Genomic DNA, 58654 nt, shown 5'->3' on the forward strand with positions numbered 1-58654 from the left:
ATTATCTCTAAAGGGGAAAGTTAGCATCACATTTTAGGAATGAGGAGGCAGCAAAGGCCAGTGGAAGTTCCAGGTCCAAAGCTCATTTTAGGCTGACAAAAGATACAAAGTTGTGGGTAGGGCTATAAGTTGAAAGAATGAGAAACCAAAGCTCTAGACCAGGACTGTCTGATAGAACTTCCTGTGGTCATAGAAATGTTCCATATTTGCACAGGATGATACCGCAGCCTCTAACCATATGTGACTAGTGAGAGCTTGACATGTGGCTAGTGCAACTGAAGAATTGAATTTTCAAATTTATTTAACTCTGATTGATTTATATTTTAGTTTAAATGGCCACGTGTTTCCTTTTGGCCAGCACTCACGTTTTATAGTGATTCACCAAAATGACTAACATAAAGAAAAACAGGAGAGGTGCTTGTTATATGTTCTCTGGGCCTTTTAGAGAGCAAATTGTTCCTTTGGCCACATGCATACAGATATACAAGAAAAGTGATATTGTAGACATTCAGGAATGGGTGATTTTTTTTTTTTTTAAGGAATGCCCCACAACTGTTTCATGGCAAAACTCTCTACAATGGTATCCCTCATGCTGTTAGCATTGTAAACAAACACAATAAGGGTCAGATTTCTGCCAAGAGGACTAGAGTGCATACTGAGAATATTAACCACTCTAAGAGCTAACTTCCTAAAATCTGTGAAGGAAAATTATCAAGGATGGGGGGAGGAAGCCAGAGAAATGGATCCTTGCTTTACACAGAGAAGCACACTTCATGAGAACCAATGGAAAGGAGCCCAAACTGATGGAACCTATTCCCTATTAGTTCATGGCATCATAAGTATAAAAATAAATAGCCTCTGGATTAGGGAGGACTACTATCTGTAGAGAGGGTAGCCCTAGATCCGCAATGCTCAAATTGTACCTAATGTTGGGATCATCTGCAGGACTTGTTGAAACAGACTGCTGAGTCCTTCCTCAGAGCTTCTCTCTGTCTAGGAGGTCTGGGCTGGCACTGAGAGTTTACATTTCTAACAAGCTCCCAGGCAATCATGGCACTACTGCTGGTCTTGGGACACTTGGAGAACCATTCATCTAGACACTCTTCTGACACCAAAGAGCAGTGGGACATTGGACAAATCACTTTATGTTTCAGGTGCTGGTTTTCTTATCTTGAAACAAAATGGCTTCAGAGACATAGATATGGATTCAAATCTTTTCTCCACCATTAATTGTTTGTCCTTGAATAACTGTTTAACCTCTCTCTCTGTTCTAGCTGCAAATTGGAAATAACAGTACATACCAAATAGGCTAAATGCAAACATTAAATGTAATTACATGCCATTTAATGTGTTTGTGAAGGTCGTTTCCTGCCTCAAAAGTGTATTGAATGAGATTGTAAATGTGAACATATGGGCTAGGGATATAGCTCAGTTGATAGAATACTTGCCTCAGATGCACAAGGCCCTCGGTTCAAACCCCAGCATCCCACCCCAAAAGAGTGAGCATGTAACTTGCAATACATCTAGAAATAGATATTTTACAACAAATTCTATCAAGTTTCCCCAGTGCCAGCAAATTGGTTATTGTTGTGATGACAAATTACCCCAAAATTGAGTGACTTAAAACAAATATTTATTATCTCAGTATCTGTGGGTCAGAAATGTGGTCAGAATGTGCACAGAATCTGTGACTCAGTTTCCCCCATCATAGTGAAAGTCCTGGATCTGTAGCTCATCAGAAGGGGCAGGAGGCCCACTGCTTTTCCTTTTTTCTTTTTCTTTTCTAAAATTTTTACTTGTTCCTTTTAGTTATAAATGACAGTAGAATATATTCTGACATATTATATATACATAGAGTATAGCTTCCCATTCTTACAGTTGAACATGATGTGGAGTTACAATGATCATGTATTCATATATGAACATAGGAAAATTATATTTGATTCATTCTACTGTCTCCCTTTTTCTTTTGTTTTTTAATTTGGGTAACATGTACATGAAATTACCACGTTGGCTATTTTTGAGTGTACAGTTAAATGACATTAAGTACATGCACATTGTTGTAAAACCACACCCATCTCAGAATGTTTTCATGTTCCCCACTCAAAACTCCAACCTCATTAAACACTAACTCCCCATATCTCCCTTCCCATCTCCTAGAAACTGCCACAATCCTCTCTGTCTCTTCAAATTTTGCTACCCTAGGTACTTCATATAAGTAGAATCACAATATTTGTCCTTTTGTGATGGACTTCTTTCACATAGCATAATGGCCACAAAGTTTTCCATGTTGTACCCAGATCAAAATTCCCCCCCCCACAGTACTGGGGATTGAACCCAGGGGTAACTTAACCACTGAGCCACTTCCTCAGCCCTTTTTATTATTTTTTTTGAGACAGATCTCTCTAAGTTGCTCCACTGGCCTCAAACTCACCTTCCTCCTGCTTCAGCCTCCTGAGTACTTGTGACTACAGACATACGCATGGTGCCCAGGTAGAATGCCTTCCTTTTTAATGATCTTGTATGTACATACCACATTTTATTTATCTGTTCACCAGTTAATGAACCTTTGACTATTGCAAATAATGGTGTTATGAACATGTGTGTACATATATGTTTGAGTCCCTGCTTTCAATTCCTTTTGTGGGTACAGATCCATTTCTAAGCTCACTCACGTAATTGTTGGAAAGTGTCAATTCCTCTTGGGCTGTTGAACCAAGGGCTTCAGTCTCTTGCCACAGCATATGACCCCCCCCCCAGAGATTGTTTACAAAATGGCAATTTGCATCCAGTAATGCCAGGAATGACAAAAAGTGAAAACAAGAATCAAGCCACTATCTTTGTATAACCTAGTCGCAGAAGTGACACACCATCACTTCTGCCATTTTCTCCATGAGAAGCAAATCTAGCACATCCTCCAGATTACATAGAGGATGAATAGCAGGAGGGAGCCCATTGGGAGACATTCTGGAGATTGCCAGGATCCTGACTGTAATAGTTAGGTGGGTCTGTGGCATAGGGTCTATATAAAAGGATATCTAGAAAGGCCCTTGAATTTTGGATTCAAAGTAATATGTATGACAAAATTCTGAAACTAACTGCACCAAAAACCCAGAATAAGAATATAATCTACCATACATTTTAATAGGTATAATTCTGCACAGGTAATGCCACTATTCAGTGGGACTGCCAGTTTTTTTTTAAGGGCTGATGTAGCTACAAGCTGACTACACACACACCTGTCAGTCCAACAAGGCCCTATAGCCTCCTCCAGTTTGCATTGGCTGGCCATTTGAGCCTCAGTACCACCTGTTCTGGCTGTCATTTACCAAATTGAGCTCTGGGTTCTACACCCCTATCTCTATCCATATGAGCCCTTGCCCCTCCTGATTGGGGCCTACCTTTACCCCACAGCTGACCCCACTGGATGCTCTTATGAGACTAACTAGCCCAGCTCTTTCCCATATTCAGGGATTGCTACAATCTGGTCCAGACTGTTTCTCTTCATCCAGGCCCTACTATGTCTCAGATGGGGATATCACTTTCTTGGAGATAAGATCACTTCCCAGATGTGGTTCCAGCAGATAATGGAATATTTTGGACCAAAATATGAACCCCACATACTTTTTATGTCACATCACTGATATCTCCCCTTCCACACTCCACTTTTCACTATTTGATGCTAATATTGCATAAACTAGCATTTTGAAAAATCACAAATCAGTTCTCTCTTTTTTTTATATTTATTTTTTCATTTTCGGTGGATACAACATCTTTATTTTATTTTTATATGGTGCTGAGGATCAAACCCAGCACCCGTGCATGCCATGTGAGCGTGCTACCGCTTGAGCAACATCCCCAGCCCAAAAGACTTGTAATTACTTTTTTTTTGTTTTTGCCATGCTGGGGATTGAATCCAGGACCTTGTGCATGCAAGGCAAGCACTTTACAACTGAGCTACATCCCCAGTAAAAGGGACTCTTGTTTTGGGCAGTGCTGGGGATTGAACCCAGAGCTTATGCATTCAAGGCAAGCACTGTACCAACTGAGCTACATCCCCAGCCCAGCCCTCTCTCTTTTAATTATATTCTCCATTGTGCAGATGATTAAGACTCACAGAGATTTAGATTTTTTTGCGGGGGGGGGGGGATTGAACTCAGGGGCACTCTGTCACTGAGCCACATCCCCAACCCTATTTTGTATTTTATTTAAAGACAGGGTCTCAGTGAGTTGCTTAGTGCCTTGCCATTGCTGAGACTGGCTTTGAACTCAAGATCCTCCTGCCCTCAGCCTCCCGAGCCACTGGGATTACAAGCATGTGCCATGGCACCTGGCTAAGACTCACTTAGAGAATCACCCAAGTTACACAGCTAGAAGAGGACTGTGTCAGAAAAACTTTATATACTTACTATTGATATCATGAATGGGGTGTGTGTGTGTGTGTTTCCAATTTGAAATCCTAATGGGATAATCACAAATTTGAATGGAGGCTTCTTTCCCATTCTACCCAATACCACCCATGTCCCAAAAGATGAAGCCACAGTCCACTCCCTAGCTTAGTCTAAGCACAGGAGATGAAATGTGTATGATGATTCTACAGTCTGTGGCACCATCTTACCCCACTTCCTGTGTTCCCATAAATACAACAAAAGAACTCAGACCCAAGGAAAGCTAGAAAGATTGCCAATCTCTTTATTTGGATTTGGGACATTAAAAAGCTAAGGTAGGGTTGGGGTTGTGGCTCAGTGGTAAAGCACTTGCCTAGCATGTGTGAGCACTGGGTTCCATTCTTGGCAGCACATAAAAATAAATGAATAAAATAAAGGTCCATCAACAATTTTTAAAAATGGGGAGGAAAAAAGCAAGGTAGTCAGAAGCTGACTGTAAAGTTAACAGAGAAGGAGCTGAAGTTGGTGGCCTGGCAAGTCAGTCATGGGGACATTAGCAGGTATCTTTTGATAGTGTGGTACACTGGTTAAAAGCGCAGGCTGTGGAAGTAGGTGCCTGGTTTGACTTGTGGCTCCCACTTACTAGCTCTAGGATTAGGGTCAAACTGTTTGGTTAGGTAACTCAGTTTTCCTGTCAGTAAAACAGGTAAATGACCAGTATGAAACCCAATTAGTTGTTAAAATGAAATGAACTAGTACACATGGGATGCTGCACAAGCACAAGGCGTATGCGCAGCATCTGGGGTGTGAATGAGTCAGGGAGACTCCAGAGGCCAGAAGGCAGCAGAGAAGGCCCTGTGTCCTGGGACCCACAGGTGGAGCAGGTCCAGTTCCCATAGGGCCTGCCAGGCTTCAGCACTTTAACCATCAAAGGTTTTCCAAAGAAAGCACAGAGGGATATTTCCTAAAACATTTTACCTAATTTTTTCAATTTTTAAATTTAAAAATCATACACCACATTTATTTGGAAATTTTATTCTTTTTATTGCAAATTTCGGGTAAAGGAAAGAACACGGAAGCTGATTCTTATTTAAACTTTGGTGAGAAAAGTACTCTACTGTCACCGGTGGCTCATCATCCCTGACGCCACTGAATAACCAGGGGGTTTGATACACACTGATGCCTGCCTCGAGCCTCCCAGAGGTGCTGACTTTACTTGGTCTGGGGCACAGCTCAGCATCAATAGCTTTTTAAACTCCCTCAAGTGAGTCCAACAAGCAGCCAAGGTGGAGGGTCCCTGTGATACTTCATCTTTTGGGGCTGGCAACATCGGAAGCACCTGAGAAAATTCAGCTGACAGCCAGAAATCACCTGCTTACATCAGCCCCTCAACCAGTGTCGAACTGGGTGTCCCCCGCCCCCGCCCTTCCCAGGTGTCGGATGTGCCTACCCTCTCTCTTGAGAGACCCTAGGGGGGGATGCTGGAGAGGGCGGTGGCTCACTGTCCTGTGGCTTGTGCTTAATCATGGAGAACTCCATGAAACATGGCTACTCTATTACAAAAAGAAAGTAATTTTCTGATTGCAAAAGAATATTGATCTTATTTTAAGTGGAATTAGTCTTCCTATATAGATATGAAAAGACTTGTGGCAAAAAAGAAATAAAAGAAAGAAAAAGGAAATATATTGTTGAATGACAGATTCCTTATATAACCTCTCATGTCCGAATTTTAAAAAAAAAAAAAATTGTCAAGCCATTGAGAGTAGAATATCATGTACTTTAGCAGCATATTTTATATGGGTAAACAGTAATAGACAGTTTGATATTTCATTTGTGACTTATTCTAAAAATAGAAAATGTTTTTATTTTCCTGAGTCCTTGGTGAACGGAAAAAAAGGGGGGATGGTGAAAAATCTTTTTAAGTATTCCTATTCTTTTTCCTAGGGCACCCTCACAGTTTAGAACGGTGTGTCTCGCTGTCAGTTTTTACATATACAGGTGAACAAACGGCACTCATTTGAATTTTCAACGATTAATCAAATATGGCAATTAAAAATAAAACACCCGTCATCTACAAAGTTGCTCAAGATGAAAGTTTCTTGACCATATTATAAATGCAATATCAATTTGATTATTTGTCCATACAAAAGTATGAATTTCTATTCCATTAATAATACTGAATGATTCATGTCTTAACAGTGATAAAATTTTTAGAACATTTAAAAAATACATAGGATCCCATTTTTACATCATAATTCTGATGTATTATCATGCCTTCTATTTTGTTGGCAAAACTTTTATAGGGTACAGTGCATTGACATGATAAAAACCAAGGCACAAGATTACAGTTACAATATGTATATATAAACCTTAGCACTTTGTGCCAATTTTGGAAACATTTAGAGAGACCATAAAGTCTGAAAAATTCTCACATCCTATTATGATTAATTAGCAATTAATTGTGCAATAAATAGACTGCTAACCACTATTCCATTATGATATGGCTATAGCTATATAAGTTATGGATAATTCGAAAAGTTTTAAATATTAAAACCTGATATATCTAGGTGGATATAAATATTGTGCCTTGTATTATCTAGATAATTGTCTTATGTTTCCATTTAATTTGCAAATTGTATGGCAGTTATCAGTTCTTAACTATTTTCATTACATAAATAAAGAGTTAGGTATTTTCCAAATGTTAGATTTCTTCCCCCTACAAAAGACAAGAGATTTACAGGAAGATAACCAATATAAGAAATGTACAGACAACGTAATAAAATCCAAATATGGACTCAAAGGTTGATTTCTAATCTATTGGGACATTCTCTTACTTTAGGGTGAGGAGCAACACATTCTTGTGAGACTTCAGTTTCTTAATTTAAAAAAATCACCATGACATTTTTCAGAATAGTAAGTAGTATTGGTAGAGCATCAAGCATTGGGGAAAATCTAAGTCTTTTCATTCATAAAATGGAGAAAAGCATTTCAAAACCTTGAGGGGTAGGTTTCCACTGAATTTAGAGAAGTGGTAAAAACTGTGTTTTTCATATTTTTAAAGAGTGTTTTCAAGACTCAAGGTAAACATTTAGACCCATGAAAACACGTTTCTTGGCACATGCACGCCATAGATAGAACAATCCAGAATGCAGCACTGGCCTGGCTACAGAGGTATCTAGCTCCCAGTCCCACAGGCAAGACCTTCTTTCAGGTCCTTATCCCAGCTCCCTTCACACGGGAGCTTCTGCCTTCTGCATTTGTTGGATCTGCTTCTGCAGCTGGTCCTTGTCCAGCTTCATCTTGGCCTCGAGAACTTGCCTGAGGGATCCTATGCTTTCATAGATGGCCGTAAACCCTTTAAGAAGAGGTAAATTTCAAAAGTTAACATTTTAAAAAATGATTCTGTATCAGATTCTATAGTATATGCAATAGTTACTTCTGACAAACATAAATATATGATTAAACTCTGGGGGTAAAAGTTGGATGGGGAACATGAGTTACATAGTTACCTAGTATCACCCTAGATATTACTCCTTAATTACAAAGGGGGAAAAGGACCAATTACAATGGACCAATCTGGCAGATAACACTTTAACCAAGTGATACAGTAACACTGGGAGAAACCAATGTCATGTACCTCTGATAAGATGCCCCTGCAGAACACAACATTCCCTCCTGGGGCATTTCTGTCCCAAATCATATCACAAGGAAGCAAAAAAACAAGTTAATGACTTTCTACAAAACACTGGCCTACATTCTTTTGAAATCTCAAGATTGCTGAGGAACTGCTCTAGCTTAAAAAGACTAAGAAACATGGTAACTACATATGATATATATAATTCTGGATCAGAACCCAAATGGTATATGAAAAGGTGCTCAACATCACTAATCATCAGGGAAATACAATCAAAACCACAATGAAATATCACCTCTTACTTGTTAGGATGGCTACTATAAAAAAAAAAGACAAGAGATGGCCAGTTGAAGAAAAGAGAACCCTGTATACTGTTGGTGGGAGTATAAAATGGTGCAGCCCTAGTGGAAAAGAACTTAGAGGAGCCTGGAGAAATTAAAAAATAGAATTACCAGATAACCCAGCAACCCACTACTGGGTATCTAACCCAAAGAAAGGAAATCATCATCTCATAGACATTTGCACTCCCACGATCATTGCAGCATTATTCTCAATAGACAACATACAGAAACAACCAAAGTGTCTGTCAGACTGTAGGACACAATAAGTGAAATAAGCCAGACATAGAAAGAAAAATACTGCATGATTTCCTATGTGGGATCAAAAAGAAAAGAAAGTCAAATACACAAAGAATAAAATGGTAGTTACCAGGGGCATGGGGTCAACAAATAGGGAGGATAAGGAGATGCAGGTCAAAAGATACAAACTTCAAATATGTAGGATAACAAGTCTAGAGATCTAATTTACAATATAGAAGGAACACAATAATATTGTATAGACTTCAGGATTTTTGCCAAAGGTGTGGATTTTAGGTGCCCTTCACCCCCCCACACACACACACACCTATGGGAGATGATGGTTTGAATATGGAAACCATCATTAAATTTGCTTGAATATAAAAAATGATTTCACTATGTATATGTGCATTAAAACATCATACACACCTTAAATATGTATAGCTAATTTTTTTATTTAAAGAAACATTTGAGGAGCCCAGGTTGTGTCTCAGTAGTAGAGTGCTTGCCTAGCATGCATGAGACACTGGGTTTGATCCCCAGCACCACATAAAAATAAAAGTGAATAAAATAAAAGTATTGTGTCCATCTACAACTAAATATGTATTTATCTATTTAGTTGTAGATGGACACAATACTTTTATTTTATATATATAATATATATAAAATAATATATATATAATAAAAGTATTGTGTCCATCTGCATATATATATATATATATATGTATATATGAAACATTTGATTAGAAAAATAAAATCAAAGAAAGAACCCGACTGGTGAAGGATTGTTGTAAAGGAAACAATGGTGAAATTTGAATATTGAAAACACCTCAACAATATTGTGTGGTACTATAGTCATGTAGGAGAATGTCCTTGTTTTTAGGACATATATATTGAAACAATAAAGGGATAAAAAAGAAATAGCATGACTACTGCAATGCCCAGATGATTCAGAGAAGAAAGTCGTAGTCATACACAGAGACATTAAGTATATTTCCAAAATGTCAACAATTGTTAAATGTAGAACTTATAGAATTTTGGGATTACTCTTATAGTTTTCCTAAATTTGAAATTATCTCTTTTTGAAATGAAAAACTTTAAAAAAAAATCACCATTGGAAGCATTTCAAGCCAGGTACAGTGATACACACCTATAAACCCAGCTACTCAGGAAACTAAGGCAGGAAGATTACAAGTTCAAGATCAGCCTCAACAGTTTAGGGAGAGTTCCAAAATAAAAAATTAAAAGGGGCTGTGGCTGTAGTCAGTGGTAAAGTGCTCCTGTGTTCAATTCTTGTACCACAAAAAAATCCTATTATTCTATATTCCTATTGGTTTTTACATTTTTAAAATTTAAGTTTTAACTTCATTAGTAAATTTAAAATTTTCTCCCAAAATTTTTATGTAAAAATTCATAAAAATCATCATTAAAAATATTTTTGACATGAAAAGACAGAACATATTACTAACTAAATAAAATAGCAAGTTATAAACCAGCATGTGTAGTATGTGCTTTTATTTGGAAAAGAGCACATAAATGTACTACATGTATAGAAATATATACATAAGAAATAACCTCTGGGTGAGAGAAGGTCTGAGTATTTTAAAAATATCTTGTGCTTTATAATTTTCCATTAAGACATGTATTATATGGAGCTGGGATTGTGACTCAGTGGTAGAGTGCTTGCCTACCATGTGTGAGGCACTGGATTCAATCCTCAGCACCACATAAATGTAAGATAAAGATATTGTGTCCACCTAAAACTAAAAAATAATTATTTGAAAAAAAAAGAATCCTTGTTATTACATTAAAAAAAGAAATATAATTAAAATTAAAAATTTTTTTTAATTTAAAAAACTCACATATGTTTCTTATTAGGAACCAAATATTAACAACCTCAATGGTAGGGTAAGTAGATGGCAATAAATTCATTCTGGAAATGATACAAAGTTAAACATTCAGTTTAACTGAATGAAACATTCAGTTGCCATGTTCTAATAGCCCAAAAGCCTAACAATAAGATTAATTTTTATCTGCATAAATTCTCCCATTCATAAGTTTAGTTGTACTTTCTACTTAAATAAAATAATAAACTTTTGGTGGAAACAAAATCATTTTTGAAATAACTATTTTTATTTCCATGTGGCCAAAATAGAACAATTCCAGAAAAGAAAATACAAAGTCACAGAACTAGAAGGAGCTAGGAGATAAATTAGTCCCACTCTTACACAGGACTTGTCCTAACCAGGGTCCACCAGCCTCTGCTTGACAATTTCAATAACAAAATGCTCTCAAACTCATAAAGCCACCAGTGTCTTTAGGACCATGAATTCCAAAACATGTTGCCTCATATTGAGTTAAAAATCTGTCCTTAGGTCAGTTCGACTTATTGGTCCCAGTTCTGTATTCCTGAGTTCAGAGTGTAAATCTTACCACTCTGCTGATTTGAATGTCCTCTCCAAAACTCATGTTGAAGTTTAATTGCCATTGTGACAGTATTAAGAGGTGAGACCTTTAAGACATGATTGGATTAAGGCCATGATCATGGGAATGGGTTTCTGCTATAAGGGTGAATTCAGCCTCATTTTTCTCTCTGTCTTGTGTGTGTGCTTCCCCATCATGTGATGACCTCCACTATGATATGATACAGCAGAAAGGCCCTCGCCTCATGCTAGCACCATGCTCTTGGACTTCCTGGCCTCCAGAACTGTAAGAAATAAACCTCTGTTCTTTAGAAATTATGCAATCTCAGGTATTCTGTTGTGCCAGTGGAAAATGAACTGACACCTCCCTTTACATAGCAGCACTAGGACCTTGAAACCAGCTCTGAGAGTCACCTGTAAACAAGGTGTATTCATGGGCCTTGTTGACTTCTGAGTGGAGGGAAATCATTACCGAGTTAGTATATGGTCAGCAGTATAAAATAAACCCTCACAAGCCTCTCAAAGATATATGCTTATTTCTGAGATATGTTGAACTTGATTAGAAACAGAAAAGAGTCAGCAGATGGCATTGAAGAAAACATCTCAGCTGCAAGCTAAGCATGTACAGTTTTGTTTGCCTGTGCCTCAGGGTGGCTCTTCATATTTGGAGTTTGAATAGCACTTTAGTTCAATACAGTACAGCTACTCAGAAAAGCAACCAAGAACATCTCACCGTTATTACATTTAGCAAGGTTCATAAGTAGTTGTAAGGAATTACTAATTAAAAGATTTTCAGATAAAATGGAAAATAAGCCATGTGAGCTGTTTTGGTTTTGGCCTACCAGCATTAACTTCTGCTTTCATTTCCTTCATGTCCTCATTCATCTGCAACTCCAGCTTGCTGATTCGCCCGTGCACCTTCTCTTCTTCTTGCTTTGTTCTCTGCCCTTCCATGTTCTTCTTTTGACTCTCTTCTATTTTGTCAAGTCTGGCTGACATCTGGCTGAGCTTCTTTTCCATGTCCCTTTCATTGGCTCCCTGAGATCCATGATAAGAATTGTACTTTATTACTCCAAAAAGAAAGTTTGCATTGCATTCATGTCAGTCATAATAATCTGCTGGGACAGAACTGTAGAGGCTACTTGCTGCCTATTCCAATATCCATTCTCAACTGTTTCTTCTTTAACAGACCCCCAATTTTTAGTTCAGTACCAGGTCATCCAGAACACAAACTACATCTTCCTCTGTCTCCTGACTTTGTGATTAAGTCTCAGCTAATGCAATGTAACTACAAGTATGTGATAGTTTCCAGACAAGGTTACAAGGCAGCTGATACTTATCCTTATTTCTTCCTTTCCCCTCTGTTTCTATAATTCAGACAATTCCTGGAGCTCTAACAGATCTCTTGAATTATAAAAATGAGGATCATTTCTGGGATTGGCAGAAAGTTAATATAAAAGGATCCTGAGTATCAATAAGTAACAGGCCATAACATCAGTATGGCCTAGCCTACGTCCATATGTCTTTTTTTTGTAAAACAGAAATAAGCCTCTATCTTATTAGAGTCACCATTATTCCAGAGTTTACTGTTAGTTATTAAATCAATCCACATGTAAAAATAATAATAAAAGTAATCCAAAGACCCAGAAACCTACAAATGTATTAGCATGAATCTAAGTAAAACATTCAGTAGATCTGATGAAAATAGGAGAAAATACTAAAAGAATATATTTGAAATATTAAATTTTTTTTCCTTTCCTTTTCACCATGCTTGGATTTGGGAGGAAACTTTGTCTGCTGTTGAGCATTGGAGGCCCAGACTACAAAGACCAAGCTGTAAGTTGCTACAGCATGATAAAGCTCTCTGATGTTACTCAGTGCAAAAGTCTGTAATTCAGCAGCTGTTCAACTTGAGAGAGCACAGTCAGAGATGTAAACTGTGCTCACTGTTTCTGGCCAGTTAAAGTCCAACAGGAGGAGGAAGTGCAAAAAAAGAGAAGGGAAAAGGAAATGGTGATGCTAACTAAAACCAACAAAAATTTGTTTGTCAAGAACTGGTTTCAGAGTCTACTGGTTTTGAACACCATGTACACAACACTTTCTTGATATGGTTTTGGAGCAGTTCTGCAAACATCAGCTCTGTGAGAGACTGGGGCAGAAGGAGGAGATAGCAAAGACAATGATGGATACAGTTACATTTTGCACTGGGATGCCTCACACTGTGGTTGCAGTGTATTGAGGGGTCTGCAGAGAGAAATCTATTGGACACTGGTAAAAAGCAAAAAAGCAAAACCAAGTTATGAAATTAAAATCAATAAAGATCAAGCTGGGAATTGTTAGTTTTATTCAGAAAGACAGGCAAACTAAATCATTAAGATCGTGACTTAAATTTATCTTAATTGGAAATACTGAAATTTTCTTTCCAGCTTGTGTTATCCAAAACAAGTCAAAATGCTCCACCACCTCTTTACAAAGGATACAAAAACAGGAGCTACATGCACAGCTTACTGGTAGAACATGGGACAAGTATCTGAGAGACCCTGGGTTTGATCCCCAGAACCAAAAAAGAAGAAAGAATATGTACCACCAGAATGTGATCAAAGGCAAGAAACAACAGAATAGCTTTAAGTGGTACCAAATTCATCAGTAATAAGTCAGTAGACATTATATTAGTCAAACATTGTAGCCCCCACCCTCTCTGAATAACTGCTAAATTATTGCTAACCATTAATACCTACACTGTTTTCCTTAACAACCAAGGAAAGCTGATCAATTTTCTGTAAAAGTTCTTTTTCTATTCGTTCTTGCTCCTGTTGTAACCAACTCCGTGCAGATAAAATCTGGTTACTGAGTTCTTCAACTGTACCTTTAAATCTAAAAAAAAAAAAAAAATGTATATAAAACAATTTTTAAATGATATTAAGCAACCTCTGACTATCAGATTTCTGATAAATTTGCCAGCATTAAACTCAGCTTGACCAAATTACATGCTCCCCTTTTCTTATGATTACACTCAGCACCATGTTAGGAAAGCAGGGAGGGCAGGAAGATACAATAGAAAAGTATCTGATGCTGCTGCTAACTGTAAGGAGCTGGCAGTGTGGGCACTGAGGTGACATGGTTTCCCCAAGCTGTGCCAGGTGCTAAGTTTTGCAGTTCCCAGGGTTTGTGGTGCTCTTGGAGAACAGAGCGTCCCTGATCTACCCTTCCAGGCTCCCTGCTTTTCTGGGCTCTTCGTGTTCCTTTTGTCTCCCAGGACTGGAACCTGGCTCCCTTTCTCTATATTGTTCCCCAAATTACTCTTGCCCCATATGGACATATCCTAATTTAAATCAGAAGTAAAATTAAAAAGGGGGAAAAAATCCTCCCAACCTTCCACTCCTTTAGTCTTCTCCCTCTCCAAATTCCTAAAAGTAACTGTTATACATGATAACTCCCTTAGTTACTTTTTATTGTGATATGAAATAAAAGTACAGACTAATACATGTGATGTAGATTTGTGATTTAAATAATAACAACACCCACTGGGGCACAGTTTCTAAATGTCCTGTAATTTCTGTTCTCTTATTTCCTGTAAGAAGACTTCATCCAGGGTATAAGGCTGTCTAGCCACAGACCACACTTCTCAGCCTCCCTTGCAGCTGGATGTGGCCATATAATTAAGTTAGGCAATGGGACATACCTGGAAGTGATAAGTTCATATCAGATATATAAGTTCATATCAGATATATATTTAAAGATATGACCAGATGTCATATCTTTAAAAACAAAACTTTTGCCCTGGATTCTCTCCCTATCTCTCCCTATCCAGATGACTGGGGAGGGAAGAGGTCTGGAGCAGTGGAGACACCACACAGTAGGGTGCTGTCCCTCCTGACGTGGGACACTGATCTTGGAACTGTTACGTGGGAGCCATGGCACTGAAGCTAGCTTGTCCCTACACTAATGCAGCTGTACACCCCCAGTCTGCTTAAAACATACAACACTACCAGGACACAGAAGCCCCAAGTATGCTCTGTAATTGTCCTACTCACCAAGAAATAAGCATTATATGGAATTTTACTGTTTTTATAAGAGCCTTCTCCTTTATGGATTTTATTCATTACATCAGGCTTCCCTGGATAACCCAAGATAACCTATCCACCTCAATTAAGATCCTTAACTTAATCACATCTGCAAAGACCCTTTTGCCACATAAGGTAACATTAAAAATTCTAGAATTAGGATATGGAGATATTTGGGAACCATTACTCAGCCTACCACAATCATGTAACTTTCCTTCAAAATACTTATTAATGATAATATAGCATAGGTTTATTTAAGTTCCTTCTTGATTAAAAAGTCATCAGCTCCCTAGATTATAAACTCTACAAGAATAAGAATAGAGTCCATTTTTCTGTTCATTACTGGATTCTTGGCCCCCTAGGCCAGTACTCAACAAATGCTAGCTGAATAAATATATCAGTTATTATCCAACAACTAGGAACAATAATTACGAAGGAAAACTGGTCACATACTACATGTAAACTTTCCCTTTTAACTTCCATTACTGATTTCATTATGTGCAATAAGTAAAACTTAAGAGGAAAAAATTCTAGTAGCACCTAAATTCAGATAGAGTTTCAACCAAAACCTTTTTTGATAAATTCATGCTTACTTAGTATCTAAAAGCTGAAGCTGGTGGTTACTATCTCTATGGGACATCTTCAACTTGGTGCTCTGCTCTGATATTGACAAGTCCACTCTGTTCAAAAGCTGAGAAATCTGGAAAAGAAGAGACTTGCTTATAATATCACACTTCATCAGATATAATTTCAGAAATCATCTCATCAGCTATAATCTAATCAGCATCATTTTCAGTCTAATAAATTCACTTAGTAGTTCATCTCATCTTTTCACCTCTATTTTCTTTCTTACACAGCCATCAGAAATCGAGACTAGTAGCATTAACAAAATACTCATCCCACACTTAGCATGAACCTTTTCCATTTTCTGATAAGCAAGCCCAGCTTCTGCCCATGATAAGCATTTCTACCAGCTGGCACAAAAAACAGGCATCTTTACCTTGGAATTTCAAGTGGCTGTTAGGCACAGGAAATGGAATTCCTATTGCTTATAAAATCCATCAAGGACCCAGAGGGGACTATAGAGTCAAGTCACCAGCAAATATAATTTTAGACTATCTCCTTCTTGGTCATTTTTCTCACTATCTATCCATTTCCCTTATATTTTTACTGAAATGTAACCTAAAACTTGTCCTGTGTGAAGTGTTCACATTTTCCAGAAAGAAAGAAAGAGAAGAAGGAAATTGTGTTCAATTGTTCAACATTCTTTACTTAAAGATTCATGGTATCTATCAGATCTGGAACCAGATTTTTTTTAAGTATGCCTTTATTTATTCATTTTAAAATTTTTATTTATTTACTTTTCAGTACTGGGGATTGAACCCAGGGCCTTGCACATGCTAGGCAAATGCTCTACCACTGAGCTACAGCCCCAGCCCTAGTATGCTTCTTTTGATGGGTTTCTGTAAGTGTTTTACTTGGCCTGGCTACCAGACAGCATAAGATTTATTTTGCATCTATTGTCTGACATAATAATTCCATCTTCAGTTATTCTTCAAAAAAAAAAGTGGACTTGTCTTTATTCTTTTTTTTTCACAGTTTAATAATGTCTGTGTCACATCAGTACTTCAGATTCTTACTGGAGGTAGTTAGGAGATAAATATTTTTAATCCAATAAATTAACCAGATACCCCTATTTTCTAGAACAGCCTCTCTATGAGTGAAGAATAATAAACAGGGCAGATACTATGGGAAAAGTTCTAGAAGACAGGTCCTATTATTATGACAAAACAGTAAAAAAAAAACTGAAATGCCAAGAGTTTTGCTTTGTGAAATTAATCTGTCAATTTCAAGCTAGAATAGCCTAACATTCTGAGCAAGTCTCTCTTCTAGCTTAGTTCTGATTGTGTCCTACATACAGACCATGTAATGAGGAAGCACATGTAATGAGTCCCAGTGCCACTCCTGCATCAAAAACTGAGGTGAGTGGCATGTTAAAAAAAAAAAAAAATCTCTGGATCACTTATCTGTGCAAGAGGTAGTTTTGGAGACAAAATTTGAAATTACTGGATTACATGAATTGTTTTAGGATTGAAGGGGATGAATCTTTGCAATTAGAACATATTGAAAAATCTTGGTGGTTTGCTTACCAGACTCATCAAGAGCCACTCCAGTAAAAAAGAGAAGAAAGTAGTAGAGAAAAGACATGCTTATTTGCATAAATCTAAGCTAGTTGCTCCTAAAAGAAATAATCAACACCATGTTATTCTTAGCTAAGAACAAATTACCTGCTTTTAAAAGCTACCTGAAACAGTTCATACCTGTCCTTCTGCATCTTTGATTTTCGTTTCCAAGATCAGTTTGGCAGCTTGCTGTTCTTTGTTTAAGTGCTGGAGCCCCTCATAGGTTGTTTTGTGCTCTGCAGAGAGTCTGGCTATGCTGGCATCACATCTGCCCAGGCAAACAACAAAGCTACTTCTTATTAAAATTTAAAAACATGTGCAAAAGCTTCCTTACTTACTATAAAATGCAAAGCTCTGCTCACAGAAACTACACAGTCAATCATGTTTTTTAAGGGGTTCAAGTGGACTCAGAAAGCTGCCCTCAATTACATATCATGACTGAGAGAATCATTCCAAGAATGCAAGTTTGATTCAACAACAGAAAAGCAGTTAATTAGATATACCATATCAACAGGGTAAAAGATCATCTCAATAGGTGAAGAAAAAACATTTGACAAAATTCAACACTCTTCATGATAAAAACAATCAACAAACTAGGAATAGAAAGGAATTCCTTCAACCTGATAAAAAAGAATATACAGGACTGGGGTTGTGGCTCAGTGGTAGAGGGTTTGCCTAGCATGCGTGATGCACTGGGTTCGATTCTCAGCACCACATTTAAATCAATAAAGTCTACTGACAACTGAAATAAAAATTTTTAAAAAAGAATATACAAAATATCCACACCTAGCCAGGTCCAGTGGTACATGCCTTTAATCCCATGATTTGGGAGGCTGAGGCAGGAGTATTGGAAGTTCAAGGCCAGACTCAGTAACGTAGTGAGGCCCTAAGTGATAGTGAGACCCTGTCTCAAAAAGGGTTGGGAAATTAGCTCCATGGTAAAGTGCCCCTAGGTTCAATACATAGGACTAAAAAAACAAACAAACAACAAAAACAACAAAAAGAAAACACCAAGCATCATCCTTAATGGTGAGAGACTGGATGCTTTCCTCTAAGATCAGGAACAAGACAAGGATCTCTGCTCTCGCCACTCCTATTCCACATCCTACTGGGGGTTCTAGTGACAAAATTAGGCAAGAAAATGAAATAAGTGTCACTCAGGTTGGAAAGTAAGAGGTTAAACTGTATATGCAGATGCCATGAAAATCCCAATAATTCCACCAAAAATTATTAAAAGTAATAAATGAGTTCAGCAAGATTGTAGGATAAAAGACCAAAATACAAAAAAATCAATATTTATTGTTATATAATATTTCTATATAGTAGTGATGAAATTGAAATTAAGAAAACAAAAATAAAATGCTTAGGAATAAGTTTAAAGAAGTATAAAAGTTATACTCTGAAAGCCATATTTTTGAAAGATGTTAAAGATAAACTTAACAAATGGAGTGATACCCACATTAATAAATCTAAGACAATATTTATAGAATCATGATATTCTCCAAATTGATATACAGATTCAGCACAGGCCCTATCAAAATTCCAAGTTACCTTCTTTGCAGAAATTGATAAGCTGGTCCTAAATTTCATATGGAAATATAAGGGATTCTGAAGTGCTAAAAGCATCTTGAAAAAGAACAAAATTAGAGGACTCACATTCCTGGATTTCAAAACTTACCACAAAGCTGCAGTAATCAAGAAAGTGTGGTACTGGCATAAGAACAGACTAACAGATTAATGGAACATAATTGAGAGTCTATAAATTATCCTACATATCTATGGCCAAATGGTTTTCAGCTAGGATTACAAGCCAATGCAATTGGGGGGGAAAAAAACAGACTTTTCAATAAATGATTCTGAAACAACTAAATATCCACAAGCAAAAGAAAGTATTTGGAATCTTACCCCACACCATATATAAAAAGTTAAGTCAAAATAGATCAAAGACTCAAATCTAAGAGGTGAATCTAGAAAAAAAATGTAATTACAAGTTTTCATGGCCTGGATTAGGCAATGGTTTCTAAAATATGAAACTAAAAATACAACCAAAGAAAAATATATAAGTTGATATAATCAAGATTAATTTTTTGTGTGTGTTTCAAAGGACACAATCAAGAAAGTGATGTAATCCCAGCTACTCAGGCAGGAGGACTGAAAGTTCAAGGGCAGCCTCAGCAAAGCAAGACATTGTCTCAAAAATAAAAAAGGGCTGGGGATGTAGCTCAGTGGTAGAACACACCTGGGTGGTTCAATCTCCAGTCCCCCAAAAAAGAAAAAGAAAGTGAGAAGATGACTCGATGACTCTTAGGAAAAAAATGAAATCAGATATGATAAGGAAATTGTAGCTAGGATCTATAAACAACTCTTACAACACAATAATAAAAAGACAATCCAACTCAAAAATGAGCATGCATACTGAAAAAAACATTTCTTCAAAGAAGATATGCAAATGACCAATATACATATTAAATCATGTTCAACATCATTGGTCATTAGGGGAATGCAAATCAAAACCACCATGAGATACTACTCTAAACCCAACAGAATGTCTATAATCAAAAAGACAGATAGGTGTTAGGATGTGGAAAATCTGAACCTTCATACACTGCTGGTGCCAGTGTAAAATGGTGTAGCCACTTTGGAAAATGGTTTAGCTGTTCTGTTCCTTGAAAAGTTGCATATAGTTACCATGGTACTCAACAATTCCTCTCTAGGTGCATATCCAAGAGAAAAGAAACATAATCTCACACAAAAAAAATTGTACACAAATATTCACAGCAGCATTCTTTATAACAGCCAAAAAGTAGAAATAATCTAAACATCCAATTGATGAAAAGATAAGACATCCGGGCTGGGGATATGGCTCAGTGGTAGAACACTTGCCTGGCATGCATGAGGCCTGGGGTTTAATCCCTAACATGGCAAAAAAAAAGGAATGAAATGTTCATACATACTATAATATGGATGAACCCTGAAAATACATGCTCAGCCTAAGAGCAGTCTCACAGGACCACAAATGGTTCCAGTCATGTGACATGTCCAGAAGAAACAGAAAATATTCAATGGTTGCCATGGACTAGGGGGTGAAACAGGAGGAATAGGGATTGGAGGGTAAAGATGGGGAATGACAGCTAATGAGTGTGGGGTTTCTTCTTGAATGATACAAATATTATAAAATAAATTATGATAGTTACACAACTCTATAAATATACTAAAAACCATGCACCTGTAACCCTAGCTACTCAGGAGCATAAGGCAGGAGAATCACAAGTTTGTGGCCAGCCTGGGCAATGTAGCAAGACCTCCCGCCTTAAAAAACAAGAAAGAAAGAAAAAAAGAAATCTACTGAATCATATATTTTAAATAGGTGATTTCTATGGTGTGTGAATTATATTCACCAAAGCTCTTCATAAAGAGCAAGAGAGAAGAAAAAGAGAGAGAGAGAGAGAGGTCATCATGCATCTCTGCTGTGCCATTCCTGAGGGGCTGGCTCCTGGTATTATCCTACTCCAGTTCCCGCTAAGCACACAGGAAGAAACTCAGGCACCTGCCTCAGCATGCGGACATTTGTCCTGTAAAGCTCTCTGACCATGCCAACCAACCTCACAGAGGAAAATGGAAGAAGCCACTGAATCTTGGAAAAGTAAAAACAATGTACCAGATGATGGTCCAAATGTTCTAGTAGGATTGGAAAGCTAAACTCCTGGAGCTCTGCTTTTAGGAGAAATGGGAAAATCTTGGACCAAGTCCTGTTTAGGATATGTTATGCTCACTGGGATAAATGTGTCCCTCACCTCTAATAAAAATTTACCTGTGCTCTTCTGACTTTAATTTATCAGGGAAAAATCAGGGTCTGTTTGCTATTCATGATATCACCAATGTACCATAAAACTACAAAATTAAATACTAACACTGCAGTCTAGTCACTTAATATCACAGCCAGGTGTGGTGGTGCACACCTGTAATCCCAGCTACTCAAGAGGCTGAGGCAGGAGGATCATAAGCTCAAGGTTAGCCTGAGCAACTTAGCAAGACCCTGTTTCAAAATAAAATTTCAAAAGGGCTAGGGATGTAGCTCAGAGGTAGAGCATCCCTGAGTTCAATCCCCAGTATGAAAAAAAAAAGGAATATGACTTATAAATTTCATACCCCTTCAATACAATTACATAATAAATGAAAGAAAGTAAAAGCATTGCCAAAGAATTTTTATTTCTCATGAATTCATTTCAACAATCAAACTCTCATTAGCATTCCAAGGGAAAGACAAATATAGCCACAAAACAAAGCAAAAATATCTGGTGCTTATAACAAATGTTTTTGACAATTTTAGAAGTATTTTTGTTACAGGGAAGGAACAAGTTGGGTAGAGAAATTGATAGGAAACTGAAGAAAATGTAAGATTTCTAAAAGTATCTCAAAATGATTTTTCTACTTGGTGTTAGATCTAGTATCGTGAGGATAATTTCAATTTTCACTACTGCCCCTGAGGTGACAGCTACCATTCATTGCAAGCTCACTCCATCCCATGTTGTGCCTGAGGCCTCTTACATATATTGCTTCACTTAATCTTCAAGAACCTGCAACTAGAGGGGCTAGGAAGACCCTCAAGGTTCTCCTGAAGTCCCTATTCTGCCCTGTTGCTCTAAGGTTCTTCCAACTCCTTGCCATTCTGAGAGGTAGCACAGAACTAGGGCTTCTTTTAAGCCACTCAGCAAGTAAGGATTCAAGGATTTTTAGTCTATAAACAGTGATTTTTCTAGATTATTCACTCATCCAAACAAACATTTGTTGAGTACCTACTGCTTTCCAGAGACTGTCCCAGGAACTGGGCTACAGAAGTAAAAGACATGGAACCACACTCCAGGACAATGATTGCAGGAGTGAGCAGGAAACAGAGACTCAATGGAATGTGCATGCAAGGGGAGCCTGGTGGAGAGGCGGTATCAGGAGAGACTCCCAGAGGAGTGCATCTGAGCAGAAGCTAAAGACCAACAAGAAGTCAGAAAAGGAAGAGCACAGGCAAGCTAGTACAAGGACAGCAAGGGCAAAGGGGCAGCAGGAGGGGCTCCAGGGTAGAACTCATGAAGAGGTCAGTAGGCTGTCCACCACCAAGGCCCATACTAAGGAAACAGGAGTTCATCCTGATGAGGATAGAAAGCCACAGGAAAGTGGTCAAGTAGTCCTTCATTCAATCCATGCAGCCCTCTGCTACTAAACTGATATTTAGCAAACCCAAACACACATGGTTTCTACACAAATGCACTCCAACACTACCCCTCACTATTCCCAAGAGGCCCTGGATCCTGGGGGTCTCTATTCTTTCTTCCACCCCCCACTGACAGATCACCCTCATTGTCATCACAGGCTGACATTCACTCCAAAGCTCCTGTGTAGAAGCACATTCATGTGCTTGGCTCTTAATAGCAGCAGAGGGCAGAAGAGGAGCATAAATAATTTGGAAAACTTCATCCCAGCTAGATAAAAATAATCCTAGACACAGTCATGTGCAGTGCTTCTCAAACACTGGCATGCACGTGAATTCAAGGATCTTGTTAAAATGTAGATTCTAATTCAGTAGTTGTAGGGTGGACCCAAGATTGTACATTGCTTAACAAGGTCCCAGGTGATGCTGGTGCTGCTGGTTCATGGAGCACACATCAAGCAGAGAGAGCAGCACTTTTCACATTATCTTAGATGGATCTCTTTTTAAAATTTCAAGTATATCAAAACTCAATGCTTTCAGAAAACAAAAACAAATTATAAGAAAAATTAAAAAATTTAAAAGGCATACAAAATGTAAGTCCCAACATTGTATTAATTATGTTCATTTGGTTAAAATGAACATGTTACCTTACCAAATGCCACAGGTCAGTGGAGGGAGCTCTCTGCTCATTTCTTCCCATGAAGACCATGCTGATTTCAGAAACACAAGAAATCATGGCATGCTCACAACCAGGCTTGACTTGGATCACTAATTTTATGGGCAAAGCAAGGAGGGGATGTGAAAAGAAATGCAAGGAATTTGGGGCTTCACAAATATAATGCTCACTAAAATGGAGTTTATGAAACACAGCTTTTGACGAGCACAGACCCCAACATTTGAACACCTACCTTGCCACTCTTCCTCGGAGATCTCCCAAACCAGAGAGCTGACGCATCTCCAGGGTCTTTAAGGCAGAATTAGTTCCATAGCTAATGTTGTCCCTGGCACGGATCTGCTCCTGGAGTACCTAGAGTACACAGAGACCACTCAAGGTCATTTGCAAATTTATATGCAGCCACAAAAGTATTTTGTATTTTGGGGAAAAAAATAAAAATGTTTAACAACTTATTATTATTATTATTATTAATATATTTCACAAGAAGCTTCTTTTTAATAGTCACCTGATAGAAAGAAGTGGGTTAGGAGGAAATCAGGAGGCTTAGGAAGAAAGCAAGAGACCTTAGGGTTAAGTCCCTTAATTCACCAATAAGAACTAAATTCCTTTATATTATCTTTTTTATAATGAAGGCATTTTAGGTATAATATTGCTGTGCCCAGAGGTCAAGTATGAAGTGGGTTTGTTTGTTTTTGTGTGTGTGTGTGTTTGTTGTGGTAGTTGTTTTCTTTTTTATTGTTTGAATTTCAATTTTGGATTCCTCTTTGACATAAGAATATCTAGATATCTAAGGATTACTTAGAATTAGAATTGCAGTCAAAATAATGAGGCCCTATCTAAAAAAAAAAAACAAATTAGAATTGACATCTTTTTCAAGCAGTTATGTTTTGTGGTCATTTTTATCATTTAATTCTCATAATATTGGTTTATGATAAATATAGTATAATTTTGAAATATGTTAAGGCTTGCTTTGTAGCACAATTGATTTTTTTTTTTTAACGTTCCATAGACATGCAAGACTACATATTTACTCCTGGGCACGGTGGCCCATGCCTATAATCCCAGCGGCTTGGGAGGCTGAGACAGGAGGATCATGAGTTCAAAGCCAGCCTCAGAAACTGCAAGGCACTAAGCAACTGAGACCCTGTCTCTAAATAAAATACAAAACAGGGCTGGGGATGTGGCTCAGTGGTTGAGTGCCCCTGAGTTCAATCCCTGCTACAAAAAAAAAAAAAAAAAAAAAAAAAAGTATATATTTACTACTTGAGGAATGTAAGGTTTGAATTTGTCTACTCTGAGTTTACTGATTTCATTATTCATTTCCTTTAGATCCTATTTACTTTTTTTTTAAATCTTATTTGTTTTTACCTCATTTTTTTCATCTGTGAAAGAATAACTATGAATTCTCCCACTGTAAAATATATTCATCAAGTTCTCCATTTAGCTGCCATTTTATTTGGTACACATGGATTTAGATGAAAGCATTTATTACCATCCTCTAATAACCTTCTTTAGTACCTTTAATATTAAGTTTCATCTTACCTAATATGACTATTGCTAGTATGTTTCAGAAACAATGAAGCAAACAGTAGCTTTGTGTTAATTGCTTGGTTTGATTGTATACCAGGCACTGTTCTAAGTACATCAGGCATGTTAACTGAATCCTCACAGAGTCCCAAGAAGAAGGTACTATCACTATCCCCATTTCACAGATGGGGAAATCTATAGGCAACTTGCTTAAGTCCACACAGACACCAAGTGTCAGAGCTGGGATTCAAACCCAGGGAGTCTGGCTCCATAGTATACTCTCAACCATGACACCACATTGCTTTGGTTGTCTGCATTTTCATCTTACTGTATGTATTCAATGTATGTCACTGTGTTGTTCTTTATCTTTTTCCTTATTTATTCCTTATTTTTATCTTTTTAATATTTTTAGATTAATATTGTGTGTCTATTGTAATTGTGTCTTTTGTTTATTTATTTATTTTTATGTGGTGCTAGGGATCAAACCCAGTGTCCCATGCGTGCTAGGCAAGCGCTCTACCACTGAGCCACAACCCCAGCCCCATCCTTTTCCTTATCTAAACTGATTTAATCAGGTTACATCCACGCTTTCATCTTGCCTATTAATCGGGGAATGTTCCAGACATAGCCATTCCATGAGTAGTTACTTTCCATTCCCCATGTTCACCCTATATGCACGTCTATTTTGGGTTCTGCTCTTGCATGGCTGTCCTGATATGGACACTCAGCACATCTATCTGCATGGCTACCTCCTTCCCTCTTCAAACCCAGATGTCTTATTTGGAAAAAATTTACTTTTTTCTCTCCTGCCCTTTCCCCTACTCCCAATAGGCTTTGCTAAAATATCTTGATACTTTGGATTGGGCTATCATTAGAATTTTGCTTGTAGAATCTCTCTAAAATTTTTATTTTTTAAATGCTTTCTTTACATAGTCCTAGGCATTTATCAATATATATTTGCCTGAAATTATATGGATCTTTTTTAAGGATCATAGATCATCTTTGTGTTTTTCCTATGCCCTACCTCAGGTTCTCTGCTCATGTGTACTATACTTGGTGTATTCGGTTGGAGTCCTTTCTCTGACATTTTCATCAGATCAGGCACCTGAGGAAAGACTCTTGATCCCAGCCATATGGATTACCATCCTTCCCCACCCTGAAGGTGGGTGATCTGTGGATGGGCTACAGAACTCTTGGGCCTTTCTGCTGGGTGACCTTTGAGAGCCAGAGTGTCCAGTGTTTCTTTCTCTGTAAGTATCTTCGCTCCTGGTACCTAGAGGTAGGTACTTCATCATTGGAGTTCAGAAATTTTACCAGAATGTACCTGATTCCTGATTGTGGGACTTTTTTTTTTTTTCTTTTTTCTTAAATTCAATTCTACTTGGACCTCAGTGAACATTTCAATCTACAGTCTCTGATTTTTCTTTAACTTGGGTAAAATTTCTTCTCCTATGGAACTAATACTTCTTCTCCATCTGTTTATTTTCTCCTTTTGGAATCCTTGTCATTCACATTCTGGATGTCCTACATCTGTCCACCAGCGCCTCTCTCTTTCTCTCCTGGTTCCTCCCTCTTTACATTTGGCTCTGATGTCTCATGGACTTCTTCTACTTTGTCTTGTTTGACAACTAATTGCTTCCAATTCATCTGCTCATTTTAAAAAATTTGAGTTTCAGGAACAAATTTTATGTTGCACTAGGGTCTCCTAAATGGGTGAATTGTTTTTTATTCATAGTCCATCTGCTTCCAATGTTATAGGGGCTGTTCTTACTCTTCCTTCCTCTGGCTGCTGGGCCCCTTGAGTGTGATATGACCTTCCTTTCCCTGCTCATTGGAGTGCTTTAAGTAGGTGCTCCTGAGTGTAGGAGGAGCTTTGGGCTGGAAGTGCAGCCTGGAAAGGCACAGGGCAAGGCTCCAAGTAAGGCATAGGAGGAAGGCTCTCTGCATCCTGCCCCAGTCAGGAGGCATTGGGGACACTGCCTACCTTCACAGGCCTTCCAGGTCTCCAAGGGCAGGAGACTGGCTTAAGTACATAGAGTGAGGCCATGAGATGGACCCTCTCCTCCACGGACTCCTGGCTATGGGTTCTAGATCCTGGATCCATGGCTCTCCCAAGCTAGGTCTCTGCAAGGGTCCCCAGGGTCTCCAGCCTGTTTAGCACAGCCATTTTTAGGAAGGTGGCACTAGGATGGAAAAGTAGACACTAACCCACCACCTCCCCTCACCCTTCTGTACCAACATAAGGATTTCCTAAGGATATAGTCCTGGGTATCTACATGCTGCTGTTTATTTCTAGAAATTTGATGATTTCTGATATACTGACAAATTTGTGGTCCCACTGCAAATAAATAGGGAAACCCAATTCAAGACGATGCAATTACGCTTACAGAAATCATTTTTGTGCACCTTTTCTCAACTCTTTTATCTTTTCTCTCTTTGTCATAATGTACACACAGAAAAGTGTATTTAATGTTCATTTTTAGATTTTCAAACTTCCTAGCAAAAAGCAGAAATTAGGAATGAGAGTGTTCTGTTTTCCTTATTGGAAATCTGATAGGGTCATTTTGGAAGGAGTGACAATGAGGATAAAGAAATGTTTCACTGAAAGGAATCTGTAATTGTCAGATCCATCTGTTATTTCTGTAGTTTCCAACTTTTTTTCTGAATGAATTTGCTCTATGAAGAAGAATGCAAACTAGTTACAATCACCTGTGAATGACAAAACATTAGTCATCTGAACATATTCCTGCAAGAACACTTCAGATCTGACTAATCAGGTCCTGGCACTCTCCCACTGAATGGAAGTCTGGTGAGCATTCTCTCTTTCTTAATGGGAAGTAACACCTATTAGTTACAGTTAATAGAAACTAATACTTACACTTTCTGTGTGGAATGTTTCAAACCTTTATTATAAAGCATAAGACTAGTCATTCTCAAAGGTCTTTGGGGTATATAAGTATCACTCAGGTGGCTTATTCCACATGCAAAGTCCCAGGCTCCATCCCCCAGAAAACCAAAGTTAAGGAATGGACCCAGGTGTGTGGCTGTTCAGCATCATGAACTGCTCCTAGAGATAGTAACATCGCATTAGACATCATAGAAACAGCAAAGGCTATAGCCGGTCGTACTTCATTTGGGTTGATTTTCAATCAGTAAGCAAAGAAAATGGAAAGTGATTTCATAAAAGAGAAGCTAAAAATAATTAAACAACATATTTTTTTAAAGATTCAACCTTTCTAGTAAGCAAAGAGTCAGGAAATAAGATCACACCATTATCATGTACCACTCTGGGGCAGGATGTAGATGGTGGAGGCGGCTGTGCATGTGTGGGAGTAGGGGCTAGATGGGAACTCTCTGTACTTTCCGCTCAGTTCTTGCAAACCTAAAACTGCTCAAAAAAGATCAAGTCTACTTTTTATTTTTATGTATTTTTTTTGTTTTATATACTTATTTTAAATAAGTAAATAAGTGAGTTGGGAAACAAACCCAGGGCTTTATGCATACAAAGTATGTGCTGTTACTCAACTACATCCCCAGCCCAAAGTGTATTTTTTAAAAAAATCAAAATATCATATCGTCTTTATTGATTGAAGAAGCATATATTTTTTAGGTCAGGCAGTGGCGAATGTCTGTAATCCCAGGGATTTGGAGAGGCTGAGGCCAGAAAATCACAAGTTCCAGGCCAACCTGGGGAACTTAGTGAGGCCCTGTCTCAGATAAAAAACAAAAGCGGCTGATGACATAGATTAGTGGTAGAACATACTGGGTTCAATTTCCAGGAGAGAGAGAGAGAGAGAGAAAGAGAGAGAGAGAGAGAGAGGCAGTAGCAAGCAGTTTTAACTTATAATACTAAAAAAGTATATCAAAAATCAAAAAGGCACAGTTGGCCCTTCCTGAAACAACTTTTCTGAAGAGTGATACAGCAAAATACATTCAAAATGTTCATGACTTTGACTCTGGTTCTGACTCATGACTCTGGTTCTTAGAATTAATATTAAAGGAAATATTAAGAAAAATAAAAATGTTTTCATAGTGTGACACACATGAAGTCTTTCATGAGGAGTGTCATTATACAAGCACTAGGAGGTTCATAGAGGGTTTTTTTAAAAACAAAGCAAAATGTGTATAATCTAATATTAATCAAAAAGAAAGGGCACAAAATAACCACAGCATGATTCCAGCTATGCGCTGAAATCCTCATAAAGTACTAGAATGTTCAAGGTTTGTTGATTTCTTGTGGGATTACGGGTGATCCCTTTTTTGTGTATTTCCCACCACGGACCTACATTACTTTATAACCAGTATAAAAGAATGCATTTTATTTAATGCTTAAAAATAAGAAAAAAAACCATTTATCTTTCAGAATTCTTATGCAGGTGAATAAGGTATTGTATTAGAAGTACTTTGAAGAACACAGAAAAGAATTCTATCTGAACTTAACACAGTATGCATATTACTGAAAAGCTACATGAAAACAGAAGGCACTGCAGAGCTTACTATTTAAGAGAATTTGAGAATGAAGCCTTAGAAAAATAATCCCTCTGTAAAATCAGTAATGTGCCCTAATTTGTCATTTTGGAGAAATTTATCATCATGATGCATTTACTTTAAAAAGGTTATCCTTAAGTAAATCATCAATTCTCCATTACTGTCAGTTCCAGAAATTTTTTGTCTGCCTACTACATTCAGAGCACCAGGCATAATTTCAGAGAGCTCATTTGTAGCAGAAAAGCCTACGGGATGGGTGAGTTCACAACCAAGTCCATCCAGTAAACATGAGTCGCACGACACACGGAGAAGAGGCCAGGCACCTTGGAAAAGGGACCTTCTGCTGTTTTTTGTTGTTGTTGTTGTTTTTAAGTTATGGCCTATCATTACAGAACCTCCCTTCCCAAAGACAGCATAGAACAGGACTCCTGTGTCAGGCTCTATTAAGGCTGTCTATACAGAGGTGTTGACAACCCATGCCCTGGGATCTCCAAGCCATTAGCCAGGCTGGTGCTGCCTAGGAACAACCAAGAAAGAAAGAGCTCTCCATATTTCTCCTTCTCCAGCTCTTCCTAGATTGATAAGGATTTAGAAATAAAAGTATAACTCCAACATCACTAGAGAAAGACCCAACTTCTCAGGGAAGAGCCTTGCAAAGTAGGACCTCCCTCCCTGGCTCCTCATCTCCACACTGAGGCTTGCAACTCCCCAGAATTCCAGCCTCTGTACCAAATGGCCTTCTTGGTATTCATTTCCACTTGGGTATTCAGTGAGCCCCTAAAAGATGCCAAGTCCCAAATAGACTCCAACATGCAGGAAGTCCTGCCATTTCTACCTCCAAAATAAGTCCAGAATCCACCCACTTCTCTCCACATCTACAGTGACTCTCCTAATTCAAGCTGCCATCACATGTTCCTTGAACTTCTGCAGGAGACACAACCCAACTCCCTGCTTCTGTTCTTGCTCTCAGACGACCCCTTCATCTCACAGTAGTCAGAGTGCTCCTTCCTGAAACATTAATCAGTCTGTAAGTCCCACAAGGGCAAGGGCTTTTATCTGTTTTGTTTACTAGTGTATTGCCAGCACCATGTGTTTGAGTGAATTATTTAAAGTCCTTGGCTTAAAACTAAATAATAAAGCCAGGCACAGTGGTGTGTGCCTGTAATCCCAGCTACTTGGAAGGCTGAAGCAGAAGAATTAGGGTTTCAAAGTCAGCCTGGGCAACTTAAAAGACCCCCATCTAGAAAGAAGGAAAGAAGGAAACTTAACATCTTCCCACATCCAAACCCTAAACTTCTTATTAAGAGCCTTCAAGCCTTCTGACTGGCCCTTTCCCTCCACTCACGGTACTCAGGTCCCTTGGTCCTCTCTGCTCAAACACACCAAGTTCTTCCCTGCCTATAGCCTTCTTTCTCTCTGAAATGATCTCCCTATTGTCTCTTCCACCTTTGCTGGCCTGACCCCTTTGCCATTCCAGTCTCAGTTCATGTCACCTTACCATTCTTCCATCCTTTCTAATTACCCACCATTATATTATCTTAACAGACTATTGACATGGGCTGATGTTACCTTGGTTCCTCAGTTTTTACTCCCTGTACACACACTAGAATGTGAAGTAGGGCTAAGGGCAAGGAGCTTGCATGCTTGGGTAAGTACGTAGTACCTGTCACCTTTAACAGTGCCTGGCTCACCCTGGGTAACTGAGAAATTTAGCAATTAATTTAATGCCATGATATAGAATCTGGCCTTTCAAGTTGAAGGCTCAGAGACTATCTCTAGCTTGTACCAGAGGTGACCACACACCCTCAAAGATGAACTCAGACAAGCTAAGATGTACTAGAGATGAGGCAGATACCAAATACCAACTTAATTACACTGGAAAATTTCCATCACCAGAACTGAATGAATATTCAAAGTCCACTCAATTCAATTGTCTTCTTTCTCTTGACTCAAGTCAAATCTAGTGAGTAGAGTTAAAATGAATTTGGATGATAATCAAAATCACCAAAATCCCTCTGCTGAATACTGGGGCCAGATCTCAGCAGCATGCTTTTTAAATAGCCTTTCTAGATTCCGATTTAGGTACAATACATGAAATTCAGTAGTCAAAATTTCCTCCTCACTGGCAGTGCTGGGTACGCATTGAGCCAAGCTCCTCTGCGGTCCAACTGCACAGTAGCATCATTTTTAGACCTCTACCTTGACATGTTAATGACATCCCACACTGCACTCATCACATGAGCTCAGAAAACTCTTCAGTAGTTCATTTGCAAATTGTTAAACTGCCAAACTTTACATGACCTGTTCAGTTAAGAGGAGGGCTTGGTATAGTTTTCCAAAACCCCACTAGGTCAAAGCCAGAAAGCCAAGCCAGCAGGACACCATGAGGTCTGAGCACATGAAAACCAGGAGTAGGTCTCCAGATTCTAACCACAAGGCCCCACTGCCTGGTTCCCCAAAGGCCAAAGACACAACTAAACCTCTAAGGGGACACAAGGGGATACAAACTACTTCCCAAGCCATCAAGTTGGCACAGAAGGGAAAGCTTATCACCCAAAAAGGGACTATAGACTACTTACCAGAACTTGGCTTCTGGGGATGATGGTGCTTAAACCAAAGACAGTATAGATAATCCAGACATGTATAATTCATAGTGACTACATTACCTCTTCTAAATTTATAATGACAATGATAATTTGTGGAAAGTCTTGGGGAAATAAATAATTGATGACATACAATTATGTACAAGGCAAAATGCTAGTGGAGATCATGGGCGGGGATGTATTAAAACAATAGAGTCTTCCACCCAGCACTTATTAAGCACCTACTATGATCTAGTGTACAAGAATCATCTGTTTTCACATTGGAATCTGTACTTGGAATATGGGCAGTAATTATGGGGTTCTAGAAGGGCAAAAGACCCTGGAGCCTTTAATTGTGAAACACTGATTGAGCTCTTACTGTGTGTTGAACACCATGGTACACACTAAAAATAGAAAAATTAAGACTCTGTTCTAGCTCTTGAAGATCATGCAGTCTAGTGGTTTGACAACATATTTTACTCTTTTTCTAGTGTACAACTGTATTCAGAGCCATGTGATAGAAAAATCTTAAAGACTTATCTAGGTACATTTACCCAGTTGCAGATTCAATCTCTCTCAATTTGATCAGCCCTGTCAAAGAGCCTAGAGTGAGCTCTGTATATTAAGAATGGTTTTTACTTTAATTTTGTATTGCAAAATCACCTGCAGGATGATTCTTAGAAAACAAATGCCCAGTATAATTTTAATGAGAAAACTGAAAAACAAGTAGAAGCCAGTAATAAAAACAACAAAATGCCAGGCAATTTTCAGAAGAAATTCAGAATCTATAGATAAAAAAGACACTTTTCACATCACTGAAATATAATTTAAAGCTGGTCATGGTGACACTTGCCTGTGATTCCAGCTACTTAAGAGGCTGAGTCAGTAGGATTGCAAGTTCAAGGGCAGACTGAGCAACTCTATGAAACACTATTTCAAAATAAAGCATAAAAAGGGCTGGGAATGTGGCTCAGTGTAGAACCCCTGGGTTCAATTCCCAGTACCCTTGCCCCATCCAAACACACAAAAGAATGAAATACAGTTGGAATATTGTCACATTTATAGTTTTAAAAATTCAACTATCATCTTTTGTATAATATCCACTCTCCCAATTTTTATACTACTTATATATAAGGACTTCTTAAAATTTTTACCCTATATTACAGTTATGGACTATGATTATGGATACAATTTGTATCCCCCAAAATGCATATATTGAAATCCCCACTACTGCAATGGTATTAGGAGGTGGGATTTGGGAGACTTTGGGGAGTACTTAGGTAATAAGGGTGGAGCCCTCATGTGTGGGATTAGTGCCCTTAAAAAAGGAGACCCAAAATCTTGCTTCGGCTCTTGCTCTCTGCCCCATGAGGACACAAGAAAAGAGCCACCCACAAACCAGGAAACAGGGTCTCAGATCTTTGACTTCCCAGTCTCTAAAACTGCAGGAGATATAATTCTGTTATTTAAGCCACCCAGACTAATTTGTCATGATTTCATTTTGATGAAGTTTGGCTACAGTATAGCAATTCTTATGTTTCATGAAGCATTCTAATTTTGGTTATGTTTGGGTAGACATGCCTAAGTTCATAATATACACAAGTACATATAATTGGTGCTTCATAGCAGTCTTACATTTCTAAACTTTCTTGCTGTTATTTTACTATGATATGTAGTTATTGCCAGTTATAAAAAAAGTAAACACTCACATGGCCAAAGTAAATTTTTTGTCAGAATTAGATTTTACTCAGTTTTCCCTCTCTACAACAGAAATCATATTTTCATTTGCAAAATTTGCATACTCTAAAAATAAATGGAAAAAAGTGCTGTCTGGGTGAGGAAGGCATAATCAGTATATAAAATGTGTTTCAGATGTTGGAGAAACGGCAAAATTGCAATTACTCTAAAACTCAGTGCATTGTAAATGGTTCAAAAAACTGTCTTAAAGAAATATGTTTGGTGAGAAATAATTAGCAAAGCATAAAATGATTGATGATATATCTGCTACTGATCCCAGTTCAAGTGAACTCTCATCAACAGAATGATGAGGCCAGGGAGAACTAGTGAGAACCACAGCTGGAATTACCTGGTTTCATGAACAAGGTCTCTGGAGGGTCAGAAATCCTCGGAAAGCAGAGAATGGCTACAGCGGCCAACCTGTCACATTTGAGAGTTGGTTACATAAGATCAGGGTTCCAGAACAGCTCCCATGAGGAAAAGAAGAAAAGGGAAAGGAACATATTTTTGGAGCTTTGAGTCCCCTGGGTTTAGTCCCAGAACTGCCACTAAATGGTTTTGAGACTTGAGGCCACTTCAACTGGGTCTATCCTGAAAAGGATGCACTTTGTAGAGATGATCTAAGAGTCTCTACTAGGAAATCTACAACTGTCTTCACTCTCAATTGGGTGTTTATTCACTAATACTCATTTGCTATGATTTAAATTATGGTGTCCCCTCCAAAATTCATGTTGAGACTCTGTCCTCACTGTGGTAGCATTAAGAGGTAGGGATGCACCATGGTACACACCTATAATCTCAGAGACTTAGGAGGCTGGATAATTGCAAGTTCAAAGCCAGCCTAGAGAACTCAGCAAGATCATCTCAAAATGAAATTTTTAAAGGGCTGGAGTATACCATGCTTGAGGCCCTGGGTTCAATCCCCAGAACTGAAAACAAACAAACAAACAAAAAAAAAACATATACACACAATATGGGTGAGGCTATGTTGAAACTGGAACACCCATACATTACTAGTGGGATTATAAATGGTACAGTCACTTTAGAAAATTGTTTGTTTGGCTATGCTTTGAAAAGTTAAACATATATCTTATAGTGATAAAAGATCCAGCAATTCTACTCTTAGTAATTTACCCAAAAGAAACGAAAACTTTTCCATATCAAAGACTTGTACACAAATACTTATAGCAACTTTACTGGTAGTAACTAAAAATTGGAAACAATCCAAATATCTATCAATTAATGAATGGATAAACAGAAAGGGGTACATCTATACAATAGAATACTACTCTGACATCAAAAAGAACATGACACATGAGGATATGTGTGAACTTCAAAAGTATTATGCTTAGTGAAAGAAGGCAGATGCAAAACACTTCATATGGTATAATTTCATTTATATGAAATGTACAGAAAAGACAAATTTATAATTATAGAAAGTGGATAAGCCCTGACCTGGGGTAGAAGAAGGGCTTGTGTGAATTGTGGTAGGTGAGGGTAATGTCATAAAACAGAACTGTGCTGACAGTAGCACATTTCAATAATATACTAAAAGTTATTTAATTGTACACCTACAATGGGTGTTTTTTGTGGTATTTAAATTATACCTCAATAAAACTGTTTAATAACAACACAAATCTGACAATGGAAAAAAGGTGGGGGCTTAATTTCAGAAAACACCATTAATGTACAATCCCATGAGAAGAAACAAAGATTCTCCTTAATTTAGCCATATACATTTATTCCTATATTTAATAATTACATGTGAAATCTATTACCATTAGGTAGCAATAGAAACCCAGGCCCTAAATGATCTAAGTTTTCTGAACTAAATTATATGGTCTCTGTGACTGCCCTAAAAATAGCAGTAAACCTTTAAATTCTACAAATAGACAATATTGGCTTTTTTATGGGGCCCATTTCAGAGCAAAATAGAGCAATAAAGGAGAGTCTGAGACGCAATCCAAATACCTAAGCTCTCTGAATAATAAATTGCATAATATATAATCATTATGGCCTAGAAACATCTAATCTGGAGTAGCAAAGGCTGACCTAGTAATTGATTTAATAGCTATCTTCACAGGTATGAAGGGTTTTACAAGGAAACTTTTTGACTAGTTCTCTCTCCCCATTGAAAGCCAAACAAAACAAAGTGATTTAATAAACAGCAAGGCAATTTTGGAATAAACACAAATAACACTGACAGAAACTGCTATCAAATACTGGAATAACTTTAATTAGGATATTTGTGCAAGCTGTTTCCTTGGCGATCATTACAGTCAAGACAGACAGCTTAGGCCTACGTGCACACTGCCTGAGAGGTGGGAATTAGAGTTGGGTGACGATAAGGATCAATTGGGACACAGGCCACATGACTTGCACACACCTTACCTCAATGTCCCGATTAAGTTGTTTTACTATGGCAGTTATGTTCCTGATGTGCTCCTCCAAGAAAAGCCTGGCCAGGCGGTCACCACCCCCTTTGTTTTGCATTTTCTGCAAACTGCTGACAATATCGTCTTTAATCCGGAAAGCATGCTCCACCAGGGCAGCGGTGGTTTTCTCATGGCAGAGGATCCTGTCTTCTAGTTGCTCCACAAGGCTTACAGAGGAGTAGGGTGCCATGGTCAGGGACTGGCTGTGTCGGGGCATGGTTCTTACTCGCCTGCAGAAGGAAACCACAGGATGGGAGTAGCTCATTGGGAAAATATAATTCTTAAAGCCAGATTCAAGACTTCACAGAAAAAGAAATACATACTGTCTACCCCTACAAGGTAAATAGGGCTTGAGGCAAGGTTTCTGCCCCAAAGAGTTTCCTCCATTAACCAGGCAGGATCTTGAGGTAATTGTGCTCACAGGCTTAGGCTCTATGACCTCTAAGATCAAGAGGCTGGCAGAACCGGGCAGAGTGGTATTCCCAGCTCAAGTTGTGAAATCAAGATCCAGCTGACTAACACAGTCTCCTGACAGGATCTCCTCCCCAGCCCCCCCCCCCAAGCAATGGTTACAAAGTCAAATACCTACAGGGGTCAGGCAGGTGACATAAATGAGTGAAGCATGCCATGCATGATGCAATAGGGAGTGATGGGGACTTTGGAGAACTCGACAGGGCATTTCCCAGCTAAAAGGGAGCCACAATTCTGCTCCTCCTATAAGTGATCATCTGGGAACACAGGTTCATCTTTTCAGATTATTTGGTATTTTCAAATGAGCCAGAAAATTCAGACTTGTATGTGAAATTGCCCTATTTTTAAAAGTTGACAACTCATTTAAAAAGCATTTAAGATCATGCAGTCCATGCAATGTATTTCCAAGAGCCAATTTTGTCATGTAGGCCCCCAATTTTTTATTTCAAAAGGTAAAAAGGACCAGGCTTGGTGGCATGCATCTATGATTCTAGTGACTTCGGAGGCAGGAGAATGTCAAGTTTGAGGGCAGCCTTGGCAACTGAGTGAAACCCTGTCTTAAAGTAAATAATAAAAAGTATTGAGGATATAGCTAAGTGGTAGAGCATCCCTAGGCTCAATCCCCAGTATGTATAAATTAATCTTCAATCAATCAAATTAATTAATTAAATAACAGAGACATTAACCTCAAGCCTCCAGAGTTATATTTCACTATTGATAGAAAGTTTAATCCTACTATAGGGAAACTATGAAATCTCCACCTCTTGGGGTCACGGAGTGGTCCATGGTATCCAATAAACTGGAAACCAGGAATGGGGACACTATAATACTTCTCTTGCTCTTGGACAAAACTATTCTTGGATAATGCAACAGCCACAAAGCTTCACTTATAAAGACCATCACACCCACTAGCAGCCCTCATGGGATTGGTGTAAAGGAAAAGTATACCTTAGATGCATATTTTCCATATATTATACCTTTCCTCGGTGACAAGATTAGGAAATACAGTGTTCCGTTGGGCCATTTTCTTTTTAATAATTCACATCTGTTGAAAAAACAAGCACTAAATTATTTAACAGTTTATATCTGGAACTTTAAGTGACCTCAAAGTTTATTATGAAATTAGTACTAAGTGGCTCATAAATTATGCTGACACACTGATCAGTTCTATTATTGAATGGCTGTATCTCATAAATGAAATAAACAGTAAATGTTTCCAAATAAGGAGAAAAGAACTTAGCAAAATCAACATGCTTCTGAAGTTAATACTATAAAACTTTGCTGAACCAATCAACACAGACTATCAAATGGAGTTTCCAGAAGTTTCCTAATCCTACACTATATCTCAAGTTGAAAAACTACTTTTCCAAGCCAGGCACAGTGGCACACGCCTATCACCCAGTAACTGAAGATGCTGAAGCTGGAGGACACAAGTTTGAAATCAGCCTCAAGAATTTAGTGAGATCCTGTCAAAATAAAAAGATACAAAGAGGTGGGATATATTTCAGTGGTACAGCACCCCTGAGTTCAATCCCTAGTACCACAAACATACAAATAAAAAGCCACTTTTCAGAAATAAGAAAGAAGAAGGCAGTTTCTTTTTTCTTTTCCTTTTTTTTTTTTTTTTTTTTTGAGACAGGGTCTCACTAAATTCCATGGTTGGTCTCAAATTTGTGATTCTCCTGCCTCAGGCTCCAGAGTCACAGGGATTCTACCATGCCTGCTGGCAAGGTAATTTCTTTAATAGATTTTTTTTTCAATCTTATACTTCCCTGTAGAAATTTGCAGGGAACTATCTTAGTAAATTTGATCTCAGTAAGTTTCATGGCAATTAAGAATGCTTGTTTCTAAATCAAAAATAAAATAACTCATGGTAAATGTGATATGATTTGGGAGAACTTAGCTATCCACTAACAGAATGAGAATAATATTCTTAATTAAAGCTGTAAAACTATAAGGTATAATCATACAGATTGCATCTAACACATAAGGAACATTTGATCACCACAACTCATTAGAAAATAGAGAGTTTTTAAAAGATTTCGTTACTTCGGTTTCTTAGCTGTTAATTGGTTTAAAACAATGAATGCCTAGTAACTGGGATCTGACTTAGTCATTGTTCTCAGACACTGAATTCAGAAGGCATTTCTGATTGACACCATTGTTTTGGCATCATCTCTCTGGTGTTTTATTTTTAGGGTTTCAGAATGTGAACATTTTACTTTCATAGACAAAGAACTTCAAAATTTAAACAATTGTCATTTAAGAAGAAAAGTAATTCATGCCAAACAAGCTATGATGCCCAGGAGTTCTTAAGTGTCAAAGATAAGAATTGCTGCCATTTAGACTAAATAAAATTAGACTGGTATAAAGAATGCTATTATTCAGAATCACAGAATCGTTTACTTTTACAATTATAAGACATCTCAGCTGAAATTTCCATTTACAGAGTAGCACCACTTAAGAAACCTTTATGGGCCAGGCACAGTGGAGCATGCCCGTAATCCCAGTGACTCGGGAGGCTGTGGCAGCTGGATGGCAAGTTCAAAGCCAGGCTCAGCAACTTAAGGAGACTATAAGTAACTTAGTGAGACCCTACTTCAGAATAAAAAATTAAAAGGGTGGGGGATGTGACTCTGTGGTTAAACGCCCATGGTTTCAATCCATGGTACAAAAAAGAAGAAAAGATACATTTATTAGCATCTGTTAAGTAGCCCAGCTAATGCAACCATAAAGCAGGGAGATAAATAATAACATGAACAAAAACACATGGGGAGGACAAAAAGAGAGAGGTGCATTTTTTCCTGGGGGGCAGCCAGGTCAGGGAAGAACTGATGTGAATGAGCAGGATTTCCCAGAGTAGGGAACAGAGAGATGATCCCAAGCGTCTTTCCTTGGCTTCCTAACACTGGCTCTCCTCCACTCTCAGCTATGACCAAACTGTTCTTCCAGCCTCAGCCATACCTTACCACAGACACCTGCTCCTGTCAACATCCCCTCTGCCACCCCATCTGCAACTGTGCTTGCAACAGTCCTGTGCTCTGCAGACATCACAGGTTCCTGTGCTCTCTGGAAAAGCCTTCCCATCCCTGTTTGCCTCAAGAACTCTTCTTCATTCTTTAAGAGACTCCAGGCCCTCATTGTAGAAAGTGTCTCTTGTGTATTTCTCCAGCTCTCTACCTGTGTGTTCTACACTAATTATTGTACACCATTGGTTTTTAGCTGTTTAATAGGCTGCCTCTTCTATTAAACTGCACACATTTCAAACCTTAATAGGCAAAGAACTGACCTAGAATATGCCAGACATGTTTGTTAATAAGCAAATGGCTACTGTTCCTGCATCAGAAATAGCAGCAATAAAGGCATCTGAAAATATGCTTTAGTTAAAAAGTAGAGTTCTTTATGGAGATAAAATTTCAACAGTTAGAAACCCAGAAAGGATCTGTGAGTAAATGGACACTTTTGCTACCCCACCCCCACCCCTTGAAGTTCTTTTCATCCATTTGGAATTACCTGGCCTGTGCCACAGAAGCCCACCCACAGATCAACTTTCTGAAAAAGCAGTGTGTACACCACTACTTGTTGGAAACAGGTTTTCAGTAGCAAAACTTCCTTATAACCAGTGCTATGGCTCTAGCTCTATGACAGGAAGTTTCATGTGACACTGCTGTCTACTTAGAATTGTGCCCTTTCATGAACATCTGTTCATCTGTTAGGTCACTTAATTGGTTAGCATCCTGATATTTTGCCAGAACAATGGGATCTATATTGCAGAGGAATAAGAGTTGATAATAAATATATCACTGAATCCAGTGACAAAAGTCTCCATTCACTCACAGATCCTTACTGGGTTTCTAACTGTTGGAATTCCATCTCTACTTTTTAACTAAACCATATTTTCGGATGCCTGTATTGATGCCATTTCTGATGCAGGAACAGTAGCCATTTGCTTATTAACAAACATGTCTGGCATATTCTAGGTCAGTTCTTTGCCTATTAAGGTTTGAAATGTATGCAGTTTAATAGAAGAGGCAGCCTATTAAACAGTTAAAAACCAATGGTGTATAATAATTAGTGTAAAACACACAGAGAGCTGGAGGAATACACAAGAGATACTTTCTACAACTGAGGCCTGGGGGCTCTTAAAGAATGAAGAGGAGTTCTCGAGGCATACACTGAATCCAATTTAATCAATACCTCCTCAAGCAGCATTTCTTCACCTTCCCTGTTGTCAACTCTGGGTTATCTGCTGAGGTTATCATCTCCTGTGCATTTATAAATCTGATCACTGATACTGTGAGTGGGCCACAGCCTTACCAAGCAGGTCTATGTAGCGTACTGTGCTGATTGTATCAGGTTCACTATTACAATAAATGATCTCCACTTTATGATTTGGGGGAAATTAGGGGACGGGACAGATAGGTAAAGCAAAAAGAGAAGAACTAAAAAGCATAAGAAAGGCAAAACTCATAATACCCCAAATATGCAATCCATTCATAGAATTTGGAGGCTCATACAACAGTAAAGGAAAATGCTACTATCTAAATCAAAATTTTTTTGTCAATGAGGATTCTGTGAAAGAAGATGCATAAAGGCTGTGTGTGTGTGTGTGTGTGTGTGTGTGTATGTGTGTGTACATACTTATGAATATTTAATACCTCAATGACCAAAGAAGACATTATTGCCAACTACTATATTTTTATAAGTAATGTGACACTGCATAGAAATGCTATGGAAATATTCCAATGTTAAACAAGGATGAATTTAACCAATTAAAATGACAACTTGTTCTGAAAATCTGAATATCAATCATGTAAAAATGTCGTTTTTCACTTCACTATTAAAATATAGTGCTGATATGCTATGCCAAGTGTCAGATTTTTAAAAATCGGCAATGAATTTATGAATAAAATGATCATAATTTGGTAGTAGAAAAAAAAAAGCCCATTTTCCTTATAGTTAAAAATAGAGTGAGAGAGGGCGGGAGCAGCAGAAGGTGTGTGCAAGACAGGTGGGAGCAGCTCTAACTCCGTCTGAGGTGCCGCTAGCCTGGGCTCCCCGGGGCATCAGGGTTGGGCGGTGTGTCTCGGGGAAGTGTAAGAACAGGGTGGGGAGGGCAAGCTCGGGAGCATCCAGGCAGGCAGAAGTCGGAGGAGGGCAGCACAGGAGCCAGGCCAGGAATCCAGGCACCCAGGATGGGATACTGCTAGAGCAGGACTGGTCCCCGGAGCTGCTGCTCCCACTCTCCTCCTGCCCCCTCCAGCCCACCCCAGCTCAGTCCAGCTCTCCTCCTGCCTCCTCTCTGTCCTTTCCTACTCTTTTGCTCCACTCACTTCCCTTTGCCCTCTCCCTTGCCTTCACTTACATTTCCCTCCCTTCCACCACCACTTTTCCCTCCTCTCACTTGCCCTTTTCCTCACTACAGTCCTGCCTAGCTTTCAGTGGTGTACAGTGTACAGGGAAAGGCCCTGTGATCTGAGCAGGCTGGCTGTGCACGCTCACCTAAGGCTTGACCTAGGTCAGGCACTGACGAAGTGTGTTTCCAAGCATTAGTCTAATTCATTCTCACAATCATTTATTCTATGTGACAGAAGGAAACAGCCCGACAAATGTTCAGCAACTGTCCAACATCCAGGCCAGGGAGGAGGAAAGCAGAGATTCGAACCCAGGGCCTTTACCTCCTCATCAGAGGGAAGCTGTGCGGGCCTCTAAGATAGTGTCTGGCTTTGCACTTCTGGATAAGCTTCCCAAAAAACGCTGGTTCCTTCCCTGGCTAATGTCTCTTCATGCACATCTGATAGAAAACATTTCTAATAAACTAGATGTGTTTTCTAATAAAACTTTTTAAATAAAACTTTATAAACTAGATTCTAGGAAACAGTATTCATTGGTATATTTAAAGAACTATTATACTGTTTTCTGTTTGGGGCTAATGGAAAATTGTTAAGTACCTACTATGTAGCCTCTTTGTGGCCAAATTTGTCTTTCCTGGGTCTCAGTGTGCTGGGGTTACAGCTGGACTGAAGCAATGGTGCTCTTATTTGGTGGTTGGGGAACCAGAGCACACACATGTATTTTGTTTGAAGAAATTTGGAACATTTTGGGAAACACATCTTCTTGAACTAAAAAAACAGGGTTTTTCTGTGATTAATAAAATAATATATTATTAAGATTCAGGGCCTATATAGACACATAAAGAATAAAGTGAAGGCTGACACTCAGAAATTACTAATGTTGGGGCTGGGGATAGCTCAGCGGTAGAGCATTTGCCTGGCATGCCTGAGGCTCTGGGTTCAATTTCTAGTACCAATAAAGAAAAAAAAAAAGAGAGAAATTGCTGATGTTGTAACAATTTACTTTTTTTTAAAAAAAAAAAATCTCTCTCAGGTACATATAATTTTCCTCTTAATATAATGAAAGCATACTTCACACTATATGTGTACTCAGCATCTCCTAACTTGTACTGTTATACCCATCTCTCAATGTTGATGTAAAAAAAAATACGGATCACTTTTTTGGGGAGGTGGGGGTGCTGGGTATTAAACCCAGGGACTCAGGCATGCTAAGCAATCACTCTACTACTGAGTTACATCCCCAGCCCTATATCACTATTTCTAATAACGGCAAAATAGGCCCCCAAACAAATATATCATAATTGTTAGCCAGCTCCTTACTGATGGACATTTACACTGAAATACTGTTTATAATCATGATTTAGTTCAGCTTTTTGGCATGTTGTTTTCCTTCCCTTTGTTCTACAAAATGATTCAGGTATGTGGAAATAAATGGAGCAAAGTACAAGCTACATGCAAAATTCAAGTTAAGATGAGATGCTGCTAATGAAATCTGAAGAATCAAGAAGTGATAAGCCAGCTGATCTGTAAAAATGACATGGGAGACTGAAACAAGGCAAACACTCAAGCTGGTTTCAATGTCAGTCTGGGGCTCTGTTCTGTTTGCTCAAAGAGGAGCTATATTGTCCAGAGTCATATCCCCAAAACCTGGCACATAGTAGCTGACCGACAAATGTTTGCTGGATGAGTGAATCTCAGGGACACGTGTCTAAACTGAAGTAATTTAATAATGCTGGGTGTGATCAACTGAATTATACTTTGACCAGCAAATGAATATATAATAAGAAAGAGGATTGGGGGACAGGGTTGTGGCTCAGTGGTAGAGCGCTTGCCTAGCATGTGTGAGGCACTGGGTACAATCCCCCACACTACATAAAAATAAACAAATAAAGTAAAGGTAATGTGTCTGTCTACAACTAAAAAAAATATTAAAAAAAAAAGAAAGGGGATTGGTACATACAGCATGTCTAGTCAAAACAAATTTTCTTCTTCTTTTAATTTTTAAAATTTTTACTTTGAGATAGGATCTTGCTACACTACCTAGACTAATCTCAAACTCCTGGATATAAATGATCCTCCTACCTCAGTCTCCCAGGTAGCTGGACTATAGCATGCTACACTGCACTGGGTAATTTGAAGAGATAAACTGTTTCCAAGAACCTAAGAATTCAGAGCAGCAGGAAGAACAGTGGGCAGCTGTAGTTAGCTGCAATTCTGATACCAAATCACCTGGGACGTAGTTCTGTTCACTAGAAATAGAATAGCTATTTTATAATTTAATTTTTAAGTCATTTCACAAATTTCAAATGGATATCTTGCTTAAAATATATCAAAAGAAGACTGAAAACAACAAGAACTTTAACAAGTTTTTTTTGTACCACTCATACATACTTCTGTTCTGGCAGTGAAAGTAAATTACAAAATGAATCTAATTTACCACCAGAGAAAAATCACAAGAGATATCATTTCGTTCCACTGCATTGGCAAAAATCATGTCTGATAAGATTAACTAATGACAAGAATCTACATGGAACAACAGCAACACCAGATGAAAATGGGAATTGGTATCACTCCTTTGGAAAGCAATGCTCAATATCTGCTAAAAGTGAAGATGAAGCAATCCCATGACCCCAAAATTCTACTGCTGAGAACTACTCAAAAAACTTTACAAATATGTTCATAAGGACACATTTACAAGGATACTTAAGATAGTGTTGTTTCTTTAACAATTATTTTATTTCTGATTAACATACATAAATTTTACGTGGTTCAGTAAAATTTATGTATGTTAATGTGGTTCAGTGCGCTATTCCCATACATGCATATAGTGCTCACTAGTCAAATCCAACCTACTTTTCCCAGCCTGCCCTCTGAGATAGTGTTGTTTCTAATAGCAAAAAATGCATTTGGGAGCCAGACACCCATCATTAGGCCACTGGTGAACCTACTGACATATTCATGCAATGAAATAATAAAATAATAAACAGTATTGAAAATTAACTAATTAGATTTACAAGCCAAATTTGAAAGAATCTCACAAATACATGAAGTGAAAAAGGCAAATTACAGAATGATATGGACACTATGATGCCATCTTAAAATATATCAAAAATAAGCCAAATCTATAACAAGTAAAGAAGGTGAACATGGAAACAACCAGTACCAAACCAGGGTTATGTTTTTTTCTGAGTTGGATCTAGAGGGAATCAGCAGAATACTGAGGGAGTTGGATAAACAGACAGATGTTTTACTTCTTTTTTTTTAATATTTATTTTTTAGTTGTAGTTGAACACAATAACTTTATTTTATTTATTTATTTTATATGGTGCTAAGGATTGAACCCAGGGCCTCACACATACTAGGCAAATGCTCTACCACCAAGTCACAACCCCAGTCCTAGATGTTTTACTTCTTAAGCTCAATTTTCTACTCTATCATTTAAAAAGAAAGAAAATTACTTTTTCCATTTCCCACTTTAAAAAATGACAAAATATGTAAATTTTTGTCACACTATTAGACTCTCCAGGACATGCCTAGAACTCAATCTTGCCCTACACTTTCTAGGCCCACAAATGGAATTTCATGAAATGGTAACTAATCTGCACTAAATGTCTACCCTTAAAGCATTTTATCCATACTTAATAAGATGATATTAACTAGATGTTAATATTTCTATAAGTGGCTACAGGCTAAGTGTCTAGTAATAGAAGAGGAGCTAATTAGAGCATCAATGGCTATTTATCAAAGACATCTACAGCTATTTATCAATAGAATATCAATAGCTAATTAAAATTATGGTTATACAGACTATGAAGTAACATAGGAAATATTTATGTGCTAGTTATAATGCCAAGGTTTAAGACCAAAACAAATTGAATTTACAGTATTATATACAACCATAATCAGGGTCTGGAATCCCAAGCTTTGCTCCTTGGCATTGCAATTTAGGTGGTACAAATATTTTAACTTATGTTTAAAGAATCCTGCCAATTCTCTACCACCGCTACCAATGCCACTATTGCCATACCCCACTTTCTTCTTCCTCTTCCCTTCCTTCTCCCCACGGTGAGAAGTCAACCAGATCCTAACCTAGCAGAGGTGTTTGGAGCAGGAGATCCAGGGCCAGAGCCAAGCAGTCACTGTCCTACTGTGTGCACAGAACACCAGCTTTCTGCCTTCCCCCACTCCCCACACCAGCTCCTGTCCCTTTCCAAGCATGGATGCTTTCATGGACTCATGCTACTTTTAATGCTATTTCCTTTTCCCCCCTCTTATACACCATTCCACTCTTCCCATGCCAAATTTCTGGAGTTTCCCCTGTGGTGTGGGTAGTCAGTAACTGGCTATATCATTTGTTTTTGGTGAGAGCAGGAGGAGGACTGTGCAACTGAAGCCTCAATACCTACTTTGCAAGGCCAGAATACCCAACATGATGAAGCAAAGGGAAGGGCCACTGCTCACCAGAGGAGCTCTAAGTACTCCAAATTGTGTGCCAAGCAAACAAAAATGGCAAGTAAACATAGCTACCTTCTTAACAGGCAGCTCATCTCCCCCCAACCCTGACTAGAAATTTGGAGAATAAATGAGCAATCCTGGATGAAATATCCTGTGTTTGCATAATCAGAGATGTAGAATGCATGATGGATGTGAGATGGATCCAGGGAATTTTTTGGTAAGTCCTCAAGGCCACCCCTGGCCTCTAAGGTACTGGGTATCCTTACCAAAGGATATTAGACCAATGGCAGATGAAGCATCCATTCATCTGTTATATACTGATGCTTTTTCAAACTTACATTACCCCAACAACCCAGAAATCCCTCCACCATCTTGGAAAGGATAGGGCAGGAGTTACACACTGGAAATTTATTATAGTAGTATCTTTGTAAATAGTGGAAAGAAATAAGTCAAAATGTTAATAGTGGCACAGAGTACATTTTTATTCTGCTCTTCCTTATTTTCAGAACTTTAATAAGTGGGGTACTTCTTGAGTAAAAGAATGGACCAATGAACAACAACAAATGCAGACAGTGCTCATTTAATGCTATCAAAACCAAGAAACCAGCCCAATTCTGAGTCTGAAAGAGCTTACGGTTCAATTAAAACAACTGTGCTGTCAATTTTTACCTTCACCTCATTCTCTTGTGGGCACAGAATAAGGCTTGAGCCTGTCACCCTCAACAAAGTCATGATTGCAGCCTGGATTGCCTGTAGAAGAAGATCAGGCATGTGGCACGGATACAGTGGCTCTGGAGTGCCACCAGCCTTCAGCATTCTAAAAGCCTTAGTTCCAGGGAAAGTATGATCCCTCCACAGGGTCCCAATGTCCTTTGCAAAAATGATTCTACTTTGTAAGACTTGCTTCCTTTCCCCTCCACTCTGTTACATTCACAAAGGGAACTCCATTGGAGATAGAAAGATAAGAAGAGAATGTGTTTGATTCACAAAAATGGGTTTCAAAATGCTTAAAACATTTACAATGGTCTTCCAGCCAGACCAGTGGTCACTGCATAACTGAAGGGATCCAGTAATCCTGTAACATACATGTGGACTCTGCCACATACAGACAGACTCACAAATGAACCCCCGGAGCCCAAAGAACAGCCATTGATGTTGCCTTAAGCCACTCTCCACAGCTTAGAATAATATTAACATTTCTAGAAGAACCCCAGTAAAAACAGGCTGGTTTTTGTTCTAATCTATTAATAACAGCTATTTTGAAATACTATTTAAATCTTCTATTGTTATTTGAACTTTTCATGGATTATGTCTCCCCAACTGAGCTGCTTCAGGGCAGCAGGGACCACATCCTATGTAAGCCTGCAGAGTGCCTCTTCACAGATGCTCATAAATATGTGTTCATTTGCCTTTTTGTTTTTCTAATTTGGAAAGGCCCATCATGTTAATTATTGAGTTGCTCTGCTCAAATGACGTATTGATGGCTGACTCAAGGTGCCCCTCCAGCTGTGAACTTGGCAGACTGCTTGAGGTCACCCTGCAACGGGCCCAGGCCTACACACGTGCACACACCCACACCAAAAAAGAAATGTCTTAATATTACTTTTATCAACAGCTATATTTGGCAACTTTTCTTTCTAGCATTACAGAAGACACATTACCAAATGTTAAAAAGGGAATCTGCCAAATGAAATAGCAAGAACAGAAAAAAATATTATTTAAAGCCGGCATAAACTCTCTACCTACTGAACTCTCTACCTACACCCCCAGATGCACCAGGGCTCACATGGGAGGGGAAGGCACGACTTTGTGTTGTGCAGGCAAAATGCTAGTTGTGGCTTTGTGGAATCGCTGAGGGAAAAGCCAAGGGTGTGGACTTGAACGAGGACCCTGCCCCAGCCTGTGCCCTTTCCTCACATGCAGAGGGAGTGGTGGCACTGCTCGGCCCCACATGGGAGACTCCAGGAGACTCTTTTATTTGGAGTAACAACTGGAGTGCAGCATATTAATTTTATAACTATTTAGAGAGAGCAGGGGAGGACTCTTGAGCTCTTCCACAGATAATTAAAAATGCAGGAAAAAAAAAAAAAAGAAATCTGAACTAAACAAAAAAACAAGCTGAAGACACCAGGGGATTCTGAATAACATCTTCCCGGTTAAACAATTTTAAGAATTCCATAATGCGAAAGCAACCCCCACACATTCTCTCCCACACAAACACGCTCTTTATTGAAGCCACTCTGAGCTGCAGCAGCAGGATCTCTGCCTTCACCTCTGCGGGTCCTTGTCCAGGGAGGACATCTCCATAGAAGCACTAGGGGTGGCGGAGCCCACCACCAGTCAGCAAGGGCAGACACACCCTGAGGAGGGACATCAGCAGTTCCCCACAGCCTCAACCACTCACCATCCGAAAATCTGATTTTTAACTTCAAGAACAAATGTTGCTTTAGCAGAGACTAAAAAATTCAGGTCTTTTGAAGCTTGTCAAACAGCAAATTCCCAGTAACTTTCCTGGTGTTCCAGAAAGAGCTGATTATTTCTGAAACAGGTATTTGATGATCACCAATAACTACATCTTTAAAATAGTAAAGGGGTTGGGTGGTGCACTTGCTTAGCATGCTGAAAGACCTGGGTTATCCCCTGCACTGTAAAAAGTCAATAGAATACCAAGAACCACTGAGCCAAGGAAAAGAATCAACAAAAGACAACTGAACAGTCACACACACACACACACACACACACACACACAATTGAGTTTTCTATTTTTTCAAAAAAAATACCTGCTTTCATATTAAAAATTCATGGAACATAAAACCACTTCTGATCAGACAAAAATGAAGTTACCAATGTAGGGAAAGGGAGGAAACAGAAGCATATTGACCAGAAGAAACAGGCAGGAAAAGTGAAAATAAGGAAGAAGAGGGGATGAGCAAGGGGAAGGCTGAGGAGAAGAGGCAGCACTGAGGGAGCCCGAGGAGGGACAGCAGGAGGCCAGACTATGCAAAGAACAGGTGGCTGGGGCTCCAAAGGGAGGACGCCTGAGAAACTGCTCCTCTCACATTCAGCTGCTCATTTGGGGTGTGAAGAACTAGATGGGCCATATTTAATATGCTCTGTGAGGTTTGTCTACTCATTTTCTTAATCAAATATGCTCTTTCTTTGTCATGACATAAACACAAAATTAAGATATCATCAGGGGAAATCATTTTTCCCACTTACAATATGGAAATACCTTCCCAAATTTTCCACCACTTTCCTCAAAGATCCTAGTTTGAACCAATGCTCATCTGACTCCAAGAGGAAGGCACTGGTCTGACATCCTCCATTAAGGACTGGATGGTAGTGGACAGCTCTGCCGTCACTGTGTGCGCTCACTTCATGATTTAACCCAATACTTTAGTCAAGTCAACAAACATTCATTGACACTCTTCAGTGCTGAACAAGACACAGTCCCTGCACTGCAAGAGCTTTGACTCAACGGGAAATAGCAGTAGCAGACCACCAAGCAAGACTGGAGAGGCTGCTAAGGGCTCCAGGAACAAACCAGCCAAGGCTATGGGACAAAAGGATGGCTGGATCAGTTTGAACTGGGCATCAGGAAAAGCCTTTGAGGAGCAGGCATTTGAGACAGATGTCCCAAGGGATGGGCTAAGTGAACTCAGGGCAGCAAGGGGAAAGATGAAGAGGGGACAAAGCAGAGGAAATACTGACTAGTGGAAATCAGCAGGTAAATAGTGGAGGTAAGGCTGGAAGAGTTGAGTGTGGCCCGTGTGCAGAGGCCCTCACTCCACGATTGCTAGAAACAGGAGAGACAGCAGGAACAGAAGGAAGAAACAAGCTGAGAGAGACTGCACCTCGCACTAGATGACAACTGGATGTGGGAGAGGAAAGAAGAGCAGAAAGCTTAACCCCAAGGGCAGAGAATGTCAGCTCTAAACCATCAGCAAGGGCACCACAGGGCCACTCAGGAGAACACACAGGCAAGCTCAAGTGAGTGGCACCCTACAGCCAGGTGCAACAGCACATGCCTACAATCCCAGTGACTTGGGAGGCTGAGACAGGAGGATCACAAGTTTGAGGCCAGCCTTCGCAATGTAGCAAGACCCTGTCCCAAAATAAAAAATAAAAAGGGCTAGGGAAGAAGTAGGCCAGGGGTAGAACACTCTTAAGTTTAACTCTCAGTATCTTAAAAACAAAAAACAAAAAAAGGAGGAGGAAAAGGGCATCCTACAAAATAACCAGCCAGTGCCCTTCAAAAGTGTCAAACTCAAGGTCACAAAAAACAAAACAACCGGGAAAATAGCCTAGATTAAAGGAAACCAGAGAGGCATAACAACTAATGTAACAAGGATCCTGGATGGACTCCTGGACAGAATCTTTTTGGTTTTGGTTTTTCAGTTTTGAGATCTTTCTTCCCCTCTTTTTGTATAAAGGATGTTATTAGGACAATTGGTGACACCTGAATAAGGTCTGTAGCTTAGATAACAGGACTGAATCAATCTTAGTTTCCTGATTTTGACACTTGTTATACAAGAAATGACCTTTTTTAAGAAAGAAATATTCCCTTATGTATTTAGGAGGATAAAGGTATATCATGTCTACATTACTCTGGAATGGTTCAAGGAAAATTTTCGACATCTGTATGTGTGTATACAGACACATATGTGATGTATATAGATTCTGAGAATGAGAGAATGTGATAGAGTAAGAAAGACTAAGCAAGTGTAGTACAAAGCTAATATTTATTGAATTTTGTGGAAAGGTATATCAGAATTACTTAAATTATTTTTGAAATGTTCCTGTAAATCTCAATTTTTTTCAAAGTAAACAATTAAGAAACAGGAAAAATGCTTATGGAAGCCAGATGACAAAACAGTCAGGCTTTCTGGTATTAAATTCTGAATGGAATTTGAGAGAAGGGGTTGAGGAGCTGAGCAAATCAGGGCTGAAACCAGGGCTCTAAGGTCAGAATGATGCCAGAGTTCCTTTCCCAGATCTGCTCCCCAAAAGCATGCCCCCCCTTGGCTTATTCTACTCCCCTCTACTCCAGGATCCTCACTATATGACAGCAATAAGAAGAGCTGGCCACACAGAGACGGATGGAGCACTAAAGGGTAACACAGATGAACCAGGCTCCCAGGGCAGCACAGGGAAAGTGCCCACTCCTCTTGGCTATCAGGGGCTGGCAGTGAGATTGAAGCTGGGAGGCAGAAGGGAGGAGGCCAGGAAAGGAGGAGAAACAGACAAGGACAGAGTCTCACCGAATCCCCACTCCTAGAGGCCAGAAGAAGAAAGGAACAAAGGAGGTCTGAGTGGGACCTGGAGAGCCAGGCCTTAGAGACAGGGAAAAAGAGAAGCACAGAAGGAGGGCTGACACAGGCAGCAAATGCAGGGGAGAAGGGGACCATCCAGGAGCTCTGGACAGCACAGGCTCAGATCTGCTGCCAAAACACCCCTGCTGGAGCCCTTCAGGAAGGAGATTCAACAGAAAGTAAGAGTGAAGCCAGAGAGACAAGTGGGCAGTCAAAGGGAGAAACTCGAAGAGAGTTGGACAGGGCAACAGAGTAGAGGACTGTGCTGTCCTATATGCCAGCAAATAGCCCCATGTGACTACTCGAATTGTATGGGGCAAGGGTGCTGGGGATCGAACACAGGGCCTCATGCACTCTGAACCTGTGATCTATGGGTGAGCCCTACTCTCAGCCCCATGAATGTAAATTTTCTTAAATTTAACCTAAATTACAAAGCAAGACCCATTTTGCAAGTTCAATAGTCACATATGGGTCGATGACTACCATGTGGACAATCCAGTATTTTCCCTCACCACTGAAAGTTTTATTGGACAGAGTGGGGACTCTGGCAGGATTTGTTATATGAAAGATATCCTGAATACATGGTATAGTGAGGGCTGGAGCAGAGGAAGGAGGGACCAAAATAAAAACAGAGAAAGGGAATAACAACTGGAAAAAAATTCCCAAAAGGGGCAAGAAGGAAGGAACAAAGTCCAGAGAATGGACAGTGTGGTACATGTGGGCTAATCTTAGTGAAGGGACTTATAGACATTTTCTTCCACGGAGAAAGAGAAGATAAAGGACAGGGAGAAGCAGAGAAAAGTGTTCAGAGGTACTGAGGAGGGTGCAGTGGGAATTTACACAGAGGTAAGGACAGTAAACTAGAATGCAGACATCCTTAATCTTAACAGCAAAAAGGGGCTACTTCCTGAAATGGAAGTACCTCGAAGTTTAAGTAATGGAAAGATATGGCATTCAACCTCTAAATAGATGCAGACAGACTTAATAAATGGTGCTTTTTTTGGGGGGGGGGGTTTGTTCATAGACAAGCAAGATCTCAGTGAAATTAGAACCAGCATAATTTGCAACAGTAACTAGTCTGAAGGTCTTTGTGATTTTTCTCCTGGATAACTTGTAGGATGGGATAAGAATATACAGATAACAAGGATGATTTTGGATTGAGGACTAGAATATGAGAAGCCCAAAATGTTAAGACAAAGGATTCTTGATTCCAGACAGAACTGAAATGGCTGGCTACCTATACATTCCAAGTGGAAAAATGGAGCCATGAGGGGCTGAAGCTTTGGAACAGCAAGCGATTTAGGGACCAGAGTCTTAAGTGATGGTTAAAATAGGGCACAGTCGGTGGCAGAAGTCCAAGTTTCAGCTCTTGAAGGTAGAAAAATTCCCAAGTCTAAATAGGTCCAAGATATCAGCAGTTGAAGTAGAATGAAAACTGAAGCCATAGAAGTTAATGTTGAAGAACTTCAAAGTCAATGAATTAAAAGAGCCTCAACGTATCCACAAAGTCACTAGCAACAGACAAGACAGAGAAGGGAAAGAAGCTAGCTGCTCACGCTGTTTCTTACTTTTTTGTGGCATCAAGGGAAGTGATTCCCAAACCTAAGTGAACATCAGAACCATCCAGGAAACTCTGTTTTCTCTCTCCCTCCCCTATCACTCCTCCTTCTTTTGGGGTTTGTTATTAAAATAAGGATCTTTTAGGTCTCACTCATCCTCATGATTCTAATATGGTATATTTAACAGAGTCTAACAAGCCAGGCTTTTCAAAATGTTCCAGGTAATTCTGAGGAGCCACCAGGTTTAAGAAAGAAACCAGAAGATAAGAAGGAAGGTACTGGGAACAGAACTACTTTCTAAGAGAAGACTTGGCTGGGAATGAGGTGGCACTAAGGAGCAAGGGGAAGAACATCCCCTTCTGGTGCAATGGAGAGGACAGTAGAGAGGATTCTTCTGAGTGGAGTTGTTCACTCAGGCTCTGATGTGAGGGGAGAGAGAAAAGATAGGCTCAGCAAGAAAATAAAAAAGTATGGCTGCAGGGTGTAAGAAAAAAGACACTGAAAGGCAGTCTAGAGTCATGCAGGTCAGTGCCCTGCAGAGAGAGGAAGAACAGTTTGCTATGAGGGTTCCAAGTACAATGAGATATAGTTCATTGAAGAGTTTGTAGGGTTTAGTGGTTGAATTTCTGAACAGTAAAGATTTTCCTATTTGAATGCTATCAGATTTCTAAGATGCAAACCATTTAAGATTATTAAGCCCTCAGGTAAACAAGCTTGCAGAAGCTTATTTAATATTAACAACTTTATCTTCCTAACTCATATTTTTATACAGATAAAATCAAATTTGAATGACTATCAAGGGCATCCTTGAAGCAGAAAGTCAAAAGGGGCATGCATCCCAAGGGATCTGTGAGAGGAATCCAGAACACTTCTTCTTTCCCTCTCAGGAGAAGGTTTATGGAAGCAGAATATGGAAAGGGGCCTGAGTATCTTTTTTTAGTACTAACTAGCGCTAAAGTAAAAGAAGTACCACAGCCTATTTGGCAACCCCCTACACACACATACACACTTCATGACAGATACTATGCGCAAATCCTAGGAAAGGTTCTCAATAAAGAACATATTTACACTCACAGACCTCTTATCTAAAGAATAAGCTGCAAATGTTTGTCCCTGCTTCTGAGAGAGTTACAGCTCTGTGGATTCAAATAATTATTCTGATTATTCTTATGAAATAATTTCTAACACTGACATACAGATTTTAAGCTGAGGGTTTGCGCGTGCGCACTGTCACACACACGCACACACACAAAAAACCTCATGCACATTGAAGAAATGACTCACTTAATTTGCTGCTGCCTGCCACTACTGGGATTGATTTTACCTGTTCAAACACAAAGTTTTCTATTAGATCAACTTCAGGAAAGAAGTACTCCGGGAGCATTAATCCTGATTTTGTTCACTACGTTAGGGCACCTTAGGGGTTTTAATCTGTGCATTTTAGCAAGCCACTCTCTAGACCACGACTGCTTTCTCTAGTCCTAACCTTCCACTAAGCAATAACATTTCTTGCCGTTTTGGGTATCAATTAACAAAAAACCCTAGTAAAATTAATATGGTTAAGCCTTGTATATACAGTACCCGCAAAACCGTACTTTTGGGCCCTTTCTCAGCTCACAGTACAATGCAAAGAACCTGAGTCCTTCTTTTCAAAGATGAGAAAAAGAAAAGCCGCGAGGGAACAGAATGATTAACCTGCCCAAGGTCACTCAGCTCTGAGTAGTGGGACAGCTGACTCTCCCTTACCGGTAGCAATCTGTAGACCACCCCAGCGCCCCCAAACAGTCTCTCCCGGCCTGTTGGTTTCCTAGCATGCAACCCCCGCGAAAATGCAATGCCAGTTGCGCTCTGTGCCCAACTTCTCCCCTTCGCGTCAGCATGCAGTTAACCCTCTCGCCCGCAGCATGTCACATGGGCCACGCGCAGCTCTCTTTCTTCCCCATGCCTATCTACTAAGCTGGGGCCCCAAGGTCACCAGCGGTCCCAGGGAGCGCCCGCTGCCGGGACCCGGAGCGTGGCCGGCCGGGGGCTCGGGGCGCGGCACTCACCGGCGCGGGGGGCGGGCGCGCCGCGGCTGCCCATATCCTCGCCGGCGCGGCTGGGTGCGGCGGCCACTGGCGCGGGCTGTGCAGGGCGCCCGGCTGCGGGCCCGCGCCGCGGGGAGCGCCGTCCAATCAGCGCGCGCCTGCCGCCTGGCCCCGCGCGCGGCCCGGCCGGGTTCGCGGCTCCCGAGGGGCGCGAGCCGCCGCGCGCAGCCCGAGCCGCTTCCGGGCGCGTTGCCTGGACGCGGTTGCCGTGGCAGCCCGAGCTGGAGGCTTTCCCCGCGCACCCGCGCCCGGCCCGGCGGCGCCGCCCCTCCTCCCTCCTCCTTCCCACACCCAAAATAGCCTCTCCTCATCGCTGCTGTTTCCCACAGAGCTAGCATCCAAGCGCCTCGGAGTTGGCGGGCGGGGATTTCGCTTATTGGAAAATAAATCCTGTTGTAGGACTGGTTGACTTGAATGTAGAGTTAGGTGTTGAAATGGTGCCTGATTAAGCCATGGCGTTTGCATTGTAATTCTCCCCAAAGCCCTAACATCCCTTATTTATTAAATCTCTTCCCCACAAAAAATAACTAACTGCCCGCTCCTCCTCAAATCGGGGAGAAGTTAGTTGACGAGGTCACGGTCTGGTTAGCGGCTCGCGCGCTGATGCCTCACCTGCACAGGTAAACGAACACCCTGGGCACCAAGTGCCTTTTAACGAATCACCCTGACACCCCCAGCTAGGACCCAGGGTCACGTTTCTGGGCAAGATACGACGCAAGGAAGAATGCTACACCCCTCTTCTTGCCAGCCCTTCCTTCTCTCCTCTGCCTCATCCTCTTCCCAGGGCATCCTAACTCTTTCCACCTTCCTCGCAATGACGGATTCTCTGCAGGATGCACAAACCCATCCACTCATAATTTCGCTTCCTCTCCATGGGCGGGATTTAAGCGGAGCGGTAGACCCCCACCTTTGCCCGCCTCGCTGCGTCTGGTTCATACCTCTTTCGTGGAGACTCCTACTTACCCAGCGCGGGTCCTCCTGTCTGTCTCCCCACCCGCCTGAGCCTCTCCAATCCTGGATAAGGAGTGTGACACAGTAGGAAGAGCTGTGGAGTCAGGCAGAGCCGTCTTGGAATCCTTGCTTCAGCAGATATTTGTGTGTTGTCTTTGGTATTCTGAGGCTATTTCCTTGCCTTTATAATAGAATAATACCCCCAACAAGGGGTTAAAGCATCTGTGACACTCACTCCATCAACAGTGTTTATTGGATGCCTGCTAAGTGCCAGAAACTATGCTTAGATCTAAGGCAAACAGAAAAGAAGGAAAAAAGAAATGTGACCCTCTACTCTCATGGAGCTTGCAGCCTGACATATGTTAATCAAATGTTATAGACACAGGTAAAACTGCCACTGTAACAAGCAGGGTCCTGGCCTTGAGTTCTGTGATATGGAGATCGGACATCATAGCTTTCCTTTAGCACTGGAAAAACCTAACTATCATTTTTTCCTATTCTCTGGTAGATTCCCACAGCCTGGCACCTGATATGTAGTTAGTTAATATACATTGAACTGAATCCTATGCCACAGTGATGACAATATCAATCATTTTCCCAGTGACTTTCTGCCACTTAAAATATGTTTGAAACATACATAACTTGCCACAATGTCTAGAAGGACATAGATGTTACCAGAAAGCAACCATTCAAGCTCAGAGCCCATCGTGAAGAGTCCAGACACAAGTTAAAAATGTTATTTTTCCTGTCTCCATCAGATTGCCTTCCAGTATAAGATGCACATCTCAGGTGAACACATGACTGTCCCCTATTGTTTCCACATCTCTCCTTCCTAATCTACTGTCTCTCTGGTCTAGCTCCATCCCGCCAGGACCCACTTTAGTCAAAGCCTCAGGGTACCCACTGTTGGCTTTCTAGGAGGATGACAGTGGCTCTTTGTATTCCTTAGAATGAAACACCCATAAAAGAGAGGAAACTCCCTCTTGCTACTTCTAATGGCCTTCAAAACATAACTTTGATATTTTATCTACCACAAGACTCCCTCGCACTGTAGGTAAGGAAGGTGAGAACCTGGATGGTGAGAAGGTAAAGGGTCCTTCCCACATGGATACACTCTTCTATTTAGGCTGACATTAATTTCCTTTTTAACAACTTTAACAACTAATATAAGTAAAAAAATCATATTTAAAAAGATTCATTAACAGTAAAAAAAAGTAATTGTAGTTCTTTCAAAACCTTGACTCCTCAATACAAGCCCTGAGAATTCTAAGTAGTCTTGGATTAAGCCTGTGACTTCCCACTCTACCTTTTATTTTTTCTTTCCAGGCAATTTTCTTTTGGAATCCTAAGGAGATGAAGTTTAGCATACAATAATTTAAACCTACCCTAATTTCTTTTATTTTCTTTTTGCTATTTCTGTAAGATAAATTGCAATCAAGTATCCATTTTTCCAGAATTGTTTTTATTATAATTCATTAGAGGAAATGGATTTTTCTTGCATTATCTTAATTAACAATCCATGATTTATCACAAATTATTTATGCTGGCAGAGATTACTAAAAATAGTCTTATCAAAGAGATCAGTTGTATAACTTTGATGGCCATAATACTAGTCACCAACCAGTCATTAAATACAAATAATTTGTGAAGTATATGTGCCAGACACTATAGGGATTTTTTTCTTTTTTTCTTTATGTGGTGTTGGGGATCAAACCCAGAGCCTCCTGCATGCTAGGTAAGCATTCTACCACTGAGCTGCATCTCCAGCCCTGCAGGGATTTTCTTTAAATGAATTTTTTGCACAGCTGGGTTCTGTTCCTAACTGTCCCTGCACTGCCACTGATCTAGACGATTAAATGTACAGGACATCTGTGAGGACAGTGAACAGGCTCATCTAGATAAAGGTCAATAGCTTGTGTAGGTCAAAAATGTTTGAGTTTTTTTGTTGTTGTTTTTTGTTTTGTTTTTGGTACCAGGGACTATACCCAGGGGAGCTTAACCACTGAACCACATCTCCAGCCTCTTTTATATTTTATTTAGAGACAGAATCTCATGAGGTTGCTTAGGGCCTTACTAAGTTGCTGAGGCCAGCTTTGAAATTGTGATCCTCCTGCCTCAGCCTCCTGAGTTGCTGGGATTACAAGTTTGTGCCCCAAAAATGGTATTTGTAAAAAGACTGGTAAGTAGTTGGGTTAAGAATGTGGTAAGTTTGGGGGCCGGATTTGTGGCTCAGTGGTAGAGTGCTTGCCTAGCATGTGTGAAGCACTGAGTTTGATACTTGGCACCAAGTAAAAATAAACAAATGAAATAAAAGTATTGTGTCCATCTACAACTAAAAAGGTTTTGGGGAAAAAAAAGAATGTGATGAGTTTGCGATGGATTCAATTATCACTTTATCTTGACCTCAATATTTTCAACAATGGCTTGTAACTTTGTTGAAAGTCCAGATCTATTGGAGAGCTGTGCTACACATTGTTCATTCTTAATAAGGTGCCAAAGAATTGAACCACAAGGACAGGTCATGTGCAGGGAACAGAAGAGGCAGATAGT

The 58654-nt window shown here is 39.5% G+C and overlaps 1 protein-coding gene across 4 annotated transcripts; it reads right to left on the bottom strand.

The window, feature by feature from the left end:
- Window positions 1–4666: 4666 nt before the first annotated feature.
- On the bottom strand, window positions 4667–56207 carry Fam81a (family with sequence similarity 81 member A). Of its 4 annotated transcripts, none has more exons than XM_013359881.4 (9): window positions 56117–56207; window positions 37364–37431; window positions 35872–36145; window positions 23379–23497; window positions 17406–17535; window positions 15678–15784; window positions 13759–13894; window positions 11863–12058; window positions 4667–7743 (listed from the first exon to the last, which is right to left on the bottom strand). In XM_013359881.4, exons 2-9 carry the CDS (start codon window positions 37408–37410, stop codon window positions 7619–7621), a joined length of 1134 nt encoding a protein of 377 aa, XP_013215335.1. In that variant the 5' UTR covers window positions 37411–37431; window positions 56117–56207; the 3' UTR covers window positions 4667–7618. The 4 variants fall into 4 exon arrangements, with proteins under 4 accessions (XP_013215335.1, XP_040130703.1, XP_077905663.1 ...); XM_040274769.2 differs by having other exon boundaries at window positions 37335–37431; window positions 56117–56135; XM_078049537.1 differs by lacking the exon at window positions 56117–56207 and adding an exon at window positions 55115–55246.
- Between the last annotated feature and the right edge of the window lie 2447 nt (window positions 56208–58654).

The sequence above is a fragment of the Ictidomys tridecemlineatus genome, chromosome 5 (assembly GCF_052094955.1).
Source record: "Ictidomys tridecemlineatus isolate mIctTri1 chromosome 5, mIctTri1.hap1, whole genome shotgun sequence".
NCBI lineage: Eukaryota > Metazoa > Chordata > Mammalia > Rodentia > Sciuridae > Ictidomys > Ictidomys tridecemlineatus.

Coding starts and splice junctions, on each gene's coding strand:
- Fam81a (XM_013359881.4), bottom strand. CDS start 37,410: ATGGCCCAACGGAACACTGTATTTCCTAATCTTGTCACCGAGGAAAG. Junction 36,146..37,363: donor AATCTTGTCACCGAGGAAAG/GTATAATATATG, acceptor TTCCTTCTGCAG/GCGAGTAAGAACCATGCCCC. Junction 12,059..13,758: donor TGGTTGTTAAGGAAAACAGT/GTAGGTATTAAT, acceptor CATGGATCTCAG/GGAGCCAATGAAAGGGACAT.